General features: G+C 38.2%; 3 protein-coding genes, 1 long non-coding RNA gene and 1 other non-coding gene across 10 annotated transcripts; 3 read left to right on the top strand and 2 right to left on the bottom strand.

The window, feature by feature from the left end:
- The first annotated feature begins 3,944 nt into the window (after positions 1-3,944).
- On the top strand, positions 3,945-12,884 carry LOC140883623 (chaperone protein dnaJ 10-like). 2 transcript variants are annotated; one of them, XM_073290168.1, is made up of 11 exons: positions 3,945-4,065; positions 4,169-4,280; positions 6,507-6,566; positions 7,718-7,800; positions 7,914-8,070; positions 9,290-9,419; positions 9,802-9,960; positions 10,468-10,646; positions 10,727-10,807; positions 10,906-11,064; positions 12,515-12,884. In XM_073290168.1, exons 2-11 carry the CDS (start codon positions 4,194-4,196, stop codon positions 12,605-12,607), a joined length of 1,188 nt encoding a protein of 395 aa, XP_073146269.1. In that variant the 5' UTR covers positions 3,945-4,065; positions 4,169-4,193; the 3' UTR covers positions 12,608-12,884. The 2 variants fall into 2 exon arrangements, with proteins under 2 accessions (XP_073146269.1, XP_073146270.1); XM_073290169.1 differs by having other exon boundaries at positions 3,968-4,008.
- An 8,129-nt stretch (positions 12,885-21,013) lies between these two features.
- LOC140879851 (histone-lysine N-methyltransferase ATXR7) lies at positions 21,014-30,911 on the top strand. 4 transcript variants are annotated; one of them, XM_073283784.1, is made up of 19 exons: positions 21,014-21,233; positions 21,372-22,015; positions 22,163-22,279; positions 23,559-23,882; positions 23,957-24,277; positions 24,365-24,676; positions 24,804-25,409; positions 25,509-25,851; positions 25,955-26,098; positions 26,219-26,637; positions 26,714-26,836; positions 27,634-27,714; positions 28,207-28,260; positions 28,361-28,512; positions 29,295-29,338; positions 29,419-29,476; positions 29,939-30,049; positions 30,132-30,230; positions 30,489-30,911. In XM_073283784.1, exons 2-15 carry the CDS (start codon positions 21,401-21,403, stop codon positions 29,314-29,316), a joined length of 3,633 nt encoding a protein of 1,210 aa, XP_073139885.1. In that variant the 5' UTR covers positions 21,014-21,233; positions 21,372-21,400; the 3' UTR covers positions 29,317-29,338; positions 29,419-29,476; positions 29,939-30,049; positions 30,132-30,230; positions 30,489-30,911. The 4 variants fall into 4 exon arrangements, with proteins under 4 accessions (XP_073139885.1, XP_073139884.1, XP_073139886.1 ...); XM_073283782.1 differs by having other exon boundaries at positions 21,015-21,233; positions 24,365-24,682; XM_073283783.1 differs by having other exon boundaries at positions 21,014-22,015; positions 24,365-24,682.
- A 3,409-nt stretch (positions 30,912-34,320) lies between these two features.
- On the bottom strand, positions 34,321-39,943 carry LOC140879852 (histone deacetylase 19). Of its 2 annotated transcripts, none has more exons than XM_073283787.1 (8): positions 39,839-39,943; positions 38,891-39,451; positions 37,896-38,336; positions 36,933-37,163; positions 36,712-36,782; positions 36,571-36,628; positions 35,780-35,865; positions 34,321-34,576 (listed from the first exon to the last, which is right to left on the bottom strand). In XM_073283787.1, exons 2-7 carry the CDS (start codon positions 39,416-39,418, stop codon positions 35,800-35,802), a joined length of 1,395 nt encoding a protein of 464 aa, XP_073139888.1. In that variant the 5' UTR covers positions 39,419-39,451; positions 39,839-39,943; the 3' UTR covers positions 34,321-34,576; positions 35,780-35,799. The 2 variants fall into 2 exon arrangements, with proteins under 2 accessions (XP_073139888.1, XP_073139887.1); XM_073283786.1 differs by having other exon boundaries at positions 34,321-34,592.
- Positions 39,944-54,059: 14,116 nt separating this feature from the next.
- LOC140880385 (uncharacterized) lies at positions 54,060-54,929 on the top strand. The gene is made up of 3 exons (XR_012149642.1): positions 54,060-54,149; positions 54,222-54,257; positions 54,855-54,929. It is a non-coding gene; the product is annotated as an uncharacterized lncRNA (long non-coding RNA).
- A 6,005-nt stretch (positions 54,930-60,934) lies between these two features.
- LOC140885749 (small nucleolar RNA R71) lies at positions 60,935-61,040 on the bottom strand. The gene has a single exon (XR_012151166.1). It is a non-coding gene; the product is annotated as a small nucleolar RNA R71 (small nucleolar RNA).
- Between the last annotated feature and the right edge of the window lie 10,424 nt (positions 61,041-71,464).

Below are 71,464 nucleotides of genomic sequence, written 5' to 3' on the forward strand. Positions count from 1 at the left end.
GCATTTGCGATGCCTAGTACCACGTTTCATTGGTATAGAACATAGAGATGTTCGAAGCATGCAAATGGATATTCATATGATGGATGATCGAACTACCCTATTCGGACTTTCCAAGTGGTTATCATTACTTGAGTGGATAAGTCCGCGGTTTTGGTTATATACCATTAGTCCTTACTACTTGAAACATCATGGAGACTCTATATGTTAGTACTGTGCTTTGACTCGTTTACCAACTCTATGAGGGTCATTAGGTGTCGAGATTGGGTACAGTTACGACACATATAGGAGTCAATGCTTTGTTGTCAAGGATTCACCACACGCTTGCGAGTGTGGATATCCTATGCGATCTGAGGAGATATTAGTGTGACAAATCTCTGGCCAGAGTACATGATGTGCTTTAGGTTACTTGGTTTCCTAGTAGCATATGCGATGTCACTATTTGATCTTCAAGATGCATTGCATAGTTATCGAATCTCGAACGACTCTCGATGTACCAATGGTTGTTGATTCGATCGGGATATATGGATGAAGGGACCGTACTATACGCTAACCAAAACCTACTGGTTCTTGCAGGCACTATTAGTGATACCTAAGGAATCATGGGGCGATGTTGCTAGGCGCTCTTACCATGATTCGATGGGAAGTCGGAAATTGTTGTTCCGAGTCACAAGGAGTTGTGCGCCCACGGCTAGCTGTATCCCTGAACCATTGAGGGTTACTCAAGTAATGGATTATTAATCCCCGTTGAGATAGTTAAATTTAAAGAGTTGAATTTAGCGAAAGAGAAGTTGGACTTCTTGAGTAAAGGGAGTGTAATTTCCTAAAATGATATAGGGATGAGCATTTTTGGAAATCACCGAATTCAGATTCAGAAAAATTATATTGACTTTAAAAGGTGCAGAAATGGTTTCTGTGCACATTGGTGAAATCAGTTTATCAATCGAAGTCATGATGAATTTTATATTAATTTCTATAATAACAGGCTTGGCTTGTTGGGCTTAAGTTATGACTAATGGGCCCTAAGGAGTTAGTGTCCTATTAGACATATAATTTAATCCAGTACAGAAATTATATATATAACACATAGGGATTTTCGAAAAACACAACATTGCTTATCTTGCAATTTTCGAAAATCTCATATTATTCTAAGTTGGAATTTTTGAATTCCTTCTCCCTTTTGTGAGAGAATTCGGTCTGTGATTTTTCCTTAAAAATTACATTCTGAATTGACAGATCAAATCTGTAAATCTCTTCGATAAACATTTGATTGATTTCTAGTGCAATCAATCAGAGGGTTTATGTTTTCTATTCGTGGACCTAATTCAGGAGTTGATCGAGCAAGTCATCAGTTCCTGGGATTTACAAGAAGAGCAGATTTAATCTGTTGGAGTCCATTAATCAAGCCATAGCTTGAAGAGGTAAAATATTAATTGTTATTATTATTTTACTTGTTTATTTTAATCGTAAGGATTTGATACCCATGATATGGAATCGTTCCATATCAGAAAAGAAAAATTTTTAAACTTCCGCTGCTCCGGGTATCAGATCTGACTGATCTGAAAACGTGTTCCAACAATGCCTACTGGGTTCAAACCTTACCAATGGTGTCAAGAGTCCAAGTAGCATAAGAGACGATATAGAAAACTGTCTAAAATGGGCCGCCTAGGATGTCCTCTTTTCAAGTAGTCGACATTGTTACAGTTGTGCACATCAAATATTGAAATCAATAAACTGTGACTTATAAACCCACGAGGTTACACCATTCAATAGACAAGTTTTTTTACGATGGATATAATAATTGGTCTTCTCATTGAAAGTCGACGTAGCTGAGAGAGAAGACCTGGAAAATAGATCTCATTGAACTAGTGTCGATAATAATGTCAAAGACACGAAGAGAAAAGAAAATAAGATATATCATAGACTGTATTAAGGTGCATAGTGCATGCACTAAATACTAATAAAAAAGTCAGTGAAGTCATTTAGAGTGATCCACCTCGAAAGTTGGTTTCTCATATGTTCCCACACTGATAATTAACCAATAAACAGTGATTTATAAACCCATTACCCATGATTAGGTGTGCAAACGAACCGAATAGAACCGAAATGATAAAATTTTAAGACTCGAATTCGGCTCGACAAGAGTATATTCGAGTTCGAGCTTGATTCGAAGCTCGATAATTTCAAATATTTTGGCTCGAGACCGGCTCGAAATAAAGTTCGAGTTCGAGTTTGGCTCGAAACATTCGAACTTATTCGTGAACTATTGTTCGAATATCATGGTTCGAAAAGCTCGAAATGTTCAAAAAGATTCGAAATGTATATATATTTATTAAATAATTATATTATATTAATTAAATATTAAGACTCGCGAATTATCGAACAAAATAATTTTGGTTCGAGCTCGGCTCGAAAAAAAGTTTGAACATGTTCGAATTCAGCTCGAGTTCGATAAGCTCGAATACAAATCAAATATTTATCGAACGAGATCGTAAAGCTCACGAACCGGCTCAGTTCGTTTGCACCCCTATCCATGATGTTACACTACATGGTGGGCAAGTCTTTTTGAGATAAAAAACAGCTTGAGTTTGTAATGTAACATCCTCACCTCGTAGGTATATGAATTATTGTTTATAAGTTTTAATATTTGATATGAAACAATTGTAACATTGTTGTGCCATTGATAAGTTGACGTTCGCAACGGCTCCTTCCACTACACCAACTCCCACACCAATATTAGGTTATAAACAAAAAATGTCTTCTACCTAAAAGGTTGTTTGTTATATTAAATATTTTTTTATATTCGATTACAATTGTAATGTTATATATATATATATATATATAATATTTTCCGGAGATTCTCTAAACAAAAGTAAACCATTACGACAATGATGGATTGATTGGTTTTATACTTTAAAACATTTTCCATCTAAAAAATAAGAGTATATATCATCCGATACAAGTTGACTTGATCTATACATACAATAAAAATTGATATTTGATGTAGAAATTAATATTTTTATAAATTGGGTCAGGTCAGATATCAATATAAAAACTTGATGTGTGAGACGACCTCATATGAGTTTTTATGTAAAATTAATCCAATTTCAAAAATAATAAAGATTTTAATAAAACTATTAGTTATAAAACTATTAGTTATTTCGAGAGATGTAAGAAATAATGAAAATAAATTACACATATTTATCTTGGTAAATAAGAAATCGATTAAAGGAAAACAAATCAATCGGACTTTAAAGACATGATTATTTTTTATCTCAATAAAGATTATTTAGTTAAATAATTCTGATCGGATCTTTTTCCTTCTTTATTACTGCATAATAGATAGATAGAGATATATAGGACATAAAAATTTATTTTATTTTTTCATTACACATACGATCAATTAAATTCAAACATAACTATTCATGAATTAACTGACCTTTTATAATTGGTAAAATATTTTTATCAAAGCAAAAAAAAAAATAATTCGATTAAAGGTATTATTTAACTATTAAAGGTATTATTATTTAACCACCCATCAAACCTCCCATCAGTGAAAATTTAAGAAATTGATACTTTTTTTTCAAATTAAAAAAAATCCGATTTCCACGATGTATCGTCAGTCACAAGAGACCGCCTCACATATATTTATTCGTGGTTCGAGTTAATTCAACTCATATATAAACTAAAAAATAATATATTTGACATAAAAAAACAATAAATTTTTACTAGTAAAGTCAAATAAAATATCTCTCGCACAAAATTAACCGTAAAATATAGTAATTAATATACCGTGAATTTGCGATGATAATAATATTCGTGGCGAAACATGATGTCTGAAAAAAAATCAAGGGGGAAATCTGAAGCATCTACAGCGGCATGTGTACGTGTGAGTGTGTGCGCATATATCCGCGTGGGGCCTCCGCGTTCTCCAATCTCATACGCGGAAAGAAGTTTTAGCTAGTAAGAGCTGACGAGGCCGGGGTAGTCTAAAGGACGGGGCAGAAAAAGGTCAATCATCGAACCCCATTATTATATTATATTATATTAAGTCTCGAATCGATCCTGGTACAGTTCTTCTGAATTATTGCGTCAAAATTTTGGAAAATCGTCCCATTTTTACTCGTAATTTTTATCTGGTTTGTTAGTTAATCAAATTGAGTGCAATCAGGGAAAGAAGAACTTGCTCGAGATCCATGGTGAAAGAGACGGAGTACTATGATGTGCTGGGTGTGAGCCCTTCCGCAACTGAGTCACAAATAAAGAAAGCATATTATGTTAAGGTGCGGTCGATTCCGAAGCTGGGATTTATTGGGTTTTTTGTGTGTGCGCGCGCGTGTGTATTTTCTCGGATTCGGCTAGGTTTTCTTTATCGCTGTCAATTATCATAATCGCATGCTGGATGGTTTGTCTAATGTGGGACTGATGAAACTTTGGTTGGAATTTTTCCTGAAATTTCCATGCTCTATCCGACTATCCCTATCGACCGTGTGCGATCTGTTTCACGGTTACTTAAATCTTGAACATTTTTGGTCTATCAGGTGTCTGTTTGATATGCAAATTGTTTGGGTAAATTCGATTGTTGGTTCAAGAAAAAAAATATTCACGAGATCAACCTTTTGCTCCATGTTAAAAAACGACAAGAATAAAGTTCTTGCTGAAATGTTAAAGCTAGGAGCTCATCTTCCCAGGGATGCGATGGTGCAATCTTCAAATCATGCAGATTTATGGCATAGCTGCTGCTTTATAATAGTGCCTTGATATGAAATTTCGTGCCATTTAAGGATAGACATGGTCCAAGTAGCTGCTTCTATCCAATGACGAAGATTTGGTGCTAACAAACTGCGGAACAAATTTGAATTTTTTCTTCCATTCTTCGTTATATCATTGAGAAAGATACAGGCATACAGCTCTTTGCCATTTTTTGATATTTTTCACATTAAGCTATTTCCCTTGTTTGATGATCCCTAAAATGCTTTTGTTGCGATCAATGGGGCTTTTGTTTACATGATTTGGATGGATAACATCTTCGTTTCCCATAAAAAAATATTTGGATGGATAACATCTAACTCAATGAATTAGCTTGAACATTAGGATTCGGGTGATGTTGCCGAGGAAATAGGACATCATCATTGGTTAATTGGTTTGCCATATGTTGAACTTCAAACGTTAGTTACTGTGCATAGTTTTCGAGTTAATATGAGAAGTAAGAAAACATTTTCACTTAGTTAATCAAAAAGACAAAAGAGAGAACCAGGCAATCCTCAACTCCATCTTTGATCTTTATTAGCACAACTACTTTTTGTTTTGTACATTTGTACTACTATGTATGAATTATTTTTTGAGGGTTTAAAAGTAGGAATGAAGAGAGTGAATATAACTCAAAATTAATGTATCAAGAATAAACACAAGGGTTGAGAAAAGTGCAAAACATCACTCATTGACTCTAGCTTCCTTTGCTCAACTTTTAATGTTGTGATATGGATTTTGGACTTAGTTATTAAGAGTCCGGGGGAGTGCACATTGAGACTCAAGGCAAAATGGGGCACAACACTTGTGTTTAGGTGCATGTTAGGACAAAAAACAACAGTTTAGCTGTGAATGTGCTCTGGCCAAGAAGTTCATGCAGTGAGCATGAAGCATGCAAATATAAGCGTAGGTTGCACAGAGGTAGAATTTTTGTATTGAAGGTAATGTTCAATGAAGCAGTCAAGCAGTCATATTTTTTTGCTGTTATACCAGTGAGTATTTTTTTTAATTGATTGTCAGCAGTTCGAAAAATGCACATGTGATGATATTCACTTCATGATCTTTTCGTACATCCATAATCTAAGAATATGACGGATTGATGTATGTTGCTTTTGTTTGCTTCAGTAAGTTGCGTGACTTGACTCAGCTCGTAGGTTCTAGCCAATCTGTGCTCTTCCCAAGTTTAATCTATATGATTGGAGCTTGAAATGGTTTCTGAAGTGAATTAGCTGGGCTTATCTTTCAATTGGATGAACCACACCATATTTACGAAGGCAGAGAAGAAGCCAACATATTAGCCAGAGGAGTCTTTTAATTTGGAGTTCTATTTAGTCACTCCCTTTATTTGTACCATATATGGTTTTTTGTAAACACTTGGTCGTGGGGGTGGAGGTCTCAAACACGAGACTCGTGTCGCTACCTGACACAACCTGGCTGCTACTTGGGCCAAAGGCCAGTGGCAATAGACGGGTTTCTAACCTGTGATGAGATCTTATACTTTGATCTATGCGGAGTCTATAGCATGAGACTTGACATATTGGGTTTGGTAGAGAAGTTTTTTAAGTTTATCTTATATCACGGTCTTTCTCAATGTAGACGTTTGAAAGATTAATTTGATAGCTTCCTGTATAATCTTCTTGCTTTGTTATTTTTGGAGTTACTCTTTAAAAATTTTAGGATCTCGAATTGCAATTCATGTGTTAATATACTAGTGCCATTTTTAACCCTTTTCAATCGGCGGATGGTTTGAAATGCTGCAGGCTAGACAGGTTCATCCAGATAAAAACCCGAATGATCCCTTGGCGGCACAAAATTTTCAGGTGAGCTTACCACCTTTTCCCCTTATCATAATTTTTCTGTTGCTTTTGTGTGTGAGAAGGGTGTAGGCTTAATTCACGATGACCATTTTTTAACTATTAAAAAAAAACACTATAACTATGACTTCGTCCAGGGTAAAAATACTAGTGTCTAGGTTGGGGAATAGATGAATAGTGAGTGACTGCCGTTCCAACATACTCAATAAATTTACTGTATCGAAATTAACATTCGGAATTTAAAAAGCATTCGATCTTCAATTCTTAACCCATAACTACTTTTAACATATTAGTCTCTTTTAATTATTTCAACAAAAATTGAAAGGAAAATCTTTTCATGGCTCCAAATAACATGAGACTGTAATAGTTTATAACAAGTGCGGCAATGCTGGAATGATCTGTGGCAGATAAATCTTGCGTTGATCTCATGTCACATGTTGGTCGGTGTGGTTAGAGAAAAATATAAGGATTTTTTTATAAGACTGAAGAGTCTAGTGAAGAATGCTGGGAAAAGATCAAGATTAGAACATCTACTTGGATTGAGTCTCATATAGAATTTGAGAATGTCTCAATCTCAGATTTATTGAGAGATTGGGCTTTTGTCTATTGTTGATATGATCAGGGTCTTGTTCAGCCTTTTGTCGTCAGCGGACCACTAGCCTGCTTATTGTAATTAATAGCCTTTACATAGATAATAAAGTATTTTTTCTTATTAAAAAATGTTGGAATGATCTAACTTGTGAGATGTGAAAATATTGTCCACCAGTTAATCATCGTCAAATGAATATGCAATCACATATGCAAAGCAATATGATTTATGCATTTAATTAAGTTCTTTTGTGCAACATGCTGCATATTTGATGACATAAATGGTTTTCAATAAACTTGTCATATACAAATGATAATCAAACTGGAGATGGAAGATCAGTGAATAAGAGTTTTCTATCTGAGATTATGTGTTCAATATGTGGTGATAGTGGTTAGTCATTAGTTTTTGCCTTCTGTTTTTTATAAACTTGTCATAAACGAATGATAAAATCTAACTGGAAATGGAAGAGCAGTGAACAAGTGTTATCTATTTGAGATTATGTGTTCGATATGTGGTGATAATGGTTATTGGTTTTTGCCTTCTCAGTCAATACCTTTTTTTATACCAGATTCTGGGCGAGGCCTACCAGGTGCTAAGTGATCCAAAACAGAGAGAAGCTTATGATGCTCATGGGAAGTCAGGAATTTCAACGTACGTAATTTTGGATTGCCTCTAGTTTTTTCATTATTATGAATTTCTGTTATTGCGATTTCTATTTAACACCCAATTTTGGGTCATGCTTTTCCCTTGTGAATTTCTTTCAGAGAAATTATTGATCCTGCAGCGATCTTTGCCATGCTTTTTGGAAGTGAGCTTTTTGAGGAATATATTGGCCAGCTTGCCATGGCATCTATGGCTTCCTTGGACGTTTTCGCAGAAGGTGAAGAATTTGATGCCAAAAAAGTGCAAGACAAGATGCGGGTATAATCTCTCATATTTCCTGGTTTGTAGTGTACATTTTTTGCTTCATGTGCGTGTCATCTTCATTTATTGTCACGATTTTAACACCAATATGTTTTCTAAAAGGATGCCTATGGGAAGATGGGATTGGAAGGGCCAAGAGTTAAATCAAGACCTGGAAATTGATTATTCCCAACTATTATACTATTACTGTGAATCAATATAAAATTTGGTCTGCTTAATTTGCAAAATTTAATATTCCAACCTGCAACGTAGCATTATGAGTGTTAAAAGAAGGCTTCTATTTTTTATTATATTGAAATGCAATCTGAATATACAAACCAAAAGGCAGAAGCCTCTGAAAAGGAAAAAAAGCGCACATAGATGATAATGGAAAACAAGACTACACCAAAGCGCAATGCCTTGAACGAATGTAAGGCAGTCCAAGTTGATCCTTTTAAATGAACGTCTCAAGGGTCAAATTCGGCTAACCAGATTTGGAAGTGACTGAGGATTAGTGTTTCATATTATAATCAGCCATGCAGTCACCAACTTTGTTTCCTTCTCGCAGAATTCACCCAGTAGAATCAACTAATTCTTATTATTTAGAAAATTTTATGAGAACCTCCGCAATGACCAGTGTACACAGTATAGATCAAAGTTATTGCCACTTCAACTCATACTTGTGACCAGACATGCACAATGTCCTCAAGGCATAGGCTGCATAACTAAACAATGCACGCCAACCAAGAACCTCATAAGCAAACCATAAGATGTCTACAGTTTCTCCCAAGCACATCACCAGCTGCTGATAGGACAGGTTGCTCTTGCCCAGCCATCTTTTTCAACTTCAATCTTCCCGCTTATGGCTTTGCCTTTGTCATTTGCTTAAAGCTGTATTTCTTGAGCCAAAGAAACCAGCATATAAGCACAGGCAAGAAGGATCAGATATACTAAATGGATTACAATCCAGAAGGAATTTTCAACTCTCTGGAATGCAAACAAATATTTTTGGTTTGAAGCAAACTGTGGAAATCAATTTGCAAAATGGTTCCAAATCCAATTACCCTTTCCCCCCCTCAAAACTCTAATTTCCAGCTTTCAAAATGTGATGTTACTTTGCTCTGTGCATGCATCATTTGTCAGTGCTTGACCATTAGAAAGTTGAAATAGGTATGATTTAGAATATTAATAGTATAGCTTTTCTGTATGCTAAGGACCTTTTTCCTTGTTATTGTAGGTGGTTCAGAAGGAAAGGGAAGAGAAGCTAGTTCGCATACTTAAAGATCGACTCCATCTTTATATCCAAGGAAATAAAGAAGACTTTATTCGTCAGGCTGAGGCGGAAGTGTCGAGGCTTTCCAATGCTGGTGATGCATCATCAGTTTCATCTTATCATATTTTCAGCTAATGCATTTTATCTTATGACTTGTTATTTAGATTAATGGAACCACAGTATTTCTCCCGGTAGCTTTTGTTATTTTTGAGAAACTATAATAATATTGATTCATATGTCTACTAACATATAATGTTTTATGTGTAATTAATTAAATCCATAAATATCTGATGAATTTTTTTGGGGTACATAAATGGTTGACATGGTTTCGTTCCTTGCCAAGTTGCTTACTTGGATTACTTTCAATTACATTCTGCTACCAATCACATTCTTCTTTCTTAATTACTGTTCATCTATCAGTCAATTACTCCATTTGTAGCAAATCTATTCTCATCTGGTAAAATGTCCTATCACAGCTTATGGTGTGGATATGCTGAGTACGATCGGCTATATCTATGCAAGACAGGCTGCGAAAGAACTTGGGAAGAAGGTAATCTATTTGGGTGTGCCATTTATTGCTGAGTGGTTCAGAAATAAAGGACATTTCATCAAATCCCAAGTAACTGCTGCAACAGGTTAGTCTAGTCTCTATGGGCGTTTAATTTTCTAGGCCTCATTGCCTGTATCAAGTACACTTTGTTTTCTTATGTTAATGGGTATGTAGATCAGATTTACTCTTCAAAGTTGGCACCTTAAAATTCTGTTACTCGATGCTTTTCGGGATGATGTTTTTCAATGGAGTCAAGAACTACTCTCTTATTTTGACTAATTTATTGTGTGAAGGCATACGATCTAAAAATGTCCAAACAGTGAGCAAACTGTGAAATACATTTAAAAAATTGTTTCTCAAAAGCTTGTATGTTGTTTGAGCCCAAGAAGACGGTGTATTTAGGTTTTTAGTTCTAACACTATTCTATATGCTATTAGGTAATTTTATAGGAAACTTGTAATATGGTATATGGATAGAAAAATCACTAAGCTTGTGCTACATCATGTTGGGAGGAGCTTCTGAGTGTGCACGGGTTTTTTCGATGAGCCTTATCATCACTTTCCTTCATTTCTGACATAAAATTCATCCTTAGGTGCAATTGCTTTGATTCAACTACAAGAAGATTTGAAACGGCAGCTCAGCGCTGAAGGAAATTACACGGAGGAGGAACTTGAGGTATACATGCAATCCCACAAGAAGCTAATGATCGACTCCCTCTGGAAGCTCAATGTGGCTGATATTGAGAATACCCTCTCTCGCGTTTGTCAGATGGTTTGTTTTGGAGTAGCACCTTTTTTGCAACAATTTTCTATTGCAACTTGATGGTTGTCACTAATTTATGTGCTCCTTAGGTTCTGCAAGACGGCAGTGCAAAGAAAGAGGAGCTCCGACTGCGAGCAAAGGGCTTAAAAACCCTTGGAAAAATTTTCCAAGTAAGAGATTCCCTGAAATCTGAAGCCTTGCCAATTTCCTCTTGGGTTTGTGTTGATTATGGGAGATGGATATGACTTGAGTTTTTCTTGTTCTTCAGAGAGTGAAGTCAAGTAATGGAAATGAGAATGTAAGCATGCCAAGTGACCCACTCCACAAATTGAGAGGAAACGAACCAAATACTAATGCTGCTTCTTGGAACACACCAGCTGAATCTTCAAATAATGAAGAATTCTTGTACAATGCAAATTCATACCAGGTGTGGCCTTTCCCTTCCTCTCCCTTCTCACCACCTCTCCCCTTGATGAAGGTTTTCTGTTGAGCTGGTCTCATTCTGACAATTCTAATGATTGGGTAATTACATTGAACATACACTAAAATTAGAGTTGAGTAAACAATTTCTACTTTTCCAACATTTCAATGATCAACGTTGTTGTAATATAAAAATTCGCGTTTACAAGCCTCCCGATTGATGCATTTGCATCCAGTAGAGATGTCATAAGAAAATCTTGGACATTGATTTTACTTTTGCTCTCAACTAACTAATGCTTCGAGGTTTAAATGTTTAGAGGTGCAGACTTGGTGTATATGCGAAAAATCCATTCTAGTGTAATAATTTATCTAGAACATGGGTGGTGCGTAGTGGTAAAAAGCACAGAACATTTTGGAAGTGTATGGAAAGTAATAAGTAAAATGTACGGTCGTATTTACTTAGTACCTTCATGCACACCTAGTTATATAGAAGCTATACTTCCCCCTCGCGCATCTATAATCCAAACATGATTTTGTCAGCAATATAATGCATGTATGTTAACTTTCACGTATACTAATTAAATAGAAATTAAAACCATTGCATGCATTTGTATGCTGAATATGATTACACATTTTTTTTTGAGTAAGAATACAATTACACATTTTTTTGAGTAAGAATACGATTACATTTACGTGTCATTCTTAGAATTTTATATTCACGTATTATGATTTGCATGTAGGTGTATGCAGTTCTTTTATTTACATGTTTATAAATTTCAAGATCCACTTATTTTAAATCTTTATACTTCAATGCTTAAAATCAAGTATTTAAAAGTTTCAAGAATAGGATTAAATATTAAATATATTTTTCTAAATTTACTTCTCAGACAATATAATTTAAATATGCCTATTATTGACATCATTTGAAATTCATGCTTTCCCAAAATTAAATTCTCTCCCTCCAAACTCAATCAAAGATTCACAAGGACATAATTTAGCAATTCCCACTAGATTTTTGTTTTCTAAAAATAATATTATTGTGCAATTGTTATATAAGTATGCGGCTTATTTAATACTTCACAGGAATTTCCATAACTTCCTTGAATGAATTAAATATCTAGAAACCCGAGTCAAATATTGCCTAAAATTCATACCAATCGATGCAAGAGCACCAAAATTTAGTTTCTCTAAATCTTGGTGTGCTGGGTCTTAGAACAAGATTGGTGGCATAGTATTTAGATTGAAAACCATTTGCTAATAGTTCACGTACACCTCATTGATGTAAAAAAAAAACACCTGCATTGTGATCGAGTTTGCACCAAGTTTATTTGCATTAAACAATCAAAGTAATAATTTATTTGCTTGCAAGTATTTTATTTTTCATTATAAGTTATACTTTTTAAATTCTCATTCATGATATTCATCGCCTTAACATCAACGTGTTCTGAACTTTTCAGAGTCCATACGTGGAGGCTCCCCAGTTTACTGGAGCTCATCCTAGTAACTTCCCTATTCCATCTGCTCCACCGGGTGCTCACAAACAACCATGAATAGGTGTTAGTTTTTACAATATCCAAGAATGTGAGTGGCAGACTTGCTGTGGATGTTGGTATGTATTTTTCTTGTGTATCATTTCTTGATTGTTGTTGTATCATATATATAGGCCTTATAGAATCTAAAGACGCTATGGTTTATGCGATTTGTCCAAGATATAGATGAGATGTACTGTAAAAGTTGTCACATGCTGCCACAACGTTGGTTGAATTCTTGATGTAGTACAACTGCTGTATTATGCCGTCTTGTTGAATTTAACTCAACCTTTTTATATGGCTATATGATATCATGTAATAGATGTTTTTTCAGCTGCGTTCTCGATCACAAGAGGAGAAACAGGCTCTTGGTGAACGAGTCTCGCCTTAGTCGCCCCGAGTATTAACGCAACTATGTAGCAAAGTTATTATCTTCATAGGTTTTCCCTTTCCTGCGGCCTTTCCCGGTCCATGCCTTAGTTTTCAATTCATAGTCTAATGCAGCATAATATGGGACACAGTGGTTTTCTCTCTTATATGCTAAAGTATTTATAATGATTAAAATCAGCTTATTATTGTTCATGTTATGTTTGTTACTACGATTATTTTTCGTTGTCGTTTTATAAAGCATGACGGGTTAGATTAACTACTTTCGGGATGATGATGTAAGTTTTATAATATAAAAAATATCCTTCTAAATCACAAAACTATTCAATTTTCATTTATTAGTAAAAAGAAATAATAAAATATCTTAAAAATTTACTCTAGTTCATCTGTCACTACGTCTTAACGTTAGATTACTCTTAATGTAAAGATTCGTCACAAAATGAAATTTATACAAAAGATTATTTTGTTATTTGATAGAAGCTTCTGAATATTTGTGGAAGCCAAAAAAAGCGACATATAGAAGATAAATAACTCATGCGACGTAGAGAGAATTTTAAATCTTAATAGCTTATATTTTAACATCATGAAAATTTAAATAGTTGTTTATAAACTTATTTTCAAGATGTCTTATAAAATTATCCAAATAATTTGTAATATATATGTATGTATGTTACAATCGGTGAAAACCAATCAAACTAAAATCAGTTTTTTTAAAAAAAAAAAATTTGGAACCAATCTTATTGGAGTACTTCTTCTTCTTCTTTTTTTTTTAAACACGCATTGGATAATATTAAACATAGTCCGGAATAATTACATTAGAAATCAAAGAAGGAGATGGAGTGACCCATCTCGCTTGATCAGTTAAAGAAACAGCTTTCCTAGCCAAAGCATGGACCGTCTGATTCGCTGATCTATACGCAAAAATAAAACTATAAAAAGGAAAATCCTTAGAAAGGATTATGCAATCCTGCAAAATAAGACCCAAACTAGAAGTGTCGGGTTCCATAATATTCAAAGCCTCAATCACCACTTTAGCATCTGATTCCACGACAACATGCGAAAAGCCTTTGGTATTCATCCAGCTAAGCGCCTCTCTAATACAAATAGCTTCATCAGTAGTTGGAGAAAAATACCCCCTCAAAGTACCATAAATAACATCTATCACCAATCCATGAGAATTTCTCAAAATGCAACCAAAACCAATAACTCTGCTCCTTCGAACACCGCTACATCTGTATTACACTTGAAGTGATTTTCTGGTGGAGGTTTCCAAATAGTATTGTGAGCAGGCAGAGGATTTGCTGAAGAGGAGCCGCCGACATCAATGCTGCCCTCCATTGAGAAAGAAGTTGGAACGCTGACTGGAAAATAGAAGTTGCGACCTTGCTTCTGTCATTCCAAACTACATCATTTCTATTCTGCCAAATAAACCAAAGAACAATAGAAGCAAATTCGATATCTGAATGCTCGTGACGCATAACAATACTGTTCCACCACTCCAAGATAGATTGAGTGAGTGACTAACAGGTTACTCCCTATAGAGGTGAGACTCCAAACATTTCGAGCAAGAGGGCAAGCAACTAATGCGTGAAATTCATCTTCTGACTCGTGATGAGTAACACCACTCAATCACATTCACCCTCCGAGATAAGAGAGCTTTATTCGTTGGTAAACAAGAGGAAAAGAGTCTCCATAGAAAATTCTTCACTTTAGCCAGCACTTTTAGTTTCCACATAAACTTCCAATTAAAATTTGGCGCAATAGGGTCCAGCACAATGTTGTTCATTAAGAGTTTATACCCACTCTTGACTGTATAATCACCCTTAGGTGTATATGTTCACACCCATTTATCATCACACAAGTGTTGGCTTAACGGAATCGATAAGATTAATCTTTGATCCATTTCTTAGAATAAATCCTTCAAAATATCAATATCCCAACCACTGTTTGAAGCAATGCGCAGAGAACTAACTTTTGAATTGGCCATTTCAGAACAGCCCAAGGACTCTAAATAAGGGTTGTTTATATCTGGGAGCCAAGGTTCATTCCAAATATTTGTTTAGTGGCCATAACCGATTCTTCGACGTGCCCCCTTTCTGATAAGATCTTGGGACATCAATAAGCTTCTCCAAACATAGCTTGGATTATGACCAATTTTTGCATCCAGGAAATTACAATTAGGGAAATACCGAGCTTTTAAAACCCGAGAAGCAAGAGCGTTTGGATCTGTCAGAAGTTTCCAGTCTTGCTTCGCGAGAAGAGCTAAATTGAATTCATGAAGCTTCTTGAACCCAAACCTCCCATATTCTTCCTCTGGCAAAATTTAGGCCAACTTTTCCAGCGCATACCATTCCTGCTTTGCCCCGATTTTCCCCACCAAAATGAATTCATCATATGTTCCAATTCCACACACAACAACTGTGGAATCGCAAATACACTCATCACATAAAAAAGAAAGTGCTTGAACCACTTCTTTAAGCAAAATCTCTTTACCTGCTCTAGATAACATTTTTTCCTTTCACCCATTCATCCTTCTCCACGCTTTCTCCTTAAGGAATGCAAAAATATCAATTTTTTTCTTCCAATAAAAGAAGGAAGACCCAGATATTGCCCATGATCAGTGGTATATCCCAAGAGCATCACAAATCCCTGATTTCGAAGAGTTAATCACATTGGCGCTAAACGAGACAGATGATTTATCAAAGTTTACCATTTGACATAAACATCCTCATAAACACAAAGACAATCTTTCAGCACCTTGCATTCCTCCATATTAGCTCTGAAAAAAGGAAGCTATCATCTGCAAAAAAGAGGTGAGAGATCGAAGGAGCCGATCTAGCCACCTTAATGCCATGAAGCCGGTCTCTATTAACTTCAGACTGCAAAATAGAATTAAGGCCTTCGGCACAGATAAAAATAAAAAAGGAGATAATGGGTCGCCTTTCCAATGTCCTCGCTGGGATAAATGGGGCCAACTTCATGTCCATTATGCACAACCATGTATTTAACTGAAGACACACACATCATTACTAGCTCAACCCATTTAGGAGGGAAACCCATGCTTATCATCATAGCTTTCAAGAAATGTCATTCAACTCGATCATACGCTTTAGACATATCAATCTTAAGAGATGCTGCCCCCTTTTTTCTTGTACGTTTGCATTTAAGATGATAGCTGATTTCAAAAGCAATAATAACATTATCGATAATACTCCTCCCATAAATAAAAGCACTCTGCTGCTCCGAAATAATAGAGTTAATCACTTTCTTCAATCTATTAGCCATAACTTTTGAAACGATTTTGTAAATCACATTGCATAGGGAAATAGGGTGAAGATCAAATATAACTTCAGGCCGTTTCTTTTTTGGGATCAATACAATAGAAGTGTCATTCAAGTTCTCTGGGAAATAGCAACTATTTAAGAAATCCAAACAATTAGAGGTAACATGAGTACCTGTAATATCCCATAAGTTTTGGTAGAAACCAGGGTTCATCCCATCCGGCCCTGGAGATTTATCCGGATGCATAGAAAATAAAGCTGCCTTAACTTCAAGCTCATCAAAAGGCTGCAAAAGGATCTGAACCTGATCATGTTCTAGACGTTTAGAACATAGGGGAATGAAGTTATGAGTACGGTCTTCATTTGATTCGAACAAGTTTTGGAAATAAGACATGATGAGTTCGTTCATGCCATCGCCCCAAGAACACCGTTTCCCTGTGGTATCTGTTAGAGACACAATATTATTTTTCCGTTTTCTAGAAGATGCATAATGATGGAAAAGTTTGGTATTAGCATCCCCTGATTTAAGCCAAAATAATTTTGCCCTTTGTTTCCAGAAGGTTTCCTCTTGAGCAAGCGGCAAATCCAGTTTATGACGAGTCTCCAATATTTGTTGATCAGCATGAGCCAAATGCAATCTCTTAAAATTGTATAACCTTTCTCTACATTTATTGATCAAAAACTTAAATTTTTGTCTAATCTTATCTCCCCAATTTTGTAGCTCATTTCCACAAAATGCAATACGACTTTGAATGTCTATTTCAACTGATCTAACCCAACCAGAATAGACAATATTCCTACATTCGGGTTCGAATAACCAAGAATTTTTGAATCGAACCCATTTCCGCCGATAAAATATCGAATAAAGAATATTCAAGAATATAGCACTGTGATCCGAATTCACCACCTCTAAATTTGAGACCTCTGCTTTACCGACTACCCTGCTCCAGTAAGAATTAGCCATGACTCGATTCAACCTTTCTTCCATAAATTGCCTCGAACCTCTACTTTTCTCCCAAGTAAACATATGCCCTCGCATCCCCAAATCGATCAGCCCACAATCTTCAACTGCTTCTCGAAACCCATTAATTAAAGAGATAGGATGTCTGATGTTACCTCTTTTTTTCGATTGCGAAAGCATGTCATTAAAGTCTCCGATACAACACCAAGGTAAATATGAACGATGCGAGAGTGTACGTAATAAATCCCAAGAAAGCTGACGACGACTTCTCTCCGGAAACCCATAATAACAAGTAAGCCTCCACTCCTCCATACCTGGGATAGTAACCGCAACATCAATAAAATTACTAGAATAAGCCAACAACCTGACCATCGATTTTTCCTTCCAAAATAAAGCTATTTCACCCCATTATTCAGACCTGAAACTACAAACAGACCTTCAAAACCCAGTTTCAACTTAACACGCTCAACTTTATATTTATCAATTTTTAACTCCATAAGGAACACCAAATTGGGCTTACACTTGGACACAAGGTCCAATAATTCTTGAACTGTTCGTGGGGGCAGCCCACGACAGTTCCAACTAAGAGTTGTCATATGGCCTGATAGCCCTCTACAAAGTTTTTTTGGATCCAAATTAATTTCTTGGGCCTCAGGAACGTCTAGCTTCAGAGAAAAGTTGGGACCAACTCCATCCTTTACTCGCCTCCTCTTTGGGTCCACCACAACTAGCATTTCCTCATTATTATCATCGAGGTGACTCACACTACCTTCCACAGTGACTATACTTTTTCCTATCACATCAGTCTGCATCCTACCCATATTTCCTTGACTTCTGTGATCATCACGATCAGAGCTGCTAATACGATTAAGACAATAATCACTTGATTGATTATTGTAAATGGGATTCAGGGCAACTACCTTAATCTTGTCTAGCTCTACCGGAGGGTTAGTAGAAGCCCCGACCTCAAAATCAGAGCGTAGCCATCTTGCACCAGCAATATTTCTGGGCATCCTAGAAGGTGCTCGAAGCCACACCCCAAATAATTTATCCACATTTTTATTCGGATAGTCATAAAATTTTTCGCAAAACTTGTCCGAATGACCTAGAACACCACAAAAAAAGTAAAAAGTAGATAGCTTCTCATATTTAAAGTTCACCCAACTCCAACTCTCCCCGTCCTTCTTGATCTTCATCTTTATTTTGAGCGATTTTTGAATATCTATAAGCACGCGAATACGCATATACGATCTCCACCCACCTACAAAATTGTTGGGGTCGGCTTTCACAAAACATCCAATAAAGTTTCCGATATCTTTAGCCATTTTTTCTGTCATAAATCCGCTAGGAAGATCATAAACTTGCACCCAAAAATTAACACTAAAAAGAGGGACCTGATGATTTAACCCGAATTCCATAAGCGTCATAACCAATCAATGTTGATCGAAAGTCCAAAGTCCTTCAGTCATCACTCTTTGAACGTCTAACTCATGGTAAAACTGGAATAGATATAGATTGGATCCCAGTGTCTTGATACTGACTCATTTCACCGAACACCATACTCCAGCCAAAGTGTTTTTCATGGTTGTAAAGTTGATTGGTCGATCCGTCAAGAATCGACCAACAATACACCACTTAAAATCGAGAAAAGAGCTCTCATCTTTAATTTGTTCGAATTGAAGTGCGCCCCCCTTCTTCTTCCTCCAAAGTAAGCTTTTGAATTTTGATAAAGATCCTCCACTTCATTTAAGTTGTTAGTGTCGACAACCATAGCAAGAAAATAAAATGAAACTAGACGGTCCTTAAGAAATTTGGATTAAGTCGAGTGGATCTATGTATACGCTACAAAATATATTGGGCCTAGATCTAAAAGCCAATTTGAGTCCAATATCCAATTTAAATAAAAAAACCAGGCCCCGAATCCCGTCATCGGGCTAATTGCATTCGGCCCCCTTGTGAAAATCTTAATTGTTACAAAACCCCCTATGAAAAATTAATAAGCTAATATGCCCTTGAATTTTTAAATATTTTGTTCATAACTCCCTGCAATCAATGTTGTGAATTCACGCGTGATAAATGCAATTGTTTATTATATTTGATTTTTTTTGCACATCATTTGACTAATTTACCCTCCATCTTGAGGCTAAAATATTTTTTTTCCCTCTCTTGTTTTTCATATAATAAACATTGAATTTTTCATTAAAAATATATAGCTTTCCATAATTAATTCCTAGATACTAGCATATTATTTATTTACTATATATATATAAATAAACAAATAATATATATTAATAAATATAATATATATTTATACACGATGATAACTTTTAATTTTTTGGAAAGAAAAAAATATTTTATTGTATTTTTAAAAAATAAATTGTATCTCTATTTTTAATTGAAGTACATTATAATAACTGTTTTGCAAACTGTATTTTATTATTTTGAAAAAATATTGATCTTTAGATTCACAATAATGATTTTGCAGGAAACAAAATTTTTCCAAAGACAAGTAGATTGCACAAGTGAGTTAAATTTAATTAGTAAAATCAAACTAGATTACGCGAGCAAGTTAATTTAAAATTTTTTCCATTCAAAAAATATTAGCATAATAAATTATAGATAAAAATGAAAACAAAAGAGAAATTGCTGCAAGAAGAAGCCCGATCCATATTTATATTTTTAAAACTAAAAATAAAAATAAAATTAGAATAAGGAAAGTAATAAATAATATAGTTGGTTCATACGTATTATTTTTAATAAATAATATATTAAATTTAAATAATAAAATATTAAATAATATAAATTTCATTTATTATAAAGAATTAGAATATATTATTATTTTAATAATATTGAAAGTACAAAATGTTTAGTAAATTTTGTTTTAATATAATACTAACACAATTTATTTCATTTAAGATGGTGATTTGTTTTTTTAATGGAGACAAAATTATAATATAACTCACTTGTTTACTCTATTTTAAAATTATAGACGGTTGTAGGAAAATAATCAAAACAAAAAAAATTCTGTTTTAATACAATATTTTTAATATAATTTGTTTTCACTTTTATCTATAATTTATTATGCTATTTTTTTTGAATGGAAATTTTTTTAAATTAACTTACTCGTGTAATCTAATTTGATTTTACTAATTAAATTTAACTCACTAGTGTAATCTATTTGTCTTTGGCAAAAATTTTTTTCCTGAAAAATCAATATTGTGAATTTAAAGATCAACATTTTTTCAATACAATGCGATACAATTTTCAAAACAATTATTAATTAATATAATGTACTTCAATTAAAAATAGAGAGATAATTTATTTTTTAAAAATACAATAAATTGTTTTTTTATTTCCAAAAAATTAGAAGTTATCATCGGGTATATATATATATATATATATATTATATTTATAAATATATATTATTTATATATATATAAATAATAAGCTAGTATTTAGGAATTAATTATGGAAAGCTATATATTTTTAATGAAAAATTCAATGTTTATTATATGAAAGATAAGAGAGGAACACAAATATTTTAGCCTCAAGATGGAAGGTAAATTATTCAAATGATGTGCACAAAAAATCAAATATCATAAACAATTACATTTATCAGTTATCACGTGTGAATTCACCACATTGATTACAGGGGGTTATGAGCAAAATATTTAAAAATTCAAGGGCATATTAGCCTATTAATTTTTTATAGGAGATTTCGTGACAATTAGGATTTTTACAAGGGGTAGAATGCAATTATCCCCCGTCATCGGAGTCTCGTTCATACGCACGTGTAATGTCATACTCGTGTGGTCTAGGTTAAATCCACTATTCACCTCTGAGGATTGAGATCTTCTTCACCGATTCTCCTACAAGATATATTTTGATCTTCAAGCGAATGTAAGATAAGAGAAGGCAATCCCACAGCACGGCGGCGACGGATCTACTCGCTAAATCCAGGCAGAAATTCATCGGAGCCGTTCGTTTGGCTTATTTTCGATAACCACGGTTGCGCCAGGTCGATTATTCCTTGACCGTTACGATTTTGTGGATTGATCTCATTCAAAACCAATCAATTCTTCTTGTTCAATTTTTTTCCAGTGAGTTATGTGTTGTAATGAATGAAAGAACAAAAACTGTTTTCTTCTGCGAACAGATTTGTGGGACTTTGCATTGGTATAAGTGATGGTGTCATCAGTTGGTTTCCGTGCCAATAGTAGCGTGAAGAAAAGCTATTTCCACGAGTATGAATCTTCTTTGTTTAATTCTGGGACAAGGATTGAGCTATCGACCTCGGAAGATGGCATACAAAGCGTAGATGATGGTTCCTACCTTAGTCCCTCGTTATTTTATGTTTCTTCTTCTGGACGAGATTGTGATACTCAAGTTGGAGCTTCCACGAGCTGTGAGTTTAATGGTAGTGACATCAATGATTCACTATCTGGAAATATATGTGGGACCTCAAATCATGACATTGGGAATTCTGCGGATGCGACTGGATGGATGTATCTTAATCAGAACGGTCAGTTCTGTGGCCCTTACATTCAGCAGCAGCTCTATGATGGGTTACATACTGGTTTCTTGCCGGAAGAGCTACCTGTTTATCCCATACTAAACGGAAGTGTTAACAATCCTGTGCCACTCAAGTACTTCAAGCAATTTCCTGACCATGTTGCCACCGGCTTTGTTTACTTAAATGTAGCTGCCCCTCAGGTGAAAGAATTAACAGATGATGACCATCGCAACAACCATAAAATTCCTATGCCCGAGAACACTGAAATCACTGCAGGTCTACAACTGGTAGGAGAGATTTGCACTATTCTCAAAGAAAGTTTTTCCTAAAACCTTGAAGAAAGTTTTTTTTTAATTGCTGAGACGAACACTTCAAAAAGTTTTCGTGCCTTTCAAGTTCTCGTAATTTGATCATCATGCTGTTTGAAATTGCAGCCAGGAGATGAATCTTGTTGGATTTTTGAAGATGCTGACGGGAGAAAGCATGGGCCACACTCTCTCACTGAACTCTACTCCTGGTGTCACTTTGGATATGTTGACAATTCTGTGGTGGTAATTTATAAGCGATCATAATTTTCTTTGTACGCACATAATTGGTGATGGATGGCTTCATCCCTTTGTTTGAGATGATGAGTCATTTACAAAGTTTTTTGTGGTTTTTTTTTTTAGTAGAGGAGCTTGGCCCATTTTCCAGCATTAGCACAGATATTGTTTTATTTTGCATATAGTGACATAGTCCCATTGACATGCCAGAATATGAATATTCCTGCCGTATCTACCCTCCAAGGTTATGTAGTTGAATTATTGAAATTGGAGCCAGCATTTGGTATAGTGATCAAATATGTAAATTGAGTATTTTATTTTTGAGTTTACGCTGGCTGATTTGTGTGAGAAGGAAGCCTGGTGACAGGCCTTACCAGCATCGTATTTTGGACAACTTTAACTTATCTGAAGGCTTTACATGGATCCTGATTTCATCCGTATATCACTCACCAAGTTTTCTTTTGTCAAAGGCATGCTTTTGTTTGTTAATGAATTATTTTTCTCCTTTAGTTCCTTACATACTTCAGTGGACAAGTTAGTAACTTATTGTCTTGAAAAAATGATGCGTCATTATCATTTTAATGCTTTGTTTTATGTTCGTAACTTCTACTACTGCGACTGTTATTATTACAACTACTGCTACAGTTCTGCTATGATTATTTCTTAACAAAAACAAAGGGGTAAAAAAGAAAGTGGTTATCACCTCTCTCTACAGTTATGACCAAGTTATCTCAGAAGCTCAATATACTCCTAAGTTCAATTGACCTTGTTTATATGCTGCACACTTGTACTGAAGAATGAAGATAGTCTGCGTGTCAAATGTTAAACCTAGGTTGTTGCTCATGAACAGGTGTTCCTATAAATCAGTAACATCAGAGTTATTTTTTGGCATTGCTTCTCCCACCAGTTTGCCCTAGGGAGGTTCCAAACCTGTTCTCTAACGAATGGACACCTAAATTTTGGCTTGTGTAATTCAGACTGACTTAGAATATTTTTCAAGAATCACAACATGATTTCTAGTGCCTGTTGGCATTTTCGTTTCATGAGTTAAGAATTGGTGATGGTCGAGAATTTAGTTTTTCAGTTAAGCTAACTATTATCCAATGCAAACAACCACAGTTATCAAACTAAATCAAAACCAATTTCCAATCCCTATACAAGTCTAAAATAGCCAAAGATCGACCACTAGTCCACCTTTTGTAAATCTTCTAATCTAATTTTATATATAACATTATAGTTTCCTATCAAAAAAAAATTCCTTATTGCTGCTTTGTGGTGATTTGGACAGATATATCATGTTGATAACAAGTATAGACCTTTGCCATTGGAATCACTGTTAAATACTTGGAGAATGGCTGGACTTGGAGCTGTCTCTTTGTGTGATGCCAATGTTCAAGTGTCTGGAACAGTATCGAGATTGATATCTATGATTTCTGAAGAAGTTTGTTCTCAGCTTTACCTTGGAATCATGAAAACTGCCCGTAAACTAGTACTTGATGAGATTGTTGGATGCATAATTTCTGAGTCTCTTGCCACCCAGAAAACTCAGAAGGATCATAAGGCTGAACGAGTCATTCAATCAGCTAGATCCTTATGCGCAGATGGCAGACTGGTAGGTAATCACTGCTTGAAAGAATGTTATTTTACTACTTGACTTGTACAAATGTAGTTTTACTGTTTTGACAGTTCCAAAAGTGTCACAAGGGCAAGGACTTCGTCGCAGTTGAGGATGAGGAAGAATTAACCAGCACCAACATCGAAAGTTGTTGTGAAACAGTAAGATCTCCAAGATTTAACATTGGAAGCCTGGAAAACTTTTGGGCTGCTTGTAGGACACTTTGTAGGACGCTATATAATACTTCTATGCAAGACATGTGGAATACCATCTTTTATGATCCGGTTGCTGAGTATTCATCTGAATGGAGTAGGATGAAGCTTTTTTCCTCTCCTAAACAAGGCATTTCATACGAGTACTCCGGAAATATCAAAGATATACCAGCTGAATATGTAATTGACTCTGTTTGTAAACTTTTATTGAGTTTTCCTTTTTTATGTGGTGGATAAATGATGAAATTGACTTTCATGGCTTGACAGCTAATACACGATCAAGATACGGCTAGTTGCGATGCAGATTGTCCCCCAGGCTTTGAACCAGTGAGAATGAGAACGCACATACAAGCACATATGCAATTTGTTTCTTCGTCTTTGTGCAAGAAAGAAAGCTCTTCTAGAGCAATTCTTTTAAACTCTGAAACGTCATTTGACGGGATGAAGCTGATTCTGGAATATGTATTGAATGATCTCCATTCATCTGCAAAATTGTCTTTGTCTCATTACTTTGGAGCTGTAGTTGATGAGGAAGTGAAGAAAATTGTTGTTTCTCCACAAAAGAGTCAGGTCCAAGAGGTATTGGTGAGAACCTGCCTTTGCTAGTTCCCTTTCCCCTTGGGAAAAGAGCTTCGGGTTTAAATATCATGAATGTTTTTTGCCAAGCATGTCAGCATCTGTCTGATAGAATCCTAAGTCTTTGCAGGTCACTCCAGAGTCTGCTGTTGCGCCTGACCAATCAAGTGGATTTGATTCTTCCAAAGCTCCTCATGTTTCAAAGTTGTCACCAGCAGATGATGTTGGATATGCTTGTAAATCTGCGGGAGCACAGTTGTGTCATGATGCTTTTAACAGTCCTGAAGTGTTTATTACTAGTCTTTCAAAAGGTGCATTTCAGAAATTACCAGTGCATTTAGATGACAAAAATAATGTTGAAGTAGATAGACTGCGGCCGGTTTTATATGAGGAAACTATGGAACATTGTTCTTTATCGCGATTCTCCTTGGAGGCATTTCAGAACTTGCCCGTGCATGTAAATGATGCTTGTGATATTCAAGTTGATGGATTGCGACCACCTCAACTGGAAGGATTTACAGATTTTTCGACTCTGTCTCAAATTTGTCAAGCACCTTCATTTGAAAAATATGAACAGACCTGGAAAACTGCTCTTCAGGTGGTGTTGATGATCAGCCGAGAGCGAATATATCAAAGTGTCATGAGTGGGCTGAAACAATTATATGTTGACGACACCATTGAAAAAGAAATAATGATGTGGCTCTCTTCAAGGAAACTTGAATCCAGCTATCCTAAGGTAGGTTCTCACATTTCTGTTTTCTGTGATTGCCTTCTTTGTAGATAAATGGTTCGTTTAGGTTTTTTGTTTTGCTTTCATTAATTTTCTTTGCTACAGGTGACAGTAGAATTGTGTAATGACATTCATCGTGTGGATGATTGTTTGGGGTCATCTTTATTACTTGGAAGATATACATATTCTCGTAAGAGGAAAATGGGTCAGGAAAGATCAATTTCCTATTTTGAGTCTCTATTAGACAATTATAAGAAACAATTAAGCAAGAGGTCAAGGAGTGTTCAGACTCTCAAAGATTTATCAGAGACTGCAAAAGTTCAAAAAAGGATTTCAGGTTTAAAGAAAAAGGGCAAACCATGTGATCAAGCTGGTTTATTTGGGGAAAGCTCATCTTCTCAACGTATGTGTAGTCAAATATCAGGGGAAGTTGATCTTATTAACCGAGGTATTTTCTTCTTTACAGTAACATACTTGCAGTTTTTTAGCTATCATTTAAGTTTTAGTATATTGACTCGATATAAACATTTTACTCAAAAATGGTTCTTTAGGAAAAGATTCAACTTGTAGCACGCTGAATACCTCTTTGCTTGCCAACAAGCATTGTAATGTTGAGTGGAGTACTCGTGCCAGGAGCCGGGAATCCAACTGTTCGGAATTTCAATCTAGTGGCGATGGCACAAAAGTGTCAAAATGTTGGTGTCATCTCGTTTCTCTTTATTATATTTCCTTTGACCTGCCTCCACTTATGGTGGCAAATTGTTGATATGAAGCTTTTGGTTATTTAATTTGTGGATGTCAATTCTCCTATGCAGCAAGCAAGGTCACAAAGCTTAAAAAGAAGCAACTGAATGATGAAGCACCGGATTCTCGATCAGGAAAAGTCCTGAAACTAGAAAATGGTGATGCTAAGCGAGAAGTAAGCAAACATATAGACACACGAAAGATCGATATAAGTAAATCTGGGGCAGAGAAATCTTCTCCCCGGTCTGATGGTTGTGCTCGGTCATCTGTCGATGGCTGGGAATGGCGTAGATGGGCTTTGAGTACTAGTCCCTCAGAAAGAGCTCGTATCAGGGGTAGTCATATCCATTCCCATTATATTAATTCCGATTGTAGTGGAACTCATTTAGCTAGTGTTAAAGGACTTTCTGCGAGAACGAACCGGGCCAAGCTGCGTAACCTTCTTGCTGCTGCAGAAGGTACTGATCTGTTGAAAATGACACAGTTGAAGGTAATCAGAGGATGGATCATCTCGCCTTTTTTCGGCTCTTCCCTAATTTGTATTTTAATAAATCTTTTTTGGCCAGGGAAGGATTAAGCGCCTACGTTTCCAAAGAAGCAAGATACACGACTGGGGTCTTGTTGCATTGGAGTCAATCGAAGCAGAGGACTTTGTTATAGAATATGTTGGAGAACTTATCCGGTCTCGTGTAAGCATTCCAATTCCATTCTGCACTTCATGTTTATGCAAAGAATTTTTTACTTAACCTATGCCAAGTTAATTTGTATACTTCTGTTTCAAGATTGCCTTCTAACTATAAAAGAAGGCTATTTGTTTATATTTATTGTTTGATAGGATAATTGCTTTCATGAAGATTCTAATCTGTCAATTTTATAGATTTTTTTTTTCCTTTTCACTATGGTATAGGAGATATCGCCATCTCACGACTCATGATTAAATGGAAATGGTAATTAAACTCATGCGACTTTTTAAAGTACAAGAGTAGGATTTTTGGACTAATTAATTGAAAACTTTTAAGCTTTTCCTTGTCTGATAGAGGGAACTGTTATACATGCATTTGTGGACAAGTTATTAAAGCTAAAGAAACGTGCAGATATTTCTTTTGTAGCACACATTTTTAGAATCCTTGCATAAACACTATCTATGTTCATTAGCCTCTCTCATTACTGGCATCTGGTGAGGTTGGTCTTTCCCATGGGTTCAAAAGTCCCAGTCTACGCTTTCCAGATCAAGAGAGAACTCTCGTGTGATTGAGTAGTAAACACACTTTCTTTGAACTTCTGTACCAGAGTTCAATTTTTTTGTACAGAGACTCCACTGTGAAGGGGGGACTTAAAATCCCCCACCCCCACACTAACTAATGGTTTCTAAGTTATCATATCTTCTTCTGATGCCATTTCGAATTTTGATGTTGGTATATTCTGCTGATGTCATTCTAATTCAAGTTTGTTTCATAACTTAAGACATTTTCTTTCAATCGTGTAGATATCTGATATACGGGAATGCCAGTACGAGAAGATGGGAATTGGAAGCAGCTATCTTTTCAGATTAGATGATGGTTGTGTGGTATGAGAATACTTGAATCTGCTCAACCTGTCTTTTCAGATTAGATGATGGTTGTGTGGTATGAGAATACTTGAATCTGCTCAACCTGTAAAATTCTTACTCTTTTCTAGACAAAGAGAAATAGGCATTGTGCAATGCCTACAGATATTATCTCGTATGGAAATCTGTAATGCCTTGTATTTGTTTTCAGTTGAATATTCTTTGTGATCATATTTTCACTAGGTTCTCTTTAACTTTTGCTGCAATTCTCTTGTATCTCTTTAGTTGATTTATTTTGGTGATTATGGCTTTTTACCATCTCAGTTGGCCCCTTCATCAGAGGCAATGGACCTTTTATTTTTTCATTATGGATGTGAGCTTGTCCCTATCTTGACAGAAACTAATATGTTTTGTATCACCTTCTCCTAGCGTGACAATATTATAGTCTAAAGAAAGCTATAAATTTATGCATTAATCTACAAATTTTGCTTATATTTTTTGTATTTTGGGCAGGTTGATGCCACAAAGCGTGGAGGGATAGCTAGATTTATAAATCATTCTTGTGAGGTGAGCACTGGATGAAAGGTTATTGTTATGTGGGGTGTTATCATTTGTATATCATATCGATTCTAAATAGGAAATCACCGAGGCATTAATTTCAATGCAGCCTAATTGCTACACAAAGGTCATAAGTGTTGAGGGTCAGAAAAAGATATTCATATATGCAAAGAGGCATATTGCAGCAGGAGAAGAACTCACTTACAATTACAAGTTTCCACTTGAAGAGAAAAAGATTCCTTGCAACTGCGGTTCTAAGAGGTAAAAAGCCTAGTTATAAATATGAATTTGATGTTGGAGTACGGACCGGTTACATATTGGACTGTAAGGGTCCCATTTTTCATTTAGTGGAGATTTACATGACGGCGATCCCCAAAGCTTGTGTATAGTTTGTCTTCATAAATCATAACTCAATGACCTTTAAGATTTGACATTTTGCTTCTGATCTGGGGTTTTGGGATATTTTAATAACATTTACGAATGGATTTCTAAAGGATTGTAGTGGTTTTGTTATCCATGTTTTTAAAAGCTTCCTAATGATTTTCAGTTACTTGTATTGTTGGATATACCGATTGTGTATTTTGAATATCTTTTGTTGCCTGCTAGATATATTATACTGTGAACGACTTTTATGATTACTGTACTTGGGAATCCTCATACTGATGCTCTCAAAGTGACTATTTATACAAGCAGAATAACTATAGATGTTATGAATTAGTCATCTCATTTCCTTTTTCTTTAGGCGAATTTTCCTTATCAAAAGTAAATCACCTTAGTTATGGTTTATATATATTATGATATTTTTTATTGTCATTACATCATGCAGTATTTCAAGAAAATATGATTTAAAAAAATGACTTGTGCGTTATAAACTTTCATGTTTCAATTTTTTCTCAACGGGAGAATTCTCACAAATGTGTGCACCAAGTGTTTAGCCTACTCCCGAGCTTTGCTCTTTTTCTATTGACTTTTCTCACTTTTTTGTTATGATATTGTATTGTCTGCAATCATCCGGTTTTCATTCTGTTGCCGACTTGTTTTAGGTGCCGTGGGTCATTGAACTGAAGCTAGAAAAGTTCACCTGCTGGTAACATACTCTCATTTTTAAAATTAGATCAAATTTATTTTTTTTTAATTTAATGGCCCTCATTTTCCTCATTCTGATAGGCTACCCGAAACCGTATAATCTCTACCAGACTTCGAATTTGCGACAGCTATTATCCTGGTAACCTCTGTTATCCATTTCATTATATATATGTGTGTGCATCTTTTTTTTGCAAGTTTGTGGATCTTTGATTTGAATTCTGAAACCTAAATACCGACCAAGAATGAAGTTCATCATTCACCATTGTAACGTTCTTATCTTGACAGTCTCACTAAGAGCAATAGTGATGTGCCTGTAACCATGCATGTACAATTTGGCATGTTCGCTGATAAAATCCTTTGTGCAAGATGTAAATATTCCTCTTATGACAGCTGCGATGAAATTTATTAGTGTTATTATAGTCGAGATAGTCAGATTAGATGATTTTCAGAAGCTGGGTTATGAAACATTTTCTGACGATTAAGACCAAATGTTGGAAAAAACTGGAGATTGTCTTTTTCTTACTGGGTTCTTTTGGGAGCTTTGATGTTAAAACTATTCATCACTTCCTTCAGTCTTGGCTTTTCTATATGTCTCATTTAGGTTGACGCCGCAATGGAAGGTGGGGCAGTTGTTGAGTTTTGAGGTCCATCTGTGGTAGCACAATGCTTGAAATGTGATACTCGGCATACTGTTTGATATTGAATTTTTAAGGTGCTGCTCGGATAGTTTCTACCTTTATCCGTGTTACATTAATTTCCTAGTTCTTTCAATGAAGTATCTTGATTTTGAACAGCTCACTGAATGAGTTGATGTGGCATTCTCCACCCGACAATGGTTGATCCTGTCCCTGCCATTATTTTGTGCATTACTAATAAATATTGAAATGAAGAAGGTAAAAATGACAGTTGCAGTATTTACTCATTAGTTTCCATTTTCTTTTCTTTTTTGGTGGCTGTAACTGTGATATCAGACTTTTCCCTTTCTTTTTCCTTCACTTTATTCACTGTTGGAAACTAATCGGTGTTCTTCGTTGGCAAACTTTTCTTGACGCATTTTCATGTTCCTGACAAATCCTGTATGCGTGCGTATGCAATGCCATAAATCTTCTGGATGAGGATTCTGTGTTGATTTCGGTTGAAAACTCTTTTAGGTTATGGACTGTATCAAGCCGTTCATGACTTCCTGTGGTATTCTCACCTTGGATCCCCCTTTCATTCTATGGCTCGGTCAGTGACGATAGTGCCACATCCTTGTCCATGCTCCTGATGATATCTCTCAGTTGCAGATGAGTTTCTCCTCTCAAGAATTGAAATAAGTAGTCTATTTTTGCTGCTTTTGGGACAAATTTTGGAAAATTCAATTACATGTACAAAAATACTATTCACTTTTCAAATTTTGCATATGTTAACGCAGGAATGCCTGTTGGTATGTGGTCGTTGAAATTTAATAATTTGCTGCCGTACGGGGCAGTTTGTTAACGTAGTCATGCTTGTTCATTTTACAAGATGTAGGAAAAATGACGATAAAGAATTGTATTTGAAATCTAACCATAAATCAAATCCTGATTCCTCCAGTTGCTACTTGTTTATATTCCAATATATTGGGTTATTGTAATTGAGCTCACCCATGTGTTCTATTTTCTCCTAAACTGTTTTGAGAATTTGTGTATCATACATGGCCAACATGTATTAAATATATCGTTATGCAGTGAAAATCAATGTAGCAAACCGCATTATATGGACTACTACACTACAGGAGATTTGACACGATCAACTATATTAATTTCACCATACAATTGTTGAGCATGAGGTTTCTATGTAAAGACGGTCCCGTTTCGTTGATGGACATGAATTCAAGATGCCTCACGTTCATCATAAAATTTTGTGCTCTCGATATAAACTTTGCTTTCAGCAGTAAATGCTTTAAAAATGACAAATGCCCCCATTTGTGATATTAGGTTGGTTGGGGAACATGAATCGCTCGCAATGTGATGTCAACTGGTATCAACCCCGTAGTTCTAATGCTACTCAGATTAACATAAAGACTGGTCAGCAAGTTTTTGTGGTTTAGATGGATAATGATGCAAATCCCAATTATTTCTTTGTTTTTCACTTCATATTGCGCAGGAAGAAGCAAATATTGAGTATACACGGAAAATGCTTAGTGGATTTATGTCGAGGCCTTCTGGTATGTGTTTTCTACCATGCTAAGTACCATGTTGTCTGAGGTAGAAATTGTGCTTTATTGCCAAGACCCAGGTCATTAAATTATTTTTTTTTAAAAAAAACATACACGCCATTTGTGTAGAGGCCGAAAGTCGGTTTAGCCATCACGATTTACTTGAGGTGACTAGAACATCTAGTCACTTTCCCTAGCGGAAATATAATTTGCAAAATGAAACCAGCCATGCAAGACACATGGTTTCTATATAACAGAATGACACTAGCTGCTAAAGTAAAACCAAATAAATAATCACTAATTTCTCGTACGAGGGAACTATCAATGATAATATAAAGGAGATTACATACCCGTGGTTGGGGCTCCTGGTTGCCAACTCTGGCTTATGCGTCGTCTGTTCCTCATCCTTGAAAATACTAAAAGAGGAATGATTATCATAGTTGGATAAATTCTCATCCTTGAAACTACTAAAAGGGAATGGTGATCATAAGTTGGATTAATTCCGAGTATTTTGTTTTCGGGTGAAGCTATTTGCTGAACGACTGCTAAGAAATAAAATTTAATTGGGTGGGGAAAATATTGCGATCTAGTGGGACTGTCGCTTTTGGATGATACTATTTTGGGGCCATTCTTGTACAAGTCAGATCCAGTATTTTGTCCGCGAACCATATGGAGTGGCGAAAAAACGTTTATTTGCATTATCAAGAAAAGTTCACCGGCCTTAACTCAATTGGGAGAGGAAAGGGATTGGAAAAACCCTTTGGTTGTCGGTTCGAATCCGACAGGTCGGAAGTAGTGAGGATGTTTGTTGAACTCGGGGTTGAAACTAGTGCTATAATCCTTGCACCACTCTTGTGGTAATATAATTGGGGTGGACTTGGTGAAAATAGAAGGGATGGATAACCTGGTCAAATGTTGTTTGTTATTTATTTTATTTTATTATAAAAAATAAGTACAATATATGAAATTATAGCCGAGTGAACCGACGTTGTTAAGAATAACATTACACACAATCAAAACATGAAAGTTCCATCCATTAGTTTTTGTCATGTATTTTGCAAAAAGTTGAAATTATTATAAAGTAACAATTCAGTAGTCTATAAGTGAAATGTATTTCACACTTGAATATGAATTCACCGTTCTTGCTTACAATATTTTTGGGCGTTCGAAAGCGAGTTTGAACCTTTGCACCAGCCACTGCTATGTGCTTGAGCCAAGGTAGGTGCATTTTATGACTTGGTTTGCATCAAGGTGCAACTCTCTAATTTAGGGAGTATTTGCAATCACTAAAAAAAAGTGATTGTTAGATTTTGTCTTTAAAAAATCACTTTTGTGTATTTTTTAAACTTAAATTATGTGTTAGCTTATGCTTAGGTAGTGTTTGGGAGAGCTTCTAGAAAACACTTCTCAGCTTTTCGTTCACAAAATTTCAAATTTTTGTTAACGGAAAAGTTGATAAGTGTTTCCAAGAAGCTCTCACAAACAGTACCTTAATCTAATTGAAATTCAAAAGCTAGACATATGGTGATTATGATAGTTTTGGAAGAGCTTTTAAAAAGCACTTCTCAGCTTTTTCTTTACAAAATTTTAAAACTTTGTGTATGAAAAGCTGAAAACTGTTTTCAAGAAGCTCTCTCAAATACTTTCTATGATTATCCAAAAGTGATTCTAATAAAAAAAAAATCATCGTTAAAATCAATCTAATCACTTATTTATCAAACATTATCCAACTTTGATTTTTAGATTTTCATATTTGTTTTCATAAGCTACCAATTTTTATTTTTCTTAATTTTTTTATGATCTATAAATTTAATCAAATTTATTAAAACATAATCTTTTGCAAACACTTTCTTAATCAAATCCAGCTTTTGGTTGAGCTGTTGACCATAAATTGTACATTATCCTAATATATTTGACCTTATTTTTATATAAGTTATAAATAATCGAATAAAAATGGGCTATAGCAAATATTTACGAACTTATACGAAGTTAAGATGATGAACCTAAATTTCTTGGGGTTACTAACAGTACGATAAAGTAGAAAATATCGAGTTTTGATGGTATCATGCAGGTAACGTGGTCAACTATTCTTTTGAATCAAATAATGGTTGAATTTTTCCCTAGTCCTCCGTCCATGATAAATATAATAACGCAGTGAATTGCATCTCATTTGCAGTGGAGTTCTTTCTAATCTCATTTTCAAGTAGTATTGAATTGGATATTGCTAGAATTTTCTGGCTTGTGATATCGATCGTGTTGTCTTATCGAGTATTTGTGTTATTTACGTCCTAATTTATACATTAAAACTAATTATTCTTCATGTAAACCAGAGTGCATGCGAATTATATTTAATTTTAACTGAAAATTGAGATATGTCCCCAGGGTCACCACTTTTCATGTTATTTTATCGAGTCTTTGTGTTATTTACGCCTTAATTTATACATTAAAACTCATTATTCTTCATGTAAACCAGAGTGCGTGCAAATAATATTAATTTTAACAGAAAATTGATGTGTACACAGGGCCACCACTTTTGGAGGGGCACCTTATGTATGACATGAACTTGATCAGACCGAATTACTTGGCACACGTAGGGTTTCGATTAATTTAAAAGTTCAATGGTTGAAAATATAAAGCCAAACTAGAGAAACTTTGTAGATATGATTTAGGTATGTAACCAAAGGGCAGCAGTACTTCATTAGAATCTCAAATCCGATATTATATGTTTGCTATAGCCATTATCCTTTTTTTAATCCACAGAAATGAGAGGAAAGGCATATGATGAACAAAGAAAGCGTCTAGAGTTGAGGAAAGCAGAGAGAGCGCTTACGAATGGAAATATCGTACTTAAAAAAGTACAAAAACAAAAGCAAAAGTCGTTCAGTTAGCAATAAAAGCGACATCTTGTAGCCTAAACAATGAAAACAAGTTCATGAGCAATAAAAGTGAAATGTTGCTAGCAAAATAGCTGGAACACTCTGCCTGGATGACGAATTAACGCGGAAGCACATCACAGGATTCCTATGCGAATCAGCAAGGGCCGCCTTTAGCTTCTAGCATCTGTGGTGTGCAGATACTGCACATTTGAGTTGAGTGAGCTAAACAAAAAGCGAACGCTCATATACATTGATTTAAAACTATGTCGAACCCAACTACCCAAACCAAGTATTTTGCGAGCAAGTACTCTTTTGGGTACAAGCAATGCGTTATTCCATTGTTATTCTTACATGCAGCTTATGTTTCTTCGGACCAACCATCTTAACATATGTACATCATTGGAATCGAGTAAAGCTTATCGTTGAAATGAGTATGTTGTGGTGGTCTCGAAAGGTATCCAAATCCCAAATCATCCTTGCGGTGAAGAGCATAGGCGTAAAAACACTACCGTTTTAATGTGATGACGAAAGAGAATGTCAAATAAATTTTCTACCACGATGCATAGGTATATCATATATCCACATGTTCTGGTAATTAAAAAAAAAAAAACATGTCGCATTTGTATATAATTAAGGATCAAGATTGGACTGAAATAATAATTTTTTTATTCCTTTTTTTAAACAAACTGAAATAATCTTATGATCATACAACCAGGGAGATATCACACATCCCTAAAGTTAATTTTTTTTAAAAAAAATATTAGCACCCCCGAACGGATACATGATATAAACGAGTGAGCACGGGATCACTCTAAAACAGATCGCACCCCAACAGACAGACGGTAAAACAAATTTAAAAAAAAAAAAAACAGGTAAGGTATCTCCTGTCAACCACCGGGGAAGCAAAAACTATATTACATATGACACTGGAGTGGTCTTCGGATAACCATACAAAACGGCCGTCATATGCAACACAAAAAGGCCTGTAATTGATTCTTTTACAGTGCCATGAAACTGAAAGGAGCTACCAAAGAGATGGCAGCCTTCCCGAATGCTAGGACATAATCAATTTGATGCATAATTTGTGCACCAGAACACATTCTGGTGTTCCTGCCATTTATATAAATATTACTTGCTAACTTTTTCTCATTGTCATTCCAATATAAGTTAGGAAACTGGAGAAGTGAACTAAAGTACCAGATATTGCTAGAGGAGAGCTCAACAAATGTCTTAACCACAAATTCTGCATGTCTTGCATAGATTTGCTTAATTTACAAGTAAACGAAAGTTCATAATTTCCAAGAAAAATCATAGTTTGAATTAGAAACAAAAACTAAGTTTTACCCTGATACTTGGAAATTCATATGTCTACACAGTAAAGACTTACTCATGATGTGGAACATAGGCCTAAGCAACGGGTTTCAGAGGGTTAAGGTCCGCTTCCCCGTTGCACTCGCCTTCTCTAATGTCTCCCTGGAAAGAGTCAAATGGAACAACTGTATTGAGCAGCTGGAAAAAATTCTAAACGGTTTTACTGATAATCCCGTGAAAAATATTTTTACATCTCAACAGGAGAAGGTTCAGCCAAAATACCGATGATATAACGTGAAATATGGCACAAACGATAATTTTAACTACTTGTCATTGAATGGAAACATGTGATTAGTTCTCCGAACATAATTTCTCAAAAGAAGGGTAAAAAGTGACTCAGCGGAAGGCTAATTAGTAAAATATTGTATTTTAGGCCTACTGAGCAAGCACACAACAGATTGATTTTGATGCAACATGTTTATACTGGAAATGTAATCTTTGTGCATTACACAGTGGTAAGCAGAAGAAATTTTGTATCTGCGCATAGATCTGCTGTGTTGGAAATGGTACGCAATCCATAGTCACAGTTCCACTCAACTCAACTTTGGGGAAAATACCAGCCACTAACAAGGGTGGAGAGAATAATGACTCCAGAAACAAGCAATTCGATGATGACTTGTCTCTGTGACTATTAGAAAAGTTTTCGATTGCAGAAAAATTTTGAAACTAAGGTAGTTTTAAAACCAGAGTCTGGAAATTTCTGATATGCAAATACAGAAGCATAAAACCATTACTAAATTCTTGTACAAGTGTAGCTCTCGACATTTCCATCAGAAAGTAAAATAGAAAGGAAAAGGAAATGAGTACCACGTGTTTTGCTTCAGCTTCAAGAAATTCACTCTTCACTCTGCCAGGCAAAGGCTTACTGTGTGCGAATAAGAATGTTGAAGTTTCCAGAGATAAATAACAAAAAGGCTTTAAAAAGTTGCATTAAGAAAAAAACTCTACCATTCATCATCAACATCCATGTCAAAATCGGTTTCACCTCTTTCCTCTGCAACATCATGGTCTTCATCCACCTGCATGTTAAGCGCAAGAGAATAGTTAAAAATAGTGTATGTGTGTGTGTGTGTGTGTGTGTCTGTGTATATATATATGTGTATGCATGTGTGTGTGCGAGATATAGGTATAGTAGGAATATTAATTAGACTCTCTGATGCAGAACAAACCTCTGGAAGTTCAGTATCAGGTGGTCGCTCCTGAAACTGGACACTTGGTGCATGTTGAAGCTTTGAAAGATAATCTAGAAGCTTGGATCTAATCTCTTCCAGTAAATGACGAGAGTTTTTATTTTCCATGTTACTTGGAGCAACATGAAGATTATAATCAGGGCCGAAGTATTCATAATATTCATGTTGTGGCATCTTGTCCTCCAGTTCAACTCCAAGTGCTACCCCTGTCTGTCAAATCAGGAAAGCAAATCAATTGCAGAAAAAGCTGCATCACCAACTATGGGATCGACACAATCATATATTTGAAATTATCCCAGTTCCTTTCCCTTTGGCAAACAACCAAGAAGAAGATTTACAATTTTCGACCTTGTCTTTTCCACTTTGTAATCATTTCCATGCAAATGAGGGCAGAGGACAGGGTTTCACTCACTAATGGCAATAAATTCATCCTGTACACAGGCACATGGAGACTTTTGAGATATGATAATTTATGAGTGGAAACTTTTAATTTTTTAATAGAAAATAACTTGTTCATCAACATTCTACAGAGTGTTTCTTGCAAAATCATTGAAATGACTATTAGGGCGTCAGATTGCGTTGGAGATCAATCTGACTGGATCTGAACCTCAAATGAGGATGTGAAATCACTGCACGAGCCCAGACCAATATGAAACATGATTATATACAACAAATTATGTAGCTTTAGTATAGCAGTACTATTTCAGCAAACAAATTGGATTTGAGTACTATGACCTTTGTTTTGAAGCTGTGAGATAGGAACTACCCAACTAAAAATAATTAAGCATCTCACACATGGGGAAGTTATAATGTTTGATGATCAAGTCCCAATCAACACATCACAGGTTTTTGAAAAATAAGCATAAATTTGAACTTACAGCTGACGGTACAGGGTGTTAAATTTAATTCACAAACCATTATCACTAATCATGAGAACATTACCTCATAACACCAGCATCGAGCAACATTACGTATCGTGTAACCACCTCCACCCAACAACAGTAGTGGCACATTGAAGGATCTCATAAATTTGACACACTCTGCGTGACCCTTAATTGAGAGATTAAAGCAGCCTAGCCGGTCCCCAGACAGCGAGTCTGCACCACACTGTAACACTACTGCACCAGGCTTAAAAAATTCCATCACCTTTCCCATTATTGGTTTGAATAGAGATTGATAACTTTCATCGTCAATTCCATCATCCAGGGGAACATTAAGAGAGTAATACTTCCCCTTTCCAAATCCAACATCTCTTATATCCCCCGTTCCAGGAAAATAATCTCCAAACTTGTGGAAAGAAACAGTCATGACCCTGTCAGTAGTATAAAATGCTTCCTCGACGCCATCACCGTGATGAATATCAATGTCTACATATAAAACTCGCTGCCAAAAATAGCAATATCAAAATCAATGTGCATATAAAACTCGGCACCAAAAAATAACAATATGAAAACTAATGTGCTTATAAAAACTCTCGCGAAACAAAAGTTCCACTTCATTAAGTAGACAGGAACCTATAACTCCAAGGCCTTTGGAATTCCATACAACATCAGCAACAAAGAAGTTAAGGCATACCATGGAAAGAGAAAGAAAGTAAACTATTCATAACGCTGACCATAATTCACAAATAGAAAGCACTGATATTTCAATGCCAGTGTTTAAGGTACAAACTCTTCGTTTACCAAATCATATCAAATTTGCAAATAAACATAAAAAAAGGTAGGTCGTGCTAAAAATAAACTTGGCAGGTTAAGAATGAGTTTAACCCATTCCAGCAGAAAAGACGAGTTTCTGTCTCAGAATTAAAGAAAGAAATCCTAAAAAGAGCTTGAGAACACAAAGCTTACTCATCATATGCAGTGAGTTCTGACTTTACTGAATCCATAGAAGCTACTTAACTAAACAAGAAGAAAGGAGGAATACGAAGAGGAACCAACCTCATGCACTTTGAGAAGTTCCAAGATAGCCAACACTATATCATTCACATAGCAAAAACCAGAAGCCTCGCATTTCTTTGCATGATGCAATCCACCAGCCCAATTTATAGCGATATCACAGTGTCCGTGGTTTAACTTCACAGCTCCACCAACGGAACCACCTGCATAAGTTTGACAAAACGAGTAGAGACCATCAAACACAGGACAGTCCTCACCAACATTAAATCTCTTCAGCTGTCTGAGCTGGTCCTGCTGTGTTTCAGGGGTTATGTTCCTCAAAAAAGAAACATAATCGTCAGCATGGAATCTGCATAGATCTTTCTCTCTAGCAGGATTGGGCTTGAGAACATGCATCTGATGCAGTAATCCGTAGTGAGCAAGAAGAGCATGTGTCATCCGAATCCTGTGTGGTTTCATCGGGTGACCTTGCCCGTAATAGTAATTCCCGACCTCTGGGTCGTAGAAATAACTCACTTTCCGCTTCACTCCATCAGTTCCAGATGGAAGTGAATTGCCCCCAGTTTCCATCAACAGAGATCCGGCTCAAATATTTCTTTAGGGCTGAGGCAGAAATTTAAAAGCAACCAAATAAAAAAAAATGCTTAAATCTCCGTCTACTAAACAGTAAGTTTGAACCTCATCCATGAAACCTAAAACCTAAAACTATTGAATCCGTAAACCCATTCACTATTCTCTACAATTAAAACTGCTTTATATATTTAATAATGTTGTGTACGATCGAGCTAAACATCAAAACAAACAAGAAACCCAAATCATCAAAAATCAAACAAAACTACAAATCAGGAAATAAACTCGAAACATCTACGACTTGGGAACATAATTCCATATAAAAGTAAAGCAATCCATCCACTACCACTGGCTGAAAAGAGATCGAACTCAGCTGAAACAGATGAACAATTTAAGCAGCAAGTATTACGCATGCATTACCTCAAAATTTGAGTTGATAGCCGATAGGAAACCGAAGCCTTACGGGAGAGGGAAGCCGAACTTGAGAGACTTCGAAGAGGTGGACAGGGTTTGCTTTTGAAGAAGATTTTTATAATAATGTACTAATTTATTTATTTTTATGTTATATAATACTATTTTTATTTAAAAAAAATCTAGACAAAATTGTAAAATATTTAACTTTCTTATTTATATCATAACAAAAATAACTACAGGTAGCCGGTGTCACGATTAAGTTTGTAAGACTGATATCCGATCTAGTCCGATTCGAATAATAAAAAATACATATAATTTTTATTTTAAAATATTATTTTTCATTGTTAATATGTTTGATCGATTCATCTCGTTGATATAGATCCGTGAGACCGTCTTGTATTAGACATATTCATATCATAAATCTCACTGTATTTCATCTTGAATCATCATTTTTCTCACTTTGATATCATTTGAAATTTACTCAACTTACGTCTCGTATGTTGTATGTGATTATGCTTTATGTTACTTATTTGTTGATTACTAGCTTGTCCCATAGAGCTTGCCTAGTGTGGTTTACTTGATTAACGTAGTTTGTAGGTTATTGCGTTAGTTCAGGGGGTTATCCAGTGCGCATCAAAATTAGCGGCTGCGAGTTTTCACGCCACAAAAAAAAAATAAAAAATTAAGGGTTAGGCATATATATTCAATTTTTTCTTTTAAATAAGTTTTGTGTAAAAAAATTATAGATTATATTAAAATTTTAAAAAATATTTGATAATAACTTTTTTGTTTTATGGTAATATGATCATTTTTGAATTTTTATCGTCAAAATCTATAGTTGCAAATTTTGAGAAAATTAATCAATTAGTTGAAATTATTTAGAATTATTGTTGTTGTAAGTATTATTAGGTTTGTATTGATATTTTTGATTTAAAATAACAAAAAATTGGATAATTATGAGGTTTAGAAAATAATTATGCCTTAGAATATTTGGGATGATTATATTTATAGTACGGCAACTTAGAAAATGAAGGAAAAAAATTAAGTTATTTTTAACCAAAATATCATACATCAATTATAGTCTAGAGGTGAGCGAACTATTTATTTCAACCAAAATTACCGACCTAAGCGAATTAATGACAAAATGAATTTATAAACAAAAATTAAAATTATTAAATTTTATAATAAAGCTTATTAGGAGGAAATAGAACTACATTTGGAAAAAATATTTTTTTAATAAATAAAAATTTAAATATATTTAATTTAGCTATTATATTACATTTTTAAATTAAAAAAATAAAAAATCTCTAAGCTCGGTTTAGTTTGTTCTGTTTTGCAGTAAAGTTTAGAGTATTTGGCTTAATATATTTTGTCGATAATTCGATTTTAAAAGGTTTGCTTCGATTTTAATTAGTTTGTTCTTGGACTTTTTCAAGTTGACTGGTTAAACTTGTAATATTTGAAATTTCTAGTTTGCAATAAAGTTACAAATTATTTGTAAAAAAAAAATTCTCTCCGATATTAATTATATATAAAGAAGATAGTAAACCCGTCTCCGAAATTAATTATACATAAATTAAAGTGAATAGTAAACCTGTCCAATGATTCAGTTGCTTTTGGACATATTCCTTTGTATTTTTTTTTTCTTGCCCCATAGACACAACCCTCCCATACATATTATGATATATACAAATCCTAATTTCAAGATTTCATTTTTGTGATATTTATATCAATTCATATGACATAAGATTTAAGGAAAGGTGGCAAAATATTAGATCCAGTACTCACAAGAGGAATGTCGTGACTTTTTGAGACGTGCTTTAGATAAATCACAGTAGTTGTGGAGAAAATATTGACACCAACATCTTCAATATTTGTCTTTAGCATAAGGAATGAATATGTTTTAACACAAGGATCGGAGTAATTGTTTACCATATTTAGCCAAAGAAAAGTCTCCTGAGGCTTGCAGATTTTGAACCTACTTGATATCACATACCCGGGATAACGATACCCCGGGTGGATTGGACCCGGAAAGATGGTATTAGTCTTTCGGGACAGCGGAGCAGGTCCTAGCCCGACTATCTTTAGGAAGTGTGATGATATCACATACCCGGGATAACGATACTCCGGGTGGATTGGACTCGAGAGGATGGTGTAACTACGACATGTTAAAGAACCCGGGACTGGGGGGCAGTAACCTGGGATCTGCAAGAAAGGCTTAACCTGGGAGGTCTTAGCATCCGGACCGATACAGGAGATCGAAAGGAACCCGGGTAAGGGGCCTGGGAGCTAGAACCTCCCGGAGTAAGCCTTCGGAAATTAGGAAAGGAAAGGAAAACCAGTGGGGCCCCGACCTTTCTATTTTTAGGGCCAGGAAACGGTCACGTTTATTTGAAGTATGTCAGGATCAAATCACAAATCCAATCATTACTAAACACGATCCAAAGGAATGAGCTCTGTCCGGAAATTATGGGGGTCTAAATCACACGTGATAACCATCTTATCACCCTAAAAGTTGTCAGTAAGGCCATACCCAGTAATCATTGAGGACCCGGGTGGGCGAGTATAAAAGCCCATTCTGGGGGGCAAGGTAAAAAAAAAAGAAAAGAGAAAAAAGAAAAAACTCTCAAAAAATAAAGCGGGTAGAACTTCGTCTCAAAACGGACAAGATATTCATATATTTTGTATCTTCACTTACCTTTTCCGCTCGGGAATTTACCCATCCCCGGGTAGTCATTTTGTGATAATCACATCATTGGCGCCGTCTGTGGGAAACTTGAGTCTAAGGCGTAGATATGACCATCATCGATGATCCTGAAAGCTCTCGTCGAGCAGTGGCCGCAATCCAGGAGCAAGTGGACGCTATGGTGGACGCGGCTCTACAAAGAATCATGGCGATACAACAAGGAGAAAAGGAGGGCCAAAGGAAGGATAAAGAAAAAGAAGTAGAAGGGGAAGGAGAGCCAGGACCGAGGCCCGAGAAGGAGAAGAGTAAAGGCATACACGTGGAGGATGAGGGAAATTCACATGCGGGATCGGCAAATGTCACCATGGCAGGGGAGCTGGAAATATTGAAGCAAAAAATACAAAAACTGGAGAATACTGACCCGCGGGAATCCGCGCGGATCAAAAGTTTGGGCTGTCCCTTCTCTCCGGAAATCATTGGGGAGCCATTGCCAGTCTATTTCAAATCCGCCAAAATCAAAGAGTATGATGGCAGCGCTGATCCCGAGGAGCATGTAACCCGGTTTGAGAATGTGGCAATGTTGCATTGTTATGGGAATCAAATCAAGTGCAAGGTATTTCTAACTACCTTGGTGGACTCCGCCCAGAGATGGTTCGAAAATCTGGAGGAAGGAAGCATTAAGACTTTCAAAGAATTCCGGGAGGTCTTTTTGCAACACTTCAGCAGCAGCAAGCGATACAAGAAAACCACTCTCAGCCTCTTCGAGATAAAGCAGCTAACCGAGGAGTCTCTAAGAGCTTATATTAAAAAGTTCAATAGAGTGGCCTTGGAAGTGCCTGCATGTGCACCTGAAACCAAAATCACTGCTTTCACGCAAGGGCTCAGAGAAGGAGAATTCTTTCGGTCTCTGGTCAAGAGGGCCCCCCGGTACTTCGAGGACCTCTTGGCTTGAGCCGAGAAATATATCAATATGGAGGAGGCCCAGCGACAAAAGAGGGAGAAGGACAGGAGGGAAGAGCAAAAGGAGAGAGGAAACCAGGGTAGTCAAGGAAGAAGAAGGCAGGATCAACCGGGGAGGCTTGCTGCTTTTGCTCCTCACAGGGTAGCCCGGGATCGGGAAATACACTTGTGTGAGGAGAATGTCCAGCAGTTGCCTCCGAAAAGGCCAGGAAAATACTGTTCGATACACCGGGTTAACACACACGACACTAGCGAGTGTTGGAGGCTCGTCGTGGAACCAGGACAGCCTGTGCCCGAGGAAACAAAGCATGTGGAGAAAAAGCAGAGGGGACGCCCCTGGGTACCCCGGTTTGACATCTCGCGAGACAATAGGCTTGACCCCTCGAAAGCCCGGGAGGTAGTGTCACGGGGGCCTGACAAAGGACCCCGAGAGGGATCTTCCAAAGGGGTGATCAACATGATTTCGGGAGGATCCACTGATGGGGACTCTAATAGGGCTCGGAAATCTTGGAGCAAAAGAGAGGTCCTGGGAATCGAGGCCCGGAGACCAGATCCCTGCCCAGTCATTACCTTTGGGCCCGAGGATTTGGAGGGAGTGTGTTTACCCCACAACGATGCTTTACTCATCCGAGCGCAGGTGGCTAACTATGACATAAGAAGGGTGTTTGTGGATTCGGGGAGTTCTGTGAATGTCATTTTCCAGGATGCATTCGAGCAAATGGACTTGCGGGGATGTGAGGTTAACCCTGTAAAAACATCCCTGTATGGGTTTGCAGGACATACCATTCGGCCTAAAGGAGAAGTGCGGCTGCCTATTACGTTAGGATCGGGCGATATAAAGAAGACTGTCATGGCCCTCTTCACCGTGGTGGAGGCCCCATCTTCCTACAATATTATCCTGGGAAGGCCGGCCTTAAATGCCTTTAGGGCTGTCGCTTCCTCTTACCACCAAAAGATCAAATTCTCGGTGGGGGATCGAGTGGGCGAAGTAAAGGGAGATCAACACTCATCCCGACGGTGTTATGCGGATACCATCTGGGTGGATAACAAGAGGGCACGAGGGACGGAGAGGAGAGATGGTTCCAGACAAGAAGAGGTGTGCGCGGTAGGAGAAGTAAAAGAAGAAAATGAGGAGGTGGAGGTAGTGCCTGGACAGCCAGGGAAGATCACCCGGGTGGCTCGGGGGATGGAGCCTGCTTTGGTTGAGCAATTAAAGATCTGCCTGACCCAGAACGCGGATGTGTTTGCCTGGTCTCCCAAGGAGCTAACTGGAGTCCCGGCCCATTTGGCAGAACATAGGCTAAATATCCTCTCAGGATCTCGGCCCGTCAGGCAAAAGAAGAGACAATTCGGGGCAGAAAAAGACAAGGTCATTGCTGAGCAAGTCCGGGAACTTCTGGAAGCGGGGCACGTTAAAGAGGTACAGTTTCCTACTTGGTTATCTAACGTAGTGCTGGTACCCAAAAGTACAGGGAAATGGAGGATGTGCATAGATTTTCGAGACTTAAACAAAGCCTGCCCCAAGGACTGCTATCCCCTCCCCCGGATTGACCTGTTAGTAGATTCTACCTCTGGTTATGAGCTGCTTTGCTTTATGGATGCTTACCAGGGATACCATCAAATTCCCCTGGCTAGGGAAGATCAGGATAAGGTCAGTTTTGTTACGTTAGGAGGAACGTTTTGTTATGTGGTTATGCCTTTTGGGTTAAAGAATGCAGGAGCCACCTATCAAAGGATGATGGACAAAGTTTTCAAAAATCAATTGGGCCGAAATGTCGAGGTATATGTGGATGATATTCTGGTGAAATCCAGGACCAGGAACCATTTTATTCCTGACTTGGAAGAAACCTTTGGTACCTTGCGAAGGTACGGGGTGAAGCTTAACCCGGCCAAGTGTGTGTTCGGAGTGAAAAGCGGGAAATTCTTGGGATTCGTAGTGACCGAGAGAGGAATAGAGGTAAACCCGGAGAAAGTAAAAATCCTGAGGGAGATGCCATCACCCTCCTCCATTAGGGAAGTGCAGCGGTTGACTGGAAGAGTCACTGCCCTATCTCGTTTTTTTGCTCAGTCTGCCCACCTGAGTCATCCTTTATTTCAGGTGTTGAGGAAGGTCCAGAGATTTGGATGGAGTGAGGATTGTGAACGGGCTTTCCAGGAATTAAATGAGCATCTGGCAAATCTGCCCATCTTGGTTAAGTCCGAACCAGGGGAGAGATTGTGGGTTTATATCTCCACGACAGAGTTTGCTGTGAGCACGGTGTTAATAAAGGAAGAGGGAGGAGATCAAAAGCCAGTTTATTATGTAAGTCCTGCTCTGAAGGGGCCCAATATCCGATACAGTGAAATGGAAAAGATGGCCCTGACCCTTATTTTGACTACCCGAAAGCTCCGACCTTACTTCCTATCGCATCCGGTCACCGTCCTGACCAATAGCCCCTTGGGCCGGGTGATGACTCAACCAGATACTTCAGGTCGATTGGTCAAGTGGGCAGTAGAATTGGGAGAATACGATATAGAGTACAGGCCTCGGGCAGCTATTAAGGCACAAGCTTTGTCTGACTTTCTGACCGAGGTCATCACATTTGGACAGGAGGAACTGTGGAGAATCTTTGTGGATGGGGCCAGCAGTTTGGAAGGAAGCGGAGTGGGGGTGATCCTCATTTCTCCCACTCAGGAAAAAACTAAAGTGGCGATAAGATTATCATCTTTCAAGTCAAACAATGAAGTGGAGTATGAAGCAGTAATCTCGGGCTTGAAATTGGCTCGGGAGGCGGGAGCCAGGCATGTGATTGTATATTCGGATTCTCAACTGGTAGTACAGCAAGTCCAGGGAACTTTTAGCATCAGAGAGAAGAGATTGCAGGAGTATGTGGGACTTATCAAACAGCAGGGAGAAGAATTTTCTAGCTGGAGCATTGAGCAAATTCCCAGGGAGCATAATGCGGAGGCAGACGCCCTAGCCAGGGTGGCATCATCCCTCACTGGTATTGATAGCCGGGAGGTGATACAACAGTCCGGGTCGGTGATGGCCATTGAAGGAAGGGAAGAAGAGGCCTCGAAAAGATCCTGGATGGCTCCCCTTGTAGAGTACTTGCAGACAGGAATCCTTCCTGGGGAGGAGGCACATGCCCGAAAGCTCAGGAGGCAGGTAGCTCGATTCACCCTGATTAATGAAAAGTTATACCGGCGATCTTTTCAGGGTCCCTTGCTAAGGTGCCTAGCCCAAGGAGAAGTGAGGTATGTACTTCAGGAAATACACGAAGGCTGTTGCGGAGATCACGGAGGGGCTCTGAGCTTGGTCCGGCGTACCCTATTGGCGGGATATTGGTGGCCCACCCTGCAGCAGGATGCCCGGCAGGTAGTCAAGACGTGTGAAGGATGCCAAAGGTTTGGGAACTTTTCTCATAAGCCAGCGGCGGAGTTACAACCGATGTGGGCATCCTGCCCTTTTGATCAGTGGGGCATGGATATCGTGGGACCATTTCCTGTGGGCCCCGGACAGAAAAAGTTCTTACTGGTGGCAGTGGATTATTTCTCTAAATGGGTGGAGGCTGAGCCATTAGCAAGAATCACTGAAGAGGCGGTGTTGGGATTTATTTGGAAGAACATTGTCTGCCAATTTGGTTTACCTCGGAAGCTTGTCTCGGACAATGGGAGGCAGTTCCAGGGAAAGAAAATAAAATATTGGTGCACAGAGATGATGGTAAAGCAGGTATTCACTTCCGTGGCGTACCCCCAAAGCAACGGACAAACGGAAGTAACTAACAGGACTATCATCCAAACTTTACAAACCCGACTTTTTGGTGCTGGTAAAAGTTGGGTGGAGGAGGTTCCCGGTGTGCTATGGTCTTACCGCACTACCCCCAGGACGGCCACAGGAGAAACACCCTTCAGCTTGGTGTATGGGTCCGAGGCTGTGATCCCAGTGGAAATAGGACAGACCTCCCCCCGGGTGAGAGCTCACCAAGAGGGAGAAACCATGGACAGGACGCAAGAATTAGACCTGATTGAAGAAAAAAGAGAACGGGCCGCTATTCGAATGGAAGCCTATCGGAGCAGGATAGTCAAGGCGTTCAATCAAAAGGTCAAAAGCAGGGAATTCTAGATAGGAGATTTGGTACTGAAGAAAGTCAACCCGGCAGGAGGGGTAAAGAAGCTAGAAGCAAAGTGGGAAGGACCTTACAAAGTAATTCGGAGGATAGGAAGGAGCGCCTGGTATTTGGAGGATAGCCGGGGCAAAGTCCTACAGAGGCCCTGGAATACTCTGCATCTTAAGTCTTATTATCCTTAAAAGTACATATACGCCTGTAAATTATGTTTCTGCCGTTTGTATAAATAAAAGGTATGTTTTGATCTATTGTAATCGCAAAAATACTCAAAGGCCCGTGGTAATTCACGAGCCATGTAAGTCCAGGTGATCTGCCACCCTGGCACCAAAAAAAACCCAGGTGATCCACCACCCTGGTATTCAAAGGCCCGTGGTAATTCACGAGCCATGTAAACCCAGGTGATCCACCACCCTGGTATTCAAAGGCCCATGGTAATTCACGAGCCATGTAAACCCAGGTAATCCACCACCCTGGTATTCAAAGGCCCGTGGTAATTCACGAGCCATGTAAGTCCAGGTGATCTGCCACCCTGGCACCAAAAAAAACCCAGGTGATCCACCACCCTGGTATTCAAAGGCCCGTGGTAATTTACGAGCCATGTAAGTCTAGGTGATCTGCCACCCTGGCACAAAAAAAAAAACCCAGGTGATCCACCACCCTGGTATTCAAAGGCCCGTGGTAATTCACGAGCCATGTAAACCCAGGTGATCCACCACCCTGGTATTCAAAGGCCCGTGGTAATTCACGAGCCATGTAAACCCAGGTGATCCACCACCCTGGTATTCAAAGGCCCGTGGTAATCCACGAGCCATGTAAACCCAGGTGATCCACCACCCTGGTACTCAAAGGCCCATGCTAATTCATGAGCCATGTAAGTCCAGGTGATCTGCCACCCTGGCACCAAAAAACCCAGGTGATCCACCACCCTGGTACCAAAAAATCCCAGGATTCCTGGCGCTCGGGCATCGAAAATTCCCGAGGGAGTAGGCCACCCTCGTGGTATATCAAAACAAAGGATTTATCCAAGCATACAGAAAAAATCATTCGAATAAAGAGGCGAATCAAGAGCAAAGTTTTTTCCTTAACAAACAAAATATACATGTGTAAAATTTAGGAGCCCAAGCCTAAAAGCTCCGATGAATAGCCTAAATCTAAGAACCCGAGGGGTCGGTTCCCTCTTGAGATTTTTGCTCTTCGCTGGCGTCTACCCTTTCCTGGGGCCCTTCTCCTTCATTTTCAGGACCGGAGGGTAAAGAAGCAATGGCCAAATTAAGATCTGGAACTCCTTCCCGCATCAGGCCAGCTGCCTCGTACTGTGTAGAACAGAGGTCAAAGCCCTGGGTGAAGAAGTTGAAGGACTTATCCATCACCGTCTGCTCGAAATCCTTGGAGGAAAGGAAAGAATTCCGCCATTCAGCTTCGGTGCCAAAGCGCTCCTCCAAAGCCTGGGCAGCATCCAGAGCTGAAGAATGATGCATATCCGCCTCCGTACGGGCGATTACCAACTGGTTCTGCATCACCTCCGCGGAAGCATGAAGCCCACTCATGGCGTTCAAAGCCAGGTCTTTTTCCTGCCGAACTTGACCAAGATCCCGGGTAATTTTCTCTATTTGAGCCTCCAGAGATTGAATCTCGGAAGAGCGGCGATCTTGGATCTCAACTAGCTTACGCTGCCATCTTTCCTCCACCCGCGCCACATCTGCCCGGAAACCCTCCAGCGACTCTCGGTGGGATCGAACCTCCGCTTCATGAGTCTCTCTTAGGGAGGTTTCCTGCGATTGAAGCAGGGTGATATGCTCCTCAAAAGAGCTGCACCTCTCGCTCTCTCGGGCGAGACTAGCGTTCGCCTCATCAAGGGCATTGACCAGCATGCATAAGCCCTGCATCCAAAGCAACCAAGGGATTAAATAAAGACGTGCACAAGCACCTTTTTTCAGGTATCTAAAGGGCAGAGTTTACCGTATAAGCATGAGAAACACCCTCCGATAGTTTGGAGGTGATACCACGAGCTGCCAGTAAAGAGTGGTCTTCCGGGGAGAGCAAGCTTTGGATTTGGGCAACTTTGGAGGAGGCTGTCCCTGATAAGAACAGAGGAAATCGAGAGCCCCAGGAGGTAGAATCCACTTGGTCACCCCAGGCGTGAGAAATGGGGTCACCCGCAGAGACAGAAGCGTCCCAGCCCGGGGCCCGAAGGGCCATAGAAGAAATAGGAGCAGATGAGGCCAGGTCCTTGGACAGCAGGATTTCCTCCGAGTCCGTCAGGTCGATCATCTGGGATACCTGGCCGATTTTCCTCTTACGATGGGAAAGCGGTACCTCATCTTCCAAGTCCTCCGATGACAAAGATAGCTGGGCTTGGGAAGCAAGTCGAGGTGGCATAGCGCCGTCACAGAAGTCCCGGAAACAGCAGCGCTTGAAGGGGGAGAGAGCACAGCTGAAAGAATCGGCACTGTAGACGAAGGGACTACCACGGTGGGTAAACGCAAAGGACTTTGCGGATGAATAGGACTCTTTTCCTTCCTACGAGCCTTTTTCCTTCGCTCAGCTAGGGCTTGGGTTTTCTCTTTAGCAGCCTTCCTCTCGGCTACCCGCCGGGCGAACTCTTCCCTGATCATATCTGATGGCTCTGCACCAAAGGAACAAATGTGAGTACGTGTACGTATTAATAATAAATTAGTGTAAAGAAAGTCAGAGAACAGCCATTACCAGGTTGAGCCCCCGGTCGCCGTATGCATTGATCACCTGGTCAAGGAGATCTTCCACCCGGGTGCCCAACCCGTAGGCTATGATGTTATCATTCGTTAATAAGGCGGGGGAGGAAAATGTCCAATTCTTGACTAAGGTCAAACTACGAGTATAAGGTTCCTCAACCTTATAATGTTCGGGAAGCTCAGGTTGAGGAGGGAGACTAGATAAGAACCCGGTCCTAAAAGTAAAAGGATCCGGGGGTTGAACAAAAAAATACCGCTCTTTCCATCCCTTTAAAGATGAGGGGATATCGAAAAGAAAACGAGCATTTAGCCGTGCGGCCAGGGAGAAAGCTCCTTCGTTGAAACGACAAGAAAAAAAGTAGTGCAAAATCAGAGGGGTGATGGCTAAGTTGTGCATTTTAAAGAGGATATAGGTCGAGGCCATTATTCGGAAGGAGTTCGGGTGGAATTGATTAACAAAAACGTGAAAGAAGTCGGCAACAGCTAGGTAGAAAGGAGGAATGGGAAATCGAAGGCCACTCCGAATTTGGTCTCGGAAAAATGTGTAGCAACCGGAAGGAGGAGTATCAGGAGTACTCCCAGGTAGAGGACGGAATAAGGAATAGGATAAAGGGATTTCCCCTGAGCCACGAAGTTCCTCCGCGGCCCCTTGGGAGAGGGTGCTAGGAAGGTAAGTGTACCAGCCCAAGGAAGAGGGCACAGAAGATAGGGGTTTTGGGTTCTTCACTTTTTGTTTGCCTTTTCCCTTGGGGCGAGAGGAAGAAGCAGCGAAAGGCTTCGTCGGGAGTCGGGAAGCTTGCTTAAAAGAAGAAGGTCGGGAAAGCAGCGCAGAAGCGGAGCGAGCATTGCTCGAGCTACCGCTTGGCTCCTCGTCTCTGGGCGAGCCTTTGGCGTTCGCTCCAGAGGTAGATGAGGTACCTGTAGACATTGAAATAAAACTTACAGAATTAAAGCGAATAAGGGATGCAGGGAAGCGGACAACGGAACTGAAAGCACAGTCGCTGAAAGCCAAAGGGTAATGAGTTCGAGAAGAAAGACGATGAGAAGAAGAAGGAAGGGTCGCGAAGGATTAAATACTAAAAGGGGCCAAAATAATCTGAGCCGTGTATTTTGAAATAAACAACAGAGATACGCAAAGCGTGCTCAAGAAGCTGAAGCGACGTCTGACAAATTCTCTGACAGACGCACTACAAAGCGTCTAGGGCTGACGTAAGGGTAGCGACTCCCGGGTAGATACCCCGGGAGATAGGACCCGGGATGACGATACCCCGGGTGGATTGGACCCGAAAAGATGGTATTAGTCTCTCGGGACAGCGGAGCAGGTCCTAGCCCGACTATCTTTAGGAAGTGTGATGATATCACATACCCGGGATAACGATACCCCGGGTGGATTGGACCCGAAAAGATGGTATTAGTCTCTCGGGACAGCGGAGCAGGTCCTAGCCCGACTATCTTTAGGAAGTGTGATGATATCACATACCCGGGATAACGATACCCCGGGTGGATTGGACTCGAGAGGATGGTGTAACTACGATATGTTGAAGAACCCGGGACTGGGGGGAAGTAACCTGGGATCTGCAAGAAAGGCTTAACCTGGGAGGTCTTAGCATTCGGACCGATACAGGAGATCGAAAGGAACCCGGGTAAGGGGCCTGGGAGCTAGAACCTCCCGGAGTAAGCCTTCGGAAATTAGGAAAGGAAAGGAAAACCAGTGGGGCCCCGACCTTTCTATTTTTAGGGCCAGGAAACGGCCACGTTTATTTGAAGTATGTCAGGGTCAAATCACAAATCCAATCATTACTAAACACGATCCAAAGGAATGGGCTCTGTCCGGAAATTATGGGGGTCTAAATCACACGTGATAACCATATTATCACCCTAAAAGTTGTCAGTAAGGCCATACCCAGTACTCATTGAGGACCCGGGTGGGCGAGTATAAAAGCCCATTCTGGGGGGCAAGGTAAAAAAAAAAAAGAAAAGAGAAAAAAGAAAAAACTCTCAAAAAAGAAAGCGGGTAGAACTTCGTCTCAAAACGGACAAGATATTCATATATTTTGTATCTTCACTTACCTTTTCCGCTCGGGAATTTACCCATCCCCGGGTAGTCATTTTGTGATAATCACATCACTACTCTTCAGCTTTTGTATTTTGGCTTCTTTTTGGTCAGCCGATGGTGAAGATAGGACCGGCAGCCGCTGCAAGTTTCTCTCCGAAATTTGATCTTTCATCCCTCATTGTTGATATATGTTTCTTGTACTTCATGTTGCTTGTTCTTTTGTTTTAACTTTTTCAGATTTAAACTCATCGGTTGAAGCAATTAATTTAATAAGATGTTTTCTTTATTGTTCTTCCTCATTTGGTGTCATCAGCTTTCCAATTTTGTTCTGATTTGAAAATTTCCATAGTCATGCAATTAGTTTTAAATGGAAAAGATTGGGTACGTCTGCATGCTACTCCCAAGATCATTGAAATACAAATCTTTTGCAGTATTTGTGCAATAAATTGAACCCATCAGAAGTGGATTTCAATCACATTCAAGAAAATAAAGTCCCTCCATTACCAGATATATTCCAATGGCTAATTTCAACGAAGATACGTTGATGGAAATCTTTTCATGATTATCTGCAAAGAACATGCGTAAATTTTCTCTCGTGCCGAGTTCAGTGGATGATCTACGCTCTGATGACTTCTTCATCAGAAAACAATCCATGCCAGAAACATGCAAATCCTTGGCGATTTCGATTTTTTGGTGCAGAGTTATGTCGATAACAAAACGATGCAACTTCATGGGAACTACAGCTACGTAGTAGATCCGAGTAGTCTCTTACCATGCAAAACCGAGGAATTTGAGTGTGGATTCAAAAATATTTTGGCCACCTTCAGTGGCTTGATATGTAGCAGAAAAGATAAACAAGGCCCCTTGTTTATATTCAATCCGGAAACAAGATCCCGCATGCAAGTCCCTCCCCCTACTGATGAAGGACATTTCGACGTCGTTTTAACGGAGGGGCAACGTGTACGATTACTGTAACGCACCGAATTTATCTTAATTGAGCTTAATTGAGTTAATCGGAGATTTCAGAGTTCAAGAGCTGACTTGATTTTGATCAGGATCCTTTTTGCAAATTTTGGATTTTTCAGGGACTAAAATGCAAAAATGGAGATTGTTAGATATTTAATGGGCTTTTGACTTTTCTTCTCCATTCCTTCTCCTTCTTCTTCCTCTCTCCCTCGCCTCTCTCCTCCATAGACGATGCCCCAAACACCCATTCCAAGCTTTGTGATTTCGATTTTCGGTCGATCCGTCCGTTGGAATTTAATTCTGAAGGCAGATTAGCGATCACGGCAGCGAGAGTTCCGTTATACCGTAAGTATTTCTCCGATCAGATACGTTTTGTTTTTCGGATGTTGTTAGAATCGACTGAGTTTCGAGTACGTTGTTCTTGGCAGATTTCTGATCGTTTATTCTCAGTCAGTTTTGAATTTGAGCGTCGTTCGGAATTGTTGTGATTTTTGAAAGATTATTCGAAATTTGGGTTTTGGAGATTTGTTGGGTTTGAGCCATTTTTGGGTTTGATGGTTGATTTGAGTTTATTGGATTGATATTTTACTGTCTGTATTTCCGGTTTGATCAGTTATAGCCGTTATGCCGCCAGTTTGAGTTTTGGAATATCAATCGTTTATATTGATGAGATTTTGGATTTAGGAGTTGGAATTGAGTGTGAATGGTTGTTTTGGATGGATTGACACACTGGAATTCTTTTTTTTTTTTTTTTATCTCCTTTCAGATTCAGTTGCAGATTTTGGAGTCCAAAAATTACAGAATTCGAATCGTTGACGAATTGATCGAGGTTTGATATCGAGGTTACTTTATTATTTGACTTGAATCGAATGATGTTTGATTGAGCCTTTTGTGCTTGTAGCTTGTCCGGATTTCAGCTACGTCAATCAAAGAAGAGGTAAAAGACGACTCTGGAATGGAATAGGACGATTAACTCGAATCCGAAATGATTCGAGTGTCCTAGAAAAAATCACATACTTGCATGCTTCTTGAATTATATATTATTTATTTTACTAGAATCAGTTGAATGATTTGCATTGCATTCATATTGAGCCAATTACCTTTGTTTTGCGGGCAAGAAAGGCCCAGAAGAGTTAGATGTTCTGTGGACTATAGTTGAGTGACATTCGTTAGCAGATTTTTACCAATTGTCGAGAAACACTCCCTATATGTGCCCAGAGTCTAGAGGAGAAAAATATGCACCGTTCACCTCGATCGGGAGAGTTGGTGTGTTGGTGATATTTTTTCATCGGGATCCAAATTGAGAAAAAAGAACTTTTACTTTGTGATTATCCAGACTTGATAATCCTTGTTTTAAAGACATGCATATCATTTTAATTCAGTTCTTGATTGGATTAATTGATTATTTGAAGAATGAGTTCATATTATGATTTGATATGTTTACTTGATAGCATGTTAGTCTCTTTTACTGGGAATTGTATTCTCACCGGATTATTCGGTTGTTGCTTTGTTTTGTATGTGTACTTGGCAACAGGTGGGTCAGGAACAAGTCAGAAGAGGCATGGTTAACTTTGAGGGAAAGATGTAGAAGTGAAACTCGGTCTAGAAGTCGATTCCAACATGTAAATCTAGTTTATATTAGAACATGTTTAGTTATCGAACTTCATCGTTATATTGTTGTTGCATATTCTTGACTTTGGTTTGGTTGTTGAACTCCAGAACTCCTGTTTTAAATGGAGGAATCAAGTTTGTAATGCATGTTTATGTTTCGGAGTATTGTATGACTTGATGTTCTTGTTTTTGGTGATTCTAGCACCGGAGCAGTCAGGGAGGCGCGCCCGCGCATCCTAGTTCGCGCCCGCGCGCCTGCGCCCCTTTTCGGGCAGGGCGTCATGCGCGCCCGTGCCTCGAAAGGGCACGGCCGCGCATGAGCCAGGGCGCCGTGCGCTCCTGCGCCTGATGAGGTGCGGCCGCGCGGGCCCTTTTAAAAAAAATGTGTTGTCTTTTAATGCTTGCTTATTTTTTTAATTACTCCTTTAATTGATGTTTAGAACCGAGGTCTCACATTAAGTGGTATCAAAGCGATAAGTTTCTTGGACTGAATTAGAGTGAGCGGGATAGATCGAGTTTGCATGAATTGAATTCTCGCATGTGATTGAGTTATTTAATTGTTTGTTTAAATACCATGAGAGCATGCTTTATTATGTGAAGATTACTTGAACTACATGATTTGTGATGTTAATTGTAAAACATGAATTATCTGGAATATAAACTATAATTGTTTCTCAATTGATTTTGAATAGGAACATTCTGTATCGAAATTCGATTGAACGAGGTTGTTCTACGACCGAAGAATGGACGTTACTCCAACGCCGATGCAAGCCTTGTTGATGAGGTTCTAGACCTTTCAACCCCCAACCCTGAGAAGTTCAGAGAGTGCAGTGGAATGTGTGAATTGGTTAGAAGAAATCGACCAGTTATTTGATTCTCTGGAATACAACGATGACCGTAGAATTCGGTTAGTTATGTACCAACTGCAAGGGACTGCCAAAATTTGGTGGATTTCTAAGAAGAAGGCATTAGAGAATCAAGGTTTGGTTGTTTTGTGGAGTTTGTTCAAAGCTGAATTTTTTAGGCAGATTCCGTTCCAAAAACCGACCGTGTACAGAGGGAGTACCACTAGAGATCGTTTGCAACCGAGAGGACGGTCATTCAAGAAGTATGGGAGTAGTTCTTCCAGCTCCAGTGGATCGAAACAGTCTGGTTCCGGACATAGTTCAGGATCTTCCGGTGTATCTTGCAATAACTGTGGAGGTCAACACCTCAGTGAGCATTGCCTTGGGATTTCTGGATGCTGCAATATCTGCCATCTGCCAGGACACTTTGCTAGGAGATGTCCTCAGCGTTATACCAGTGGGTCTCAGTCGGGGAGTTCTTTTAGACCGATGGTTCAACAGGAGGGACAAGCTCGTGTAGTTCCCTCATTTCAACTGCCACACGAGAATCGGCCTAGATGCTCATCGATCATGAATCAACCTTCGATTCAACAGACGTTGAATCTTTCTCTCCATGAGGATCCGCAGACTTGGGTTGCACCCGATGATGACTCAACAGGTAATTGTTGAGTATGATTTTATGCTCTTATTCTGATAGTTCTGTTACGCTCCTTATTCTTAACTGAGGATATTACTATGATGCATCCTCTGCCTTTTGAGCTTTTGCTTTCCATAGTTGCTTTTGTCTGTTGTATGATAGCTTGATTTCAGAATTGTACGGAGGAATTCTCTTTGTATACAGTTGATGTCTTAGAATCTATCCCGAATTGGTTGATAAATCAGTGGTTAGAGAGTTTGCTAGTATTTCCAGATAAGATTCCGGGATTGCCTCTGATTTATGAAGTTAATTTCAGCAACGACTTGAGATCAGACATCATCATTTGAGAGTAGTAAGAAAGAGGTATGGAAGAGTGGATTCGGAATGAGGTATGGCCGCTTTGATTCTGTTGTAGTACCGTTTGTATTGTAAACTCGTCTTCAGTTTTATAGACCCTTTGAACTGAACCTATCAGAGATGTTAGATGAATTCGTAAGTATTCGATCGGTGGATTTCTCATCCATTTGAAGATTTGTACTGATCTTTTAGATTCTTGGTTGATGATCACTGATTGCATGCCGAGCAGTGATACACTATTTTACCGACGGAATTTTGATTGGTTTGAGGTGTTCTTTTCAACCATGTTATCTGGAGGTGGAATTTCTGTTGATCACCTCATGACCGGCACAAAATGAATTGATCTGTATCGACGTCTTTACCTAGAATTTGAAGATGTTTGAGTCCTATCGCAGATTCTGTGAGAAATTCTTATCGTTCATAAAGCCGATTACTCAGCAGGATATATTCTTATGTCTGGACTTAATCTTATGAGACCAGTTCTTATAGATTTGAATAAGAGATTGACCAGCGCTTCAGAATTCTGTATTCTTCTGTATTGCATACCTTACGGTGCTTTGCACTTATTCTTATTGAGATTTGAGGTTTATTCTTGTTTGGAAGAATCAATTATTAGCCTGAGCATCGAGACAGCTGAAGACGCTCGAGACTCAATGTCTGAATCTGGACTTTGATCTCGTCGCGATCTTATTGATTAGAAGATCTGTATCGCTTTTCTTATGAGGAAATGTAGTAGCCCGTACCCTAATTGAGTAATTAAAGGATTAATGCTAATTAATTGAATTGGGTATCGGACGGATCGGAAGCTCCGAAGGCACGATCGGAAGCTCCGAACAGGATCGGAAGCTCCGATGAGCGATCGGAGGCACAGATGTTATTACGTCAGGCATGACGTGTGGTTGGATCGGAAGCTCCGATCAGGACCGGAAGCTCCGATCACCCCTATCCGGAATCAACTAGTGATATTTTGACACGTGGCAGATCAGGATCTTCGGAAGCTCCGATGGCAGGATCGGACGTTCCGATCGAGGTTCGGACGTTCCGATCAAGGATCGGAAGTTCCGATCGTTGTCTATAAATAGAAGGCCGAGGCTTCACTTTCAATTGCCAATTCCGAGTTCTCCTTTCCATTCTAGTCCTTTTGGAGCTGTTATAGTCTTCTTAGGCTTGGTCCGGAGGTCGGCGAGGCGTTCAGTAGTCGTAGCGGAGTTGTGCCCAAGTTCTGGAGGCATCGACATCAAAGGGCTAACAACGGACGAAGGTATAGCTTTTGCTTCCTATAAATATTTAGGAGTATGCAGTAGCTTAGTTAAGGCTTTTAGAGCACTTTGATGATAATAGTATCATTTGGCAGTGTAGAGCAGACTATAGGCGTGGACCTAGAGTTGGTAGAGCTTGCACTGTTTTAAGGTACGAAAGTACTGTTCGAGATATCCTGACTGAGTATGCATGTATACTCATACTCTCGCACTGAGCGTTTTATGCTCACGTCTCGTACTCTGTATTTTCTGGACACCCTATTCCATGGGGCAGGTTTGCGATTGGACGAGGAGGGTGGATCCAGGAGGGGCTAGTCAGTGGTTGGCCAGCTGGAGCTTCGTCTAGGTTTTATTACTGTTGTTTGGGTTTATACAGCTATTCGATTTGGTTGTATATTATTGGATAAATTACAGATTTCTTTACTTGGGGTTGTAAATATTTTTGGTTTCCGCAGTTTTATTCTGATATCTGTTTAATTAAGTCGATCGGTGGTACAGTTTATTATTTCAGAATAGAATTGGGAACTTTTGACAGGTGTTGTTGCAGAGCTACCGGTCAGTCTGAGTTTGAATTGCCATCCGAGTTTGATTGACCGATTGATGAATTTGCTATTGTATTACCTACAGAATGGTTCTCAGACATGATCAGATGTTAGTGTTTCTGTCAGAACTTTTGTCAGATTGATTGAATGTCGAATTTGGTCATTTTAGATAGAGATCTTGGTTATGGCCTTTCTTTTGGTATAGTCTTCGAATATACTTTTGTTATTCTAGTACACCTGATAAGTGCATTTTATGCACTTAATTTATATATGATTTGACTTGGATTTTGTGATGTATCGAGTGGATATTATGCGTATTTATTGTTGTTTTTGTGAGTTGCAAGGATTTGAAGAAAAGTAGCAAGAAGAAGCGGAAAGCCGAATTACAAAACAAACTTCAGAAAATTACTGGGAATGTTATAGACACTTAAATCCAATCTCCACCGTTCAAATTGACGTTTAGGATGTTTTAAAGTTTCTGTCAAAATTTCAGCTCGATCCGACGGCTAGAACTTAAGTTATGATTTTTACAAAAATGCTGCGCAGATGGTGAAATGGAAGAACAAGTAGCGCCCCAGCTCTAGTTTTCCAGCGCTCCAGCGCCCGTAAATTCATGTCCAGAGCGCCCCAGCGCCGTCTTTTGAGCGCTTTAGCACTATACGTCCGTCATTGAAAAATAAAATACGAAACTTGAGCGCCCCAGCGCCGAATTAGTAGCGCTCCAGCGCTGCGCAGTCTCCAAAAATATGGAAAGTCTTTAATCGAATTTAAAAGGGTTTTGATAGCTTATTTTTTAGGGATACGAGGGTTTAGAGAGTATTCAGAGTTTTTGAAGGCTAGAGACGGCTAAAGACCAAGGAAAAGGGAGAATAAGCATTCTTGGCACGAAGACGGACGAAGCGACTACCGGAGACGGAGAAGCATCATCTACCTTCATTTTTATTTCATTCTTTATCCTAGTTTTTGAATGATGTTCAAGAACATGCTTTGTTTGATTTTTATTTACATTATGAACTAATTCCTTTGTCTAGAAGAATGACGTAGCTTGACTTGAAACCATGTTTTTGATATTTTGATTGATATATTAGAATTATTCATTCGGTTTATTTGTGTTTTCCTGAATTGATTGCGTTCAATTAACTGATCATTACTTGAATTGTTAAATTTATTTGAAATCTAGCATTCGAGAGAGGCGATTTTGAATAGGACCGTAGGAAAATACATCATTGGTGTTTATAGAGTTCGAGTGGCCTATAACTCCATTGAAGCCTTTGTAAGAATTATTGTGCTATTTACCGGATTTAATAGTTGAACTTAGATAGAGATATTGAGTTTGCTATTGAATACGAATTTCTGTTTGACACTCGAGAGAGGTAGTAAAAAATAATAGGGATTCTTGGTTAGTAAACTAGAAGAATTTATGATATAGATTTCTCTATGAATTAAACTGGTGGATGGTCAAGTGAAGTCGAACCTCTAGAATTCTTCGCTTATTGAATTTTTCTCTCGTGAACTCGTGGTTATTTAGTTTTGTTTCTTGCAAATTTTAGTTTTATAAAAATCAAATCATTCTCGTAGCTCTACATAGGATTAAAATTTTATTAGTTGCAAATATTTAATATAATATCATTTTATTCATTCTCTGTGGGATCGACTTGGACTCATTTTCTATATTAAAACTTGACACCGTGCACTTGCGGGCACAAAATTACGCAACAAGTTTTTGGCGCCGTTGCCGGGGCGTGAATTTTATTTGATTTATATTAAATTGTGCTAATTAGTGTTAATTTTGATTTAGAGCATTTTATTTTATTTTATTTTGTTGGTTCTAATTTTAAAATTTTCACTGTCTATGCAGTTTATGCGAAAAATCCAAAGTTACGACTCACTGCTCTTTGATCCGGAAATAGAAAAAACTGCTAAAGCTTTGAGAAAAGCTAGAAGAAAAGAGTTGCAACAAATGGCTGAAGAAAGGGAAAAATCTGTCAATAATGCTCCGGTGCCGATCAGAGATCACTTTCGACCAGTGATCAATACTCATTATTCTGGGATAGCTCGGCAGAACATCACGACAAATAATTTTGAGTTGAAGCCAGCTCTGATTAATATGGTGCAGCAGAATCAGTTCAGGGGTGCAGCTACTGAAGATCCAAATCTGCATCTGCGTACTTTTCTGGAGATTGCTGACACAGTAAAAATTCATGGTGTTACTGAGGACACCATAAAACTACGATTGTTCCCGTTCTCTCTTAGGGACAATGCTCGTAGTTGGTTGCAATCACTACCTCTTGGGAGTATCACTACATGGGATGATATGGCTTCCAAATTTCTGGCTAAGTAATTCCCGCCTGCTAAGTCGGCTCAGTTGAATATAGAGATTACTACATTCAAACAGCAAGATTTTGAGCAGTTGTATGAAGCCTGGGAGCAGTACAAGGAATTTCTTAGGAAGTGTCCAAACCATAATTTTCCGGACTGGGAACAAATTGAGTTATTCTACAATGGTTTGAACGGGCCAACTCGTATTTCTGTGGATGCTGCAGCTGGAGGTTCAATTTTTTCTAAATTTCCTGAGCAAGCTTATGAGATGCTCGAGCAAATGACTGTTAACAGTTATCAGTGGCCGAGTGAGAGATTTGCAATAAGGAAGCCTGCTGGAATTCATGAGGTTGATGCATTCACTGCTTTGACTGCTCAGATGGCTACTATTTCTACACAGTTGGCTGCACTGACCAAAGGAAATCAAAGTCCTACTGAGACAGCATCACTGGCGACTGCCGTAAACTCTGCTGATGGATTTGAGAGTGTGGAGCAAGCTCAATATGTGAACAACAGAAATTACAACAACTATCGAGGTAATCCTGTACCCAATCAGTATCATCCTAATTTGCGTAATCATGAGAATTTTTCATATGCAAACAATAAGAATGTGTTGAATCCTCCACCAAGGTTCAATACTCAGAATGGTGAAGGTAAGGCATCGTTGGAAGATTTGGTGAGTAATTTTATTGCAGAATCATCCACAAGATTTAAGAGGAATGAAAATAGACTTGATAGTATGGAGACACACTTGACCAATGTGAGCGCTTCTATGAAAAATCTTGACACACAAATTGGTCAGCTGGCGAATGCATTGAATAATCAGCAGAGAGGTGTGTTTCCTAGCAATACTGAGGTTAATCCTAGGGAGCAATGCAAGGCTGTTACTCTTAAAAGTGGTAAAGAACTTGAGACTAATAACCCAAAGGCAGTGAATGATGAGGAAGTGGAAGAGATTGTGGTGGAGACCAAAAATTCTGATAGCAAAAATTCTAGCAAGTCTGCAGTTGTTTCTAAGAAACCGCCTATACCAAAAGCTGTTCTGCCATATCCTTAGCGGTTCAAGAGGAAAGCGTTGGATGAGAAATTTTCTAAGTTTCTTGACATCTTCAAGAAAATTCATATTAATATTCCATTCGCTGATGCTTTGGAGTAGATGCCGCATTATGCAAAATTCTTGAAGGAGGTGATGTCTAATAAGCAAAAGTTGGAGGAGTTCGAGACTGTCAACCTGACTGAAGAGTGCAGTGCTATCCTGCAAAAGAAGCTACTACAAAAATTAAAAGATCCAGAGAGTTTTACGATTCCTTGCATTATTGGTTCTTCTAATTTTAATAAAGCACTTTGTGATTTAGGAGCTAGTATTAACTTAATGCCTTTGTCTATTTTTAGGAGTTTGGGACTTGGAGAGGTGAAACCCACGACAATCGCATTGAAGCTAGCTGACAGACTATCACATATCCGTTTGGAATCATTGAGGATGTACTGGTAAAAGTAGATAAATTTATTTTTCCTGCGGATTTTGTTGTGCTAGATATGGAGGAGGATGCAAATATGCCAATGATTTTGGGGAGACCGTTCTTGGCTACTGCTGAAGCCAAGATTGATGTGAAGAAAGGTGAGTTGACGATGGGAGTTGATGGTGAGAAGGTGATCTTTAATGTGTATAAGGAGGTTAAAAATTCATCCATGGAAAAAGTGTTCATAATTGAACAATCAAAGAAGATGGAATGTTGCTGCAAAGTTGTTAGTGCTGTAGAATTTCCAAGAGAGAATGATCCGAAGGTAGCAAAGAAGAAGAAGAGAAAGAAAGCAAAGATCAAGAAGATTGTTGAATATGTTTGGAGGGTGAAAGAAAAGGAAAATACCCTCAACAAAATGGAACCGGGCTAGAATTGAAATAAAGTCGGGCTATGGACTATAAACTAAGCGCTTCTTGGGAGGCAACACAAGCTAGTTGTTTTTTGCGTTTTTTTTATTTTCTTTTAGTTGTTTTTGTTTTTATTTTTATCATGAGGAAACTAGACATTAATACTGATTTTGAATTGTGTAGGTTAAAAAGTATGGAGCTGAAAGAGTTTAGGAGCCATCCTTGATAAAGAGTTTTGAGTGATTAAGATGGTGCTGAGTACTGACGCTTGGTGCCTAAGGTATATGTCCCTTGTTTTTAATGAATACTGTACATTGAGGACAATGCACAATTTAAGTTTGGGGGGGTGTTTAAAAATTGTGAAAATTTGAAATTTTTTATGAGTTAGTTGGAGTTGAAGGCATGATGTTGTAATTGTGTTGGCCTATGATGAAAATAAATTTTGTGTGCTGAAAAAGTTTATGTTAGCTATATTTAATCTTGAGTTCTCACATTTATGCACGAATGCCATGATTTTCGATACTCCTAGCAATTAGAAAAAAATTATGTGGATTTGTGATATGGATTAGAGGATTTGATTCTTAACTCTTGTGATTTTTATTTGAAACTGAGGTAGATTTTTAAGATCACAGAAGTGATTTAGGCATTTTTTTTTAGCCATTCTATATTCATGAAAAATCCAAAACAAATTGAGTAGCTAAAAAGTTCAAAGAAAAGTAATGGCGGAGAAAGTAAGGTGAGGGGAGACCTTGAAAAGAAAAAAAAAATGGATTGAAATTCTAGTCCAAATACAAGGCATAAAGATGGAGATGTATGGAGTAGAAGAAAGCCAAGACTAATGTCTGGCAATGCAAATAAAAAAAATTTAGCTACTCATAATCCTGCACAAATTGAAAATATTCAATTCCCTTTGCTATGCATCATGAGTCCTTGTTTGCATTGATATATATATGGATGCTTATCTCCTGCTGATTATACTTGAGCCTAATGTTAACCGAAAAAGTCTTGTTGATCTGTGTGAGTAAAAGTTGAACTTGGTTGAGAGTATTTTGAAACTTGAGGGCGGAGTTAATGATTTTATGAAGCTTACGGATTGCATGATTTTACCGAAAGTTAGGTGGGTAGATGAGATTGACAAAACACACACACACGAGAACTCTTGAGAAAATTAGCGGACATGTGTATTGAATCTTGAAATGTAAAATTCAGAGGTCGACTATATTGCTCATTACTGTTTTGCTCGGGACTAGCAAAAGTCTAAGTTTGGGGGGATTTGATAAGTGCATTTTATGCACTTAATTTATATATGATTTGACTTGGATTTTGTGATGTATCGAGTGAATATTATGCGTATTTGTTGTTGTTTTTGTGAGTTGCAAGGATTTGAAGAAAAGTAGCAAGAAGAAGAGGAAAGCCGAATTACGGGACAGCAAACTTCAGAAAATTACTGGGAATGTTAGAGACACCTAAATCCAATCTCCACCGTTCAAATTGAAGTTTAGGATGTTTAAAGTTTCTGTCAAAATTTTAGCTCGATCCGACGGTTAGAACTTAAGTTATGATTTTTACAAAAATGCTGCGCAGATGGTGAAATGGAAGAACAAGTAGCGCCCCAGCTCTAGTTTTCCAGCGCTCCAGCGCCCGTAAATTCATGTCCAGAGCGCCCCAGCGCCGTCTTTTGAGCGCTCCAGCGCTATATGTCCGTCATTGAAAAATAAAATACAAAACTTGAGTGCCCCAGCGCCGAGTTAGTAGCGCTCCAGCGCTGCGCAGTCTCCAAAAATATGGAAAGTCTTTAATCGAATTTAAAAGGGTTTTGATAGCTTATTTTTTAGGGATACGAGGGTTTAGAGAGTATTCAGAGTTTTTGAAGGCTAGAGACGACTAAAGACCAAGGAAAAGGGAGAAGAAGCATTCTTGGCACGAAGATGGACGAAGCGACTACCGGAGACGGAGAAGCATCATCTACCTTCATTTTTATTTCATTCTTTCTCCTAGTTTTTGAATAATGTTCAAGAACATGCTTTGTTTGATTTTTATTTACATTATGAACTAATTCCTTTGTCTAGAAGAACGACGTAGCTTGACTTCAAACCATGTTTTTGATATTTTGATTGATATATTAGAATTATTCATTAGGTTTATTTGTGTTTTCCTGAATTGATTGCGTTCAATTAACTGATCATTACTTGAATTGTTAAATTTATTTGAAATCTAGCACTCGAGAGAGGCGATTTTGAATAGGACCATAGTAAAATACATCATTGGTGTTTATAGAGTTCGAGAGGCCTATAACTCCATTGAAGCCTTTGTAAGAATTATTGTGCTATTTATCGGATTTAATAGTTGAACTTAGATAGAGATATTGAGTTTGCTATTGAATACGAATTTCTGTTTGACACACGAGAGAGGTAGTAGAAAATAATAGGGATTCTTGGTTAGTAAACTAGAAGAATTTATGATATAGATTTCTCTATGAATTAAACTGGTGGATGGTCAAGTGAAGTCGAACCTCTAGAATTCTTCGCTTATTGAATTTTTCTCTCGTGAACTCGTGGTTATTTAGTTTTGTTTCTTGCAAATTTTAGTTTTATAAAAATCAAATCATTCTCGTAGCTCTACATAGGATTAAAATTTTATTATTTGCAAATATTTAATATAATATCATTTTATTCATTCTCTGTGGGATCGACTTGGACTCATTTTCTATATTAAAACTTGACACCGTGTACTTGCGGGCACAAAATTATGCAACAACACCTGAGTTCAGTGATTATCCTCAGAACGACGGACAGCCAGAACAGATGATATGGATTAGAGGTTTGCCTCTTGTTTAGAAAAAGTTTTTGTATGAGCAGTCTATGCCTTCTCTTAAGCTCAACCTTAACCAGACTTGGTAAATCAAGGTACCGATCCTGAAGGTCCATGGTTCTAATGAGAGGAAGATATGAAACTCCCTGATCCCGGGAGGGAAAAATCTGAAGCATGGTGCTTGACCCTTGCGCTAGCTGACGAGTGTCGCCAACTTTTATGAAGTTCTTGTACAACAAAAACTATCAGATGATTATCTGGATGGAATCTTTTGACGAGTTGTGCGAGCAGAATTGAAAACCTCCATTGTATTGGGATGATTCTTCTTTTGAATCACCTATTTTGGGACCAGAATTGTTTCGAGGTTTTGATCAGTTGATGATTTTGTGTCAAGAATAAAGATGACTTGGACTAAGCGGTCGAAGTATTCAGATTTTAGATGCAGAATTTTGTATTTTGGTCGGAAAGATCGAATATTTCGGAAGACTCCTAGTTTCAGAAAGATTTGTCAGAGATGAGAAGAGAGATAAATCGTCTCTGAGATTGTTTGAATATCATTAGAGTCCGGAGATGATGGGCGATCTTTCCTACAGACTTGTTTTATTTCGTCTCTTTGTGGTTTTCACGCAGTGTTTTCCGTCTTTTGATGCGAATTATCACCGAATCCTTGTTGTTGGGTTACCAGATCAGAATTTCTTTTGCTCTTTAACTGATGAGACCGGATTTGTTGAGATGACAAATTGCTTGAGATGACTAATTCAGAGTTTCGACCTGAATCAGAACAGTTCTGAGACAAATCGTTTCAATTTGTATTAGTGCAGTGAAGTTGCTACGGATTTGAAGAAGCAGTTAGAAGAACAGAGTTTGTTTGGAGCAGCAAATTCAGGGTTAGTCCTGAGAGAAGAATTTTTATTGCAGTCTTGACTCTATCTAGTTCTTATGAGATTGAACCATTTTGATTTCGAGGACGAAATCTATTTTTAGAGGGGAAGAATTGTACCCGAATTTATCTTAATTAAGCTTAATTGAGTTAATCGGAGATTTCAGAGTTCAAGAGCCGACTTGATTTTGATCAGGATCTTTTTTGCAAATTTTGGATTTTTCAGGGACTAAAATGCAAAAATGGAGATTGTTAGATATTTAATGGGCTTTTGACTTTTCTTCTCCATTCCTTCTCCTTCTTCTTCCTCTCTCCCTCGCATCTCTCCTCCATAGACGACGCCCCAAACCCATTCCAAGCTTTGTGATTTCGATTTCCGGTCGATCCGTCCATTGGAATTTAATTCTGAAGGCAGATTAGCGATCTCGACAGCGAGAGCTCCGTTATACCGTAAGTATTTCTCCAATCAGATACGTTTTGTTTTTTGGATGTTTTTAGAATCGACTGTGTTTCGAGTATGTTGTTCTTGGCAGAGTTCTGATCGTTTATTCTCAGTCAGTTTTGAATTTGAGCGTCGTTCGGAATTGTTGTGATTTTTGGAAGATTATTCGAAATTTGGATTTTGGAGATTTGTTGGGTTTGAGCCATTTTTGGGTTTGATGGTTGATTTGAGTTTATTGGATTGATATTTTACTGTCTGTATTTCCGATTTGATCAGTTATAGCCGTTATGTCGCCAGTTTGAGTTTTGGAATATCAATCGTTTATATTGATGAGATTTTGGATTTAGGAGTTGGAATTGAGTTTGAATGGTTGTTTTGGATGGATTGACACACTGGAATTCTTTTTTTTTTTTTTTTTATCTCCTTTCAGATTCAGTTGCAGATTTTGGAGTCCAAAAATTACATAATTCGAATCATTGACGAATTGATCGAGGTTTGATATCGAGGTTACTTTATTATTTGACTTGAATCGAATGATGTTTGATTGTGCCTTTTGTGCTTGTAGCTTGTCCGGATTTCAGCTACGTCAATCAAAGAAGAGGTAAAAGACGACTCTGGAATGAAATAGGACGATTAACTCGAATCCAGAATAATTCGAGTGTCCTGGGGAAAATCACATACTTGCATGCTTCTTGAATTATATATTATTTATTTTACTGGAATCAGTTGAATGAGTTTTGATTTGCATTGCATTCATATTGAGCCAATTACCTTTGTTTTGCGGGCAAGAGAGGCCCAAAAGAGTTAGATGTTCTGTGGACTATAGTTGAGTGACATTGGTTAGCAGATTTTTACCAATTGTCGAGAAACACTCCCTATATGTGCCCAGAGTCTAGAGGAGAAAAATATGCACCGTCCACCTCGATCGGGAGAGTCGGTGTGTTGGTGATATTTTGTCCTCGGGATCCCAATTGAGAAAAGAGAACTTTTACCTTGTGATTATCCAGACTTGATAATCCTTGTTTTAAAGACATGCATATCATTTTAATTCAGTTCTTGATTGGATTAATTGATTATTTGAAGAATGAGTTCATATTATGATTTGATATGTTTACTTGATAGCATGTTAGTCTCTTTTACTAGGAATTGTATTCTCACCGGATTATCCGGCTGTTGCTTTGTTTTGTATGTGTACTTGGCAACAGGTGGGTCAGGAACAAGTCAGAAGATGCATGGTTAACTTCGAGGGAAAGATGTAGAAGTGAGACTCGGTCTAGAAGTCGATTCCAGCATGTCAATCTAGTTTATATTATAACATGTTTAGTTATCGAACATCATCGTTATATTGTTGTTGCATGTTCTCGACTTTGGTTTGGTTGTTGAACTCCAGAACTCCTGTTTTAAATGGAGGAATCAAGTTTGTAACGCATGTTTATGTTTCGGAGTATTGTATGGCTTGATGTTCTTGTTTTTGGTGATTCTATCACCGGAGCAGTCAGGGAAGCGCGCCCGCGCATCCCCTGCGCGCCTGCGCCCCTTTTTGGGCAGGGCGTCATGTGCGCCCGCGCCTCAAAAGGGCACGACCGCGCATGAGCCAGGGCGCCATGCGCGGCCGCGCCTGATGAGGCGCGGCCGCGCGGGCCCTTTAAAAAAAATGTGTTGGCTTTTAATGCTTGCTTATTTTTTTAATTACTCCTTTAATTGATGTTTAGAACCGAGGTCTCATAATTACACATTGTTATCGATCCTCCTGTCGTTCGTGTGGGGCAAGGAGTCCCGGTTCATGTTCTTCTATCCAAGCGAGATGATGTGGAAAGATTTACCAGGAGTGAACTTTGGGGGAAGAAATATATTGTTTGATCGATCTCACTGTCCAAGTTAAAGGAATTCTCTACTTTGTATCAGATAGTGGAATATTCCTTGGGGGAAAGAGCCGAATCTTCTAGCCATATATATATAGTGGCTTACGACACCAAATATCACACCTCCAAACTCGTCAAGATCCCAAAGAAGGCAAGGAAAGGATCGTGGCACTCGAACCTCGCAATATTCGAGTGGGGCAATCCTAGTTGTGGCGATGGCAGTAGCACCATCTGCTTGGTCAAGTTCTAGAGAGGCAAGTTCACCATTTGGGCTTTGGGTGATTCATGTTGGAAGAGGATCTTCCATATGAGGATCAAAGCAATGGGATTGAGCGATTTAGATAGAAGAATCATGAAGATCTGCTGCTACAACATCTTGAATGGAACTACTTTGTTATTCGCAACAGATCAAAAGTTGTACACCTACGATCTTATGGGCGAGACGAATGCGAAGATTCAACAAGTCTGCGAGCATGACTTTGCCGGAGCAAAGGTTCACATCCATTCGTTTCACGACGCGCTTAGTAGGTGCGGTCCCGATGATCAACATCCACACAATAGTCAGATGATCATTTGATATGTTAAGAATATTAAGTTTCATGTTATTAACTAATTACTACTACTTTTAATTTAATATATATATATATATATACTAGAAAAATGTACGTGTGTTGCACGTAATTACAATTTTATTTGATTGAGGTCGAAGTTATCAAATTTCAAATGTTTAACTTTATTAAAATCACATGTTACATTTATTACTGACAAGTTTAAACTTCAGTCACAATGATTCAATATCTAATTAGCAGGTGAAGCGAGAATATTACGTCTTTAATTTTTTTGTTTGTGATATTTGTCGGTTTTTTATCAACGTTTTTTTGTAGTGATATTATATTTTTATATCTTGAGTTTAATTTATTTTTTAAGTGACAACTTTAAAGCAATAACATATGTTGTATATTTATTGAAAAGCGTAGTATATGTATATATATATATTTGTTACAAACTATAGGATCAAGTGATTTGTCTGTTATTAAAATCTATAGTTGATAGTAATTGTGCAACTCAAATCTTTTAAATCGTACAACAATACAAACAAACACATGTTTCAATTTCCATAGCCGTGCAATTAGTTTTAAATGGGAAATATTTGGTACGTCTGCATGCTAATCCCAATGTAGTGACCCTTACCTGGATCACCTACTAAACAGAACTTAGGCATGCAATTAACTTAATTAAATGGATATCAGAATAAAACTGCGGAAGAATCTGTAAATATCCAAATATTATACAACCATATCGAACAGTTGTATTAATCCAAATAACAACAGAATAAAACCTAGGCGAAGCTCCAGTTGACCAACAACTGCCTAGCCCCTCTTGGATCCACCCGCCTCGTCCAATCGCAAACCTGCCCCATGGAATAGGGTGTCCAGAAACACAGAGTACGAGACGTGAGTATAAAACGCTCAGTACGAGAGTATGAGTATACATGCATGCAAAGTGAACTCCCTATAAACTCGAGGTCAAGGATCAGATAACAGAGACAGATCGGGCCCTGGTATGTAGTACGCTGTGTCGTCGCTTCAGGAGGTGGCTCCCATACCATAATACCAGTGGATTTACCGGACCCAAAGCCATGAAAGTCCATCCACTAACAGGATAGGGTACAACCCTACTAATAGACATCTCGAATGAGATAGCTCAATATTCAAATGAATGTAGCATAAATCATGACATATAAATCATGCAGTCACATAATACATGCATACTCAGTCAGGATATCTCGAACAGTACTTTCGTACCTCAAATCAGTGCAAGCTCTACCAACTCTAGGTCTACGCCTATAGTCTGCTCTACACTGCCAAATGATACTACTACCATTAAAGTGCTCTAAAAGCCTTAACTAAGCTATTGCATACTCCTAAATATTTATAGGAAGCAAAAGCTATACCTTCGTCCGTCGTTAGCCCTTTGATGTCGAGTGCCTCAAAACTAGGCCACAGCTCCGCTACAACGCCTGGATCGCTATGCCACTTTTGGATTCCCCACGGGACGCCTAGAATTCCTTAGATATGAGTTAGAAGGCTAAGGAATTAAGAGAGAAGAGAGGAATTGGTGCACTCAAATGTGAGCTCGGCACCCCCTATTTATAGATGACGATCGCAACCTCCGTTCCTTGATCGGAACGTCCTATCACGATCGGAACGTCCGATCCCGACATCGGAGCTTCCGATCTCACTTATCTGCCACGTGTCAAAATCTCACTGGTTGAATTCAGATAGAGGTGATCGGAACTTCCGATCCTGATCGGAGCTTCCGATCCTGCCACACGTCATGCCTGATGTAATTCGATCGGAGCTTCCGATCCTGCCTTCGGAGCTTTCGAACCCTTCCCAAGCAATTATGATTAATTCCTTAATCACTGATTTTGGTTACGGGCTACTACATTCTCCCCCACTTAAGATATTTCGTCCTCGAAATCAGATCTTAAGTACTGAATGTAATACAGAAATCAGAAACATTCTTTATTCAAATCAAACGTTTACAAAGCTTGCAACTGAATACAACTTAAAGAATGAAATCAAAACAACTCAGGATGGTCTTCACGCATCCTGTCCTCAAGCTCCCAAGTAGCTTCCTCAGTGTCTCGGCGCTGCCACTGAACTAAAACCAAAGGAATGACTTTGTTCCGCAAAACCTTATCCT

This window comes from Henckelia pumila, chromosome 2 (genome assembly GCF_033568475.1).
Source record: "Henckelia pumila isolate YLH828 chromosome 2, ASM3356847v2, whole genome shotgun sequence".
Classification (NCBI taxonomy): domain Eukaryota; kingdom Viridiplantae; phylum Streptophyta; class Magnoliopsida; order Lamiales; family Gesneriaceae; genus Henckelia; species Henckelia pumila.

What these genes read in the sequence shown, in the direction of transcription:
- LOC140883623 (XM_073290168.1), top strand. Translation starts at nt 4,194, where the DNA reads ATGGTGAAAGAGACGGAGTACTATGATGTGCTGGGTGTGAGCCCTTCC. An exon ending in AGAAAGCATATTATGTTAAG is followed by an intron (nt 4,281 to 6,506) that starts GTGCGGTCGATT and finishes GAAATGCTGCAG; the next exon opens with GCTAGACAGGTTCATCCAGA. An exon ending in ACAATGCAAATTCATACCAG is followed by an intron (nt 11,065 to 12,514) that starts GTGTGGCCTTTC and finishes TGAACTTTTCAG; the next exon opens with AGTCCATACGTGGAGGCTCC.
- LOC140879851 (XM_073283783.1), top strand. Translation starts at nt 21,401, where the DNA reads ATGGTGTCATCAGTTGGTTTCCGTGCCAATAGTAGCGTGAAGAAAAGC. An exon ending in TGGCACAAAAGTGTCAAAAT is followed by an intron (nt 26,099 to 26,218) that starts GTTGGTGTCATC and finishes TCTCCTATGCAG; the next exon opens with CAAGCAAGGTCACAAAGCTT. An exon ending in TGAAAATGACACAGTTGAAG is followed by an intron (nt 26,638 to 26,713) that starts GTAATCAGAGGA and finishes TTTTTTGGCCAG; the next exon opens with GGAAGGATTAAGCGCCTACG.
- LOC140879852 (XM_073283787.1), bottom strand. Translation starts at nt 39,418, where the DNA reads ATGGAAACTGGGGGCAATTCACTTCCATCTGGAACTGATGGAGTGAAG. An exon ending in CTCGATGCTGGTGTTATGAG is followed by an intron (nt 37,164 to 37,895) that starts GTAATGTTCTCA and finishes CTGATTTGACAG; the next exon opens with ACAGGGGTAGCACTTGGAGT. An exon ending in CTGATACTGAACTTCCAGAG is followed by an intron (nt 36,783 to 36,932) that starts GTTTGTTCTGCA and finishes CTTAACATGCAG; the next exon opens with GTGGATGAAGACCATGATGT.